Source organism: Plutella xylostella, chromosome 7 (genome assembly GCF_932276165.1).
Source record: "Plutella xylostella chromosome 7, ilPluXylo3.1, whole genome shotgun sequence".
Classification (NCBI taxonomy): Eukaryota; Metazoa; Arthropoda; class Insecta; order Lepidoptera; family Plutellidae; genus Plutella; species Plutella xylostella.
Genome location: NC_063987.1, coordinates 8,138,344 through 8,210,432, shown reverse-complemented (window position 1 = coordinate 8,210,432; position 72,089 = coordinate 8,138,344). Strand labels below are relative to the sequence as shown.

The 72,089-nt window shown below is 39.3% G+C and overlaps 3 protein-coding genes and 4 long non-coding RNA genes across 7 annotated transcripts; 2 read left to right on the top strand and 5 right to left on the bottom strand.

Annotated features, from left to right (window-relative positions):
• Positions 1-35,898: 35,898 nt before the first annotated feature.
• LOC125488751 lies at positions 35,899-36,760 on the bottom strand. The gene is made up of 3 exons (XR_007266467.1): positions 36,647-36,760; positions 36,411-36,510; positions 35,899-36,213 (listed from the first exon to the last, which is right to left on the bottom strand). It is a non-coding gene; the product is annotated as an uncharacterized LOC125488751 (long non-coding RNA).
• Positions 36,761-36,827: 67 nt separating this feature from the next.
• LOC125488750 lies at positions 36,828-38,469 on the bottom strand. Its single transcript, XR_007266466.1, has 2 exons — positions 37,621-38,469; positions 36,828-37,063 (listed from the first exon to the last, which is right to left on the bottom strand). It is a non-coding gene; the product is annotated as an uncharacterized LOC125488750 (long non-coding RNA).
• A 4,720-nt stretch (positions 38,470-43,189) lies between these two features.
• LOC125488759 lies at positions 43,190-44,333 on the bottom strand. Its single transcript, XR_007266475.1, has 2 exons — positions 43,983-44,333; positions 43,190-43,425 (listed from the first exon to the last, which is right to left on the bottom strand). It is a non-coding gene; the product is annotated as an uncharacterized LOC125488759 (long non-coding RNA).
• Positions 44,334-45,595, bottom strand: LOC125488811 (vegetative cell wall protein gp1-like). Its single transcript, XM_048622297.1, has 6 exons — positions 45,585-45,595; positions 45,464-45,508; positions 45,198-45,347; positions 44,902-45,027; positions 44,609-44,788; positions 44,334-44,352 (listed from the first exon to the last, which is right to left on the bottom strand). Exons 1-6 carry the CDS (start codon positions 45,593-45,595, stop codon positions 44,334-44,336), a joined length of 531 nt encoding a protein of 176 aa, XP_048478254.1.
• An 11,511-nt stretch (positions 45,596-57,106) lies between these two features.
• On the top strand, positions 57,107-59,486 carry LOC105387393 (protein ALP1-like). Its single transcript, XM_048622177.1, has 2 exons — positions 57,107-57,606; positions 58,566-59,486. The coding sequence occupies exons 1-2, from the start codon at positions 57,290-57,292 to the stop codon at positions 59,440-59,442; spliced, it is 1,194 nt and encodes a 397-aa protein (XP_048478134.1). The 5' UTR covers positions 57,107-57,289; the 3' UTR covers positions 59,443-59,486.
• On the bottom strand, positions 57,698-59,988 carry LOC125488761. The gene is made up of 2 exons (XR_007266477.1): positions 59,488-59,988; positions 57,698-58,510 (listed from the first exon to the last, which is right to left on the bottom strand). It is a non-coding gene; the product is annotated as an uncharacterized LOC125488761 (long non-coding RNA).
• A 6,913-nt stretch (positions 59,989-66,901) lies between these two features.
• On the top strand, positions 66,902-67,768 carry LOC119690796 (putative nuclease HARBI1). The gene is made up of 2 exons (XM_038106573.2): positions 66,902-67,067; positions 67,148-67,768. The coding sequence occupies exons 1-2, from the start codon at positions 66,902-66,904 to the stop codon at positions 67,546-67,548; spliced, it is 567 nt and encodes a 188-aa protein (XP_037962501.2). The 3' UTR covers positions 67,549-67,768.
• The last annotated feature ends 4,321 nt before the right edge of the window (positions 67,769-72,089 follow it).

Here is a 72,089-nt window from a genome sequence, read left to right as displayed (position 1 = left end):
CAAATTCAAAAATTGTAGAATTACAACAATGAGAACCAACATGTTACTAAATTTCACAATTTACATCTCTTGTTTTCTACAATTAAATTATAAATAAGCATAAGAATATTTCAACGACCATTAGATGTTAACGTAAATTTAGCAATAAAAATTATCAAAGCGTGCTGTTTGCTTCACAATTTCGTAAGAGAAAGGCATGGTGTTAATTTCAACGAAATAGTATTCAATGGTGATACAGAGGGTATGTGCGAAATTCCGAGGGCTAGAGTTCTATCAGGTACACGCGGAAGTGACGCAAGGAATAATTTAGCTGATGTTTTTGTTAATATTGACCCTTTGCCGTGGCAAAACAAATATGCTTAAACTAGCTGCAGCGTTCATAATTGTAATTTACCTATCATTAACTTGTAGTAAATAAAAAAATTAAAACAACTTACCGTTCTTTTTTTTTTCTTCAACCGATGCATTATTATCAGTAAACATATTTATTACTTCCTCCCATTGTTTCACCTTCTGCGCTCTGTCACTGTATTCATCACATTTCATATTCCAGATAGCTGGGTGGTTTTCGATTTCGAATATAAATCGATCGATATCGAGATCCATTTTCAAACACACACGTCACGCCCATTCAAAATCACGCGCGGCACTGCGGGATTCGGTGTGCCATACCTTGCGTCTCGCCCCGCACCTACGCGCGGGGGTGCATGTTTCTCCGCGTGTATGCGCGTGATCCGCATGAACGCGCGTGGATGCATTTTCTGTGTGTTAGACTGTGCGTGTTTTCCATACAAACGGAGATACTTACAAGCAACGGTAGAACACGCATCCACGCGCTACGCTGCATCATGCGGGGCAGTGTGAGAATCGCCTTAGCTATTTTATAACAGTTCTTCAGGGCCCATTATAGGACATCCATCTTCGGTAACCTTTAAAAACAATAATTTGATCATGCCTTAATGAATATAATAATTGTGACATTATTACTATAGCGTAAAAAGTATATTATGATAATCTATAAGTAAAATAAATGAAAACCAATAATATATAAAGTAACCAATAAAATTATAAAGAGAAAATACGAACCCAATGTTGTCCTGGCACTTAACTCAATTAACAATGACCTTGTTAATAAATTCGTCTGTCATCGTTACAAATTAATAATGTTGATTATATTATAGGTAAATATAAATCAGATGGAATTAACATAACCCATCTCAATGCAACAAAACATTCTCTTCAAGTCTACAATTTCAAATGAGAAATAAATTCAAAATACCATCTGCGCTTATAATATTTCATATTGTAAACAATTATCACTACATAGACATACTTTTGCTAATGAACCGCAACATATTCACTATTTTGCAAACAAGTTTAACGTGGCGTAGCGGGCAAATGGTTGGTTTGCGAATAATTTCGGCGCGGGTTCGAGCCCAGATGAAAAGCAAAAAGAATTTAAATTTTGTATTTCATAATATTATTGTTCTGTGAATTCGTTAGTTTGTGTAAATGATGGATATTATCTAAATGATGGATATAAATAGGAGAATAGTAAAATAGTTCTATGTCTGTCTATAGACACGAGCACTACCGCAACATACGTCACACCGACAAATTGGCTTAGCGTAGTTTGAATTTCTATTTGAAATACAGGGGGTCAGGTTCCTCTGCACCTGACTGTACATTATTGTGATTGTATATTCTGCAAATGTCTTCACTGAAGGTCACTTTGTTTCCATTTCTGATCAACTCACTAACTGATAGGAGATTAGTTGTGAGGTTTTTTTTATATTAAATGATTGTCACTCCACAGACTTTATATCCGTGCCTTTTGAATAGTGGTTATTTATTTGATGCTAATATGAAGAATAAATTTTGGGCTGAAGATTAAACACGGAAGTATATTGCGCAACAGAACTTTGGCTTCAGGCTTTCAGAAAACTCCGTATGAACTCTGGTCGGGGAGGAAGCCGGATCTTAGCCACTTACGTGTGTTCGGGAGCACGGCAATGGCTCATGTTCCAAAGGAAAAAAGACTCAAATGAAGATATGCAGAGAACACAAAGGGTTATAGGTATAGGCAGGCTGTCGTGAGGGAGAAGGAGCCAGATGTATCGGAGGAGGAAGAACGAGAGCAATCACCAAGAGATCCGAATTACATTACTTATGTACACACGGCAACGTCAAATGGTTGGCAGGGCACACTAACGTAGTGTATGTGTGCACACTAACGTTGTCTATGTGTGCATAAACGCAGAAATCGGTTTACACACCAGTAACAAACCACACACACACACACACACACAACAGCACAAACGAGTTTGCGCGTAGGCAAACGCCCGTATACCAGCTGTGACTAAAAATATCAACCGGTAGTGTTAGTGAAATAGTTATAAAATTGATGTGAAGCAAAATTTCACTGCCTGTGTCTATACACTTCGTAGCTCATTGGTAGAATGTTAGACTAATGAAACATAGGTCGTGAGTTCGAGTCCACGGATGGTTATTTTTATTTAAGTTAATTCAAATTTTGCGTTAATTTAAACGCTGTTGAGTATAAAATTAATATATTTGAAACTGACAAATGACTACAAGCTGCATAGCTGTCGACTATTTCTCTTCGCCAAAAATATATGATTCGTTCTTCATTTGAGAATTAAAACCATTCTACCCTCATACAATATGAATAAACGAAATTTGTTTTTAGTTTTAGTGACAATTCACCTCTGCGTCTGCAAAGTGATTCACTTTGTGATTTGTCAATTTAATTAATTACTCTTCGTAGTCACTATGGAAAATCACTTAACCATGTTCAAAAAGGCGGAGATAATCGTATTTATATGAACAAAACATTACAATTAGTGAAATCGCAAGACGTTTAACGGTAAGTAACATAGAATTGCAAATATTTTATTTGACTGTTAGAATATTTGTATTTGTATAAGCTAAGTATTTGTTTTTTTTTTGTTTGCAGAGGAGAACTGTTCAATTATGGGTTCACCGATACGCAGATTCGCGACATGTAGACAGTAGTCGTCTATACGGATGCATCACCACGCCATCGAGAAATCGTAGCTGCACATAGCGCTGATCCGTTCTGCAGCACCCGTTCTACGGCCACAACACATAATTTATCCCTACAAACCATACGGGTTCACTTGTGTGCTGCTGGGTTGCGGTGTCGGAGGCCGACGAAGAAAATTGCTCTAAACGATCAGCATCGTCGAAACAGAGTGCGTTTTGCGACTGACTATTTTAAACTTTGATTGGTGCAACAATGTGGTGATATTTAGTGATGAAAATTCCTCTAAGTCAGACAAGGATGGACGTAAGATATTATGGCGAAAAAGTGGTGAAAATTATAGTTATTGGGGTTAGCTCAGTAATTTGTATTTTTCCATTTGTATAAGATTTTAGTTATTTTGTTAAATACTTATTATCATTTACAATTATGGGTAAGCCAATGTGTTAATGATGTTATTGTTACTGAGGTTGGAATAAGTTATCTTATTTCTAGCTAATTAACATGTTGATTCATATAACTAATGACTTGCCTATTTACTTTAGTAAAACAGCCAGTCCATCCTTTTCTGATGTTTATTATGATTTAAAACTGCTAATTGAAAATTTTCCTTATTAATATAAACTACAACTATGTTTTAAAACGAAAAACCAACAAAAACGTAACATCCTTAATGTTTATGTTACGGCAAGAATAAATTTGGTAATTTTAACACTTAATAACTTGTTTCATTTGCTTTCTGTGTTGCTTTTATTCGTATATACTACAATACTATTATTAACCATCTTAAAAAATAAATTAAATCTATAAAAAAAAACAAAAAAGGAATATTGTAAGTTGAGTGGGATTTGAACTACCATACCGATTATTGTAAGTCTTGTATCATACCAACTGAGCCATTCAATCTATTGCAATGCCTTGCAAAATTTTGCTTCATATCATAAAAACAATGAATCATTGTCACTGGCACAACTACATGCTTACAATATCCGTGTGTGGGTTGCCCAGAACTAAATAATTACGTCGACGTCGTCGACACACACATACACTACCTACGTTAGTGTGCCCTGCCAACCATTTAACGTTGCCGTGTGTACCTGATGGTAAGTTAAGTGCACAGGAAGTTCATCCAGTGCTGATGAATTTTATGAACTTGAGAATGAGGCTGTAACAACTTGGGCCACTTGAGCAACCCAGCTTGGGAAAGCGTGAGAGAAATAAGCCAGCAAAATATGGTTTCAGTAATGTGTGCGTGACTAATGAAGACATACTTGAAGAAAGTTTAACATATGAAGATGTCATGAACTGCTCAGAACGGGAACATTACAATGGTGTCAAGCAATAGAGGAGGAGCTGCAGTCATTCCATGATAATGAGGCATGGGAACTACAGTGTAAGTGGGTGTACAAAAAGAAGTTAAATAGTGATGATACAGTGAGATATAGAGCCAAATTGGTGGCCAAAGGTTTTACCCAAGACCCAACATTTTTAGCCCTATAGTTTGTGTTTGACATTTTTCCAAACCGTTTTATAATTTGCTGGAGGGCTTTGTCACCTTTTCTAATACTTTTTTTAAAACCTCATCATTCAAAAGTCAATGTTCAAATCCGTCTCAGTAATCTAACGAGCCATGTGATTCGAGCAGTTAAAATAATATTTAGGATTTCAGATGTAATGTTCACATGAGCCATGTGACCACGAGCAAGTAACGCTTTAGCCGGTATGCAAATCTGATCAGGTATGTCACATGTGATTTTTATTTCTCCTTATCCCCTTTGAATAGAATATAGTCCGGGCAACACTGACCATCGTGTATATAATGGTTATTATACCTAACACTTCGACGAACAATTTCCCTTCAAAGCTTGGGTTTTCGGTATAATCGGGAACAATGACTGAGGTAGTGGTCGTCATTGCCACTTTGTTTATAATAAACAATTTAACTGTTTTGTCTGTCTTCTCTAAACGTTCTACACTAGATAATAATATGTTTGAGGAGCCGCTCGTCACGCAATCTGCTGCGGGAAGAGCGCTCATCACGCGCGGGGCTGCGTGTGGCTCGCTTGTCACGCACTCTGGTGCGGGAGGTCTGGTCCACATGAAGACCCACGCCGATGTCGCGCTGAACGTGACGGTGTCAATAAAAAACGTCATTCCTTGTCTCTGCAAAAGAAAGAAAGAAAAAGAAAATTTCCGGTTTATCCCTCTTTTGATATGTTAGGATAGCATGATTTGAATTGATTTTCGTACTTGTTGAATTAAGGTCTGAATTTCTGAGTTTAATTGTTTTGTTTGAAACTTCTGGAGTATTGAAGGGTGAAATGGTATGGTTTCACGAAGGGAATGGAATACCCTTTTATTATTTGTAGGATGCTTAATATTAATGGCGCCCCCTCCCTTTTCCAATCCTCTACTTCTTTGGAAATTCTTTGCCTCTTGAAAGTTGGGCCTTAGAGGGCTTGTCTAGGGATGAAGATTGGCCTTGATCGCGAGGTTTGTTATAGAACATCCGTTTGAAAGTTTCGCCTGTTTTATTGGGCATGTTGCAATTATGAAATGTATTGTATTTCTTATCTAAGGTAGGTGATTTTGGTCTTAATTACAGGTTTGATCTCTTACTGTCATTTTTTTTTTTTTTTTTTAAAGATTTTATTATCACTCCACAGACTTTATGTCCGTGCCTTTTTGAGAGATCAATATATTGTGAGAGTTTGGTTGTTTTTTGTCTTCATCTTTTAACTACTCACTACTCAATGTGGAAGCTTATAATATATATATTTTATCTTTTATATATATATATACCTATATATTATTAATATTTTTTTATTTTTTTGCACTCCTGGAGGAAAATCTACACAGACACCTGGGAAGGGGACCCAGGTAGTGTCGGCCTTTAACCGACTAAAAACCCCCAGTTGTGCATTTCTTGTTTTTTTTTTTTATTTTTTTTTTTATTTTTTTTTTCTTTGTTTCACACAGTCACACTTACAATTATAATGGCAACAAACATTTGAAGGGTAGGGCCAGTGTCAGCTGTCTTCAGAGAACTTAACAGACGCCTGTCAGTGGCCACACACTCCTTTTGTCATCGCTGTTGTTTTGCCTGGTGTTAATGTGTGACAGTGTTCTTAAAACTATCTTAATTTTATTGGTTAGTTCTTATACAGATAATATTAATTCATGATATACTATACAATACCTACATATCAAAACTATACAATACATGCTATATACTATACATAACAAAACTATAAAATACATGCAGTACGGTTTGGCCGTCAATATAAAATTAAAATCAAAATTCTCCTATTCCGCTCCATTTTGCGTTGCCAAAAGCCTTGATTGCTGGGCAACGACCTCTTTGTCCCGATTTTTTATTGCCATCTTTAGGTTGTACTCGAGGATCCGTTTCTTCGGTGCTGTTATTGCCGTTTTAGCGAGGTTGCCGATAGCGTCCTCGGTGTCATCCGCATAGTAGGTGCAGGCGGAGGTGTGCCTCGACAGCGCCACTACTGCGTGAGGTATGCTATCGTGCAACTTTATTTTATCTTTTGTTTTTATGATAATGACGGATTCGTACGTCAATCCCTGTGCTTCGTGTATGGTTAAGACGCGTGATCCCGTTCCTTCTCCAAACCCTTGGCTGGTCAGGGTCTCTTTTTCTTCCTGTGTATGCGTCAGGAATAGAGTGTTGGTTTGGGATTTTGGAATTGCTGCGTCTGTAAACCTTTTCAGCTGCAGGGATTGGATACGCGTTGTGGCTGCGTATATGCCTGAGTATACTTCTCTTAGGGCGTATGCAACATCCATGGGGTTTCTGTATGAGCACAACAGCTCCTGGGTGATGTTTGCTACCAGTGTTGGGCGACTGTACCTTAGTTCGAATAGGTTCTCTCTGTCTATGTACGGTAGCTGGTTGATGTCTCCGATTAGAGCAATATCACTGGCACGGGACAGGCGGGCGGCAATTACGATTGCCCCGAAATGGTTCATCAGGGCCTCGTCAATTATCAGGCGTTGGCATCCGACATGTTCTCTAAAGCCGTTTACTAGGACTGATGCCATCGTACGTACCCTAGTTCTAACCATGTCCCCGATCCTATGCGCTAGCTTGTTTCGTATATCGACGGCCGCCTCAGTTGTCGTGGTGATAATGGTGCCTTTGCTCACATCGAAGTTATTTACCACCCAGGTTGTCTTCCCACATCCAGGTACCCCGTTCACCCAAGCGATGGTGGGCATCGTCCAGCTATTCCAGGTAGCGTTAATGGTTTCCGCTTTTGCTAGGATTTTGTCCTCTAGCATAGTCCTGGTACACTGAGCTACGACCACCATTTGGTTGTTGTGTGGGAGAGTGAGTTTCGGGATGTTGCGTTCCCAGGGCACGAATCCGCATTCCTCGCTATAAGCCGCCATATACGCTCCAGTCATTTTGCCTCTGAGGACTTGGCAACTACTGTTATCGTATATGCAGGCTTCGGCCTCCTCGAGTAAAACTTTTAGCCGGCTTTCGTTCTCTTGCCTGTAGGTCTGCATGATCGTTTTGCAGGACAAGAGATTTACCTGCTTTGTGGCGGTTGCAATTGCCATAAATTCGATGGCGGCATTCTCTAGATGGTCGTTTGAGGTGGTAGCTGTTTTCAGCTTCGGTGGGACCACCTGGCCCATATCCGCTCGAGTAATTTTCCTCTGGGCAAGCCTTTTTCCAGTTTTAGGTTCTCTGGAGATTTGGCGCCTCTCGGGTGTCCTCTGTGGTTTTCCTATAAGGCTTGAGGCCCTTGGACACGCCCTTGCGATGTTAAATTGTGCATCCTCCTTTCCATGTTCCGTTGTTCTGAAGCGGCGACAGCCCCAGCGGTCATCCTCTCCTGTAGGCGTTCAGATCCGGTGACCAAGTATTCGGCTTGTTGGTGGCAGTTGTCAATGCCCCTCGCAAGTATATGACCTTTGAGAAAGCTTAGATCTTCGCCTCTGTCCTCGTACACCACTATTTCATGATGTTTTGAGGCTTTTAGGCAACCCAGCTGGTCAACAATTTCGCCTTTCCTATACTCGATCACCATTGCGTCTACGCTTATTATCCTGGGGACGTTACTGTCTAGCGCTATCTCTCCAAGCTTACTGAGTCATGAGCATGCCTGAACGAACGGGGTGTCGTCGGCCCACTCGAATAGTGCGATGGTCTTGTTACGCCATCGCACTAGTCTGCAGGGCTGATTTCCCACTAGGGTTACTGGCAATGCGTCGTAGGCTTTACGCTTCATGGTAGCCTTCGATGTGCTCCCATTTAGGAGAGAGGCTAGGCCGGGTGATATGGCCACGCTCTTTCGCGCCCCTGAGATACAGAAGCTGATGCCGAGTCTTTCACTGCTTCCGTCCATGAACAGAGCCACGCTTCGGAGTCTTAGTCTAGCTTCTCCTTTTTCTCCACAATCCAACAGCTGATGTGTTGCTGTTTCTTTAGGAGTTGCTTGTGGTGGTGCTGTGATGGTTGTGACTGAGGCTTGATATACTGGTATTGATTGCGGGTCGGGGCGGGGTATGGTGCTGTTTCTCCTGGCTGCTACTCTGAAGACACGATCTGAATAAGATAGAAAATGAGGTCTATGCTTGGTGTCTGCCAGAATATCTTTTAATTCTGACTCCACCAAATTCCTGTCTATCAATGTCTCCAGATCTTGTCTTGCAGCAAGGAAACGGGGGCAGTCGAGAATTATATGCCAGACCGATTCAATGATGTTGGGGTCGCATTCACATTCTGGGCTTTCTTTGAGTTTAAATCTGTACAAATACTCTCCTATCCCCCCATGTCCAGTCAGCATTTGTACGTGAGCAGGGGTCAGTTTGGCACTTCGCGTAATCCGGTAAGCTTGGTTGACATCCGGTAAGAATTTACGCGTGACTGCTCCTGTACTGGATGTCGCATATCGGTCTTGCCATTTCCGGACCGATTCCTCTCTGATCTTTTTCCTGACATAGGACAGGGGGACTTTGTCATAGTCGTGGGAGGTGCTTTGTAGAGCTGCCGTTTTGGCGAGCTCATCGGCTCTTTCGTTCCCGGCAGTTCCAATGTGTGCCCTCAGCCAGAACATTTTTATCTCCCTGCCCTCGCACACGACCCTCGCAATGTTTTCCTTTATGCTTCTTGCCAGGGGGTGGCTCAGTTTCGGATTTCGGAGCAGATCGAGTGATGATCTCGAGTCGCTCAAGATGTTCACTTTGTTATCCGTACTAGAGCTCACCAGTCTTGTTGCCCTGTGAAGGGCATAAAGTTCCGATTGGAAGACCGTGCACGACGGGTGGAGACCAAAAGTCTCGGACAGTTTTTCTTTTCCATCCTCCCACCAACTTAGGGCGGCGCCGACTTTTCCCTCTATCTTGCTTCCATCCGTGAAGATTTGGGAACCGGTATGCAACGGGTTGGTGTTTTCAAAGAACTCGTAGTTGGTAGAGGTAAGTGTGGACGGATGTGGTAAGTCCAGGTACCCTACTTTCCGTTCGAGCTCTTTGCCTGGCGGGAGGTAGTCGGTTGACAAAAGTTTTTTGGATTTGTACAGATTTGCTGCCTCCTGTATTCTGAGATCGAGAGGCAGCAATCCCGATAGTGCCAGTGCAGATGTGAGCGACACTGTTCGGTAGGCTTTGCATATTTTCTGCGCGAAACCTCTTTGCAGCGAGAACAGTTGTTTTTTGTTCATTTCCAGTTCAACGGCTTCCGACCAGACGCTTGCGGCGTATGTCATGATGGGCTCCACTACTGCGATGTATATTGTCCTCACAATTTCACCGTTAAGTCTAATCTTACTGTCATTCGTACCGAAGGTTCTACAATTTTGTTGAATTAAATTGGTTATAAATCTGGATACAACATCCGCTATTTGGATCGTTTCCGTTATTATAGCATGATAACATCCTGTACAAACGTGAAATTTTACAAAATTTAATTATAAAGTATGCTAACACTGTGATACATAAAGCGTATACTATCCATGAAACATGGTCTCTTGGAAGAAATGAATTTGAGTTTTGAAGGTTATTATCTATCTGCTTCTCTAAACCTTTCAACTTAATAGAGGCTATTTTCAAGTAATCTAATTGTATGTTGTTTAATTGTAATGGGATTAAATTTTGTTTAGTTACGTTTATCGTTTGTTTATCACAAAAAATGTCTTCGGTTAGGTCAAAGGTGATAGCGGGTGCTGACCGATTTGTCGCTAAGTTATCAGTAGCTGATAATTGAATTAAATTGGCGTTTGCTTCACATCCTCTTAGATTGACTATGCCAGTGTTTACTAACTAACTCGCATTCTTATATTTCTTTTTGGTTAGAACAATCTAATAGCCATTTGTTATTTAATAGTTTTTGCCATATCTCGAAATTGCCATAGATTTAGTATGACAATCTGAAGGTAGTGTTCTGATAACTTAAGTTAATATTTGAGTTTCATAGGAGGGGTTAGAAATAGTGGAGTATTCGTGCAAGTCGCTACAAATAAAATATTCAGGTGATAGGTTTTTACATTGACTTAAATCTTCAAATTGGACATATGATTGTTTATTTGTAGTCAACCCTAAGTATCGTTTGGTTCGACTAATGCAAATATTTCGTTATCATGCACATGAGGTGTCGGTAAGGGTGAAATACATGAAAAAGTTCAAATTTGTTGAAACTAACTAAAGGAATATTCAAAATAAATATAAGTCAAAAGTTTATATAGAAAACGTTTAGAGTTTAAATATCAATTAATAAGTGAATGTTCTCTAGAGTTAGCTGCAGTGGAAGTTCTTCATTTTTCATGGATCCCATAGTTACCCACTGTAGTGTAGGTAAACGGACCTCATATTATAATACACGCTGCTCAAAACTTCGGATCCGTAGATAATGAGGGGAATGATTGGGCTTAAGACAGACGAACAAGCCGCAATACAATTGGCAGACAGGGAGGATAAAGATGACTCGATCGTTGGATACTTGTCATTAGAAAGATGGAATAACCGGGCTATCTTCTTCATACTCATGCTAAGAGGAACTCCTAGGTGTATAATTAGTTTCCCGTAAACATATGTGTCTGAGGAGGTCCATGTCTCCTCCAATTTCAGTGGAGGGCCTATTCTTTTCAGTACCCGATATAACTTCAATAAAAATTTCTGATGTCTATCATTAATCTCATCGGGAAGGTGTTTTTTATTACTTGGTTATCTCCCTGACCCATAATTTCTAATCTTCCTGTTATCTTATCGACAATTAGTAACAAGAGACAGATGGTCCAGACTGTCCATCCCTTCTGCCGTAGACCTTCTGTTCCTCCTAGGTGCCGAGTCCATATCTCTCTTTAAATTGGGTTGCCGAGACATCAGGCAGGAAGAAGCTATCGGCGAGATATATAAAAGATTTTTCTAACATTTCCTATGTTCGTGAGATACAGTTCTTGAACCCGAATAGATTATTCACTATTTGGAAGATACCTTTCGTGTCCTCTTCTCGCATGTTTGAGTTCCATTTCTGGAAGTCCAGACTGGAATAGCGGATATTGCCGAAACTTTTCGCGCCTTCTTTTTTCAGTCTCTAGTAAATTTAATCTGCTTTTTGGTAAGTGTGATAGCTTCGTCCGTTATGGTTACTTCGTGAAAGTAAGGGATGATATGTTCTGATATTAATGCCTCTGTCAACACCAAATACATCCTCTTATGAATAGTTAGAAGCCCGAACATTCCCTATTTTGTGGGAAGCTAATGTACTTCCTCAAAATTTCAGCTCTATTCAAGGCATCCGTGACCTCATGGATGCACCTAGACACAGGTTGCTGTGCCATGGGTACATCGCTGTTAAGGCCTACAGCACCTTAATAACTGCCTCTAGCATATAAGTTTAATACTACCAAAATCTGAAATAAATCCGGAAATTATGTTAGTCAGTTATGTTTTATCATTGTCTGATATTTACGTTATTTATCGTCTCACATTTATGGTTAAAGGTTGAAAAGTTTTACCTTCATTATGGGATCAATACCCCGGTGTCGTATTCTTGGAGGAAGAAATGGGACAATCTCTTCGCACAGCGTTTGGAATAATTCCCGTCTCAGACGGTAGTTATTTACGAATTCGAAGTCGGGAATTGTGTGCAAGCGGAAGTTTCTTCGTAGGTCCTCTCGCCTTTTCTTTCTCTCGTCTCGAAGAATTTCTTGCATCAGCAAATACCATGCCATTTTTAATGTTATTTTCAGCGAAACAAATATCTCAACGTTACCTCATGTGTAGACGTGAATTTTGAAGTAAAACTGACAGTAAATGAGCTATCAAACTCAATATTACGTCTTTGACATTGCAGTTCAGAGTACGATTTTGTATAGAAAATCGAAACTTCGTTGTTTCGTTCGTTCGTCGTGAATGCATTGAATGTATGCCTGGAGAATATGAAATTTGTATAGATAATACTGTACGGCCAGTAGTACATGCCCCTCGAAAGTTACCGTTAGCAATAAAAGAAAACCTAAGAAATAAATTGAATGAAATGGAACAACGACAGATTATAGCCAAAGTAGATGGCCCAACAGATTAAGTAAACAGTATGACAGTAAGCTCTTTTTTCAGGTACCTCAACAGGAGGAATGATGCCTTCGGGCCAATTTGAATCATGTTCGGATAAGAATTGTGGACCTTCCCACCAAACTGTGGCTTTTTGTATTTGCTTTGGATCTATATCTCGCGATGCTAAATCGATTATGTATAAACGGAACATGCCTCCATGATCCAGATGCTGTGAGCTGCTGAATATCTGCAACTCGATTGGAGACGAATGATTTTAAATCACCTACTTGCGAACTTATCCAGCTAGGGTAGCTTCAATCTTATTTTTGGCGGACCTCATTATTTCGAACGCCTCTTCCAATTTATCCTCTTGTGTTAACCTTCTCTTTTTCGACGAGGTAAGGCGCGGTGATGCTTCCATGGTAGGAGCCTGAGGTTTCGACTGGATAGAATTTTGATTTTCTTGAGTATTTTCCGAGGAAAGCTCGGAGTATTTATTTATTTATTTATTTAATATATGTAGGAATGGTACATTATCATTTATTATTATTTGGATGAACAGAGTATGTGAGAAAGCATCGATTGTCTATGAAAGGAAGTTTTGACTAGATGAATGGAGGATAAGGAAAAATGTAGTTGTGCTTAAATATAAATTTTATTCAAAGATGTTTTAACCGAAATAAACGTGATTTAGTGATTAAATCAGCTTGGTTCTCATTTCCACCACCTGGTCCCACAATTTTGAGGGCTCGTCCGGGATCGAGCGTGGAAATGTGAAAAAACTAGAGTTGGAAATAACTGCTGGTTTTTGACAACATGTTGTATCGTTGTGTTAAAATAAATTAACGGTTGTAAGGGGTTCGGGTAGAAATGAAAATCAAGATCTACTAAAACAAAGATATGTATATTATCGTTCACCAATTAAACATATAACATACAGCTGTCAACAAGGAAAACTATAGACTAACACCAGTAATACTAACTCTAAATAGCTTGATTCTAGGCAAATTTATTATAATACCTAATCCCTAAACTATAACTCAAATAGTAAGCCTTGCAAAATTATTAAGCCATTGAAATTAGCGAGATAACAAGAAATATAGCACGTTGACAAAATATAGCAGTTTAACAAAATATAGCAACTTAGCAAAAAATAGCAACTTAGCAGTAAGCTATGAAAATTAAATTAAATGCAAGCTTGTGAAGCAATGAATATGATTTGACAGAACAATAAAATGAAATCAAATGGTTACTTGTTTATACACAATAAAAGTTATTACTGTAACGCGAATATTAGATGTAAATAATCTCAGAGAAATAACTAGGTATGATTTCTTTCAGTTAACTTCAAATGCAATAAGTACCTAACTGAATATAATAATTTGAAAACCAACTTGCAACATTATGTATGTACTGAATATAAAACAAAATATTGTTTACTAGGTGTGGGTCGTTACGTGGTTTTCACAAAACGTAACGTAGCTGGTGACGTCTAAGCCGTCACGTAGTTTTGTAACTAGCTATTTTTGTAACTAGCTATTTCTTTAACCGGCGGTGATGTTAGATAGGTACAAGTTATTTTACCGAAGTGACAGTGGCTACATTACTTATTCTTTAACTAACTGTAACTAACTTTAAATTTTTATCTTAAGTAGGTACTTTAATTCGATATTAACTCAAATTAGTTTTTGTAATTATACATTGCACAAGGAAAATATAGATATAAGAAATGCCGGGTGACCAAACTAGGTAAACCTAGTACAGAACTACAGACTATGGTTCTCGGCGCCTCACTTCAGCTAACACTAACAAGAGTTTGTTGGGTTTTAATGTAAATAATAAGAGTATTTAGATGAAAATAAAAATATAATTAAGTACAGAATTTCACTTTAGTTATTACACCATTTAGTTTTTTGTCATTTAACACTTTCAAAATATCTTTTTCACTCTTTCTCACTCACTTTTTATTTGTAGTTTAAATCTTTTCGGATCAAGATTGACGTTCAAGTACGTTAGTTGGGCAACTTTCTTTGTTTTAAGTTGTGTGCGGCGGTTATTGATAGTAAGACCTGTCTTACTAAATATCCGCTCACATGGGACAGATGTTGCCATTATATTACCATATCTACGTAGAAGTATGGCAATGTTAGGGTAAAGGTGGCGATTTTGTCGCCACCATTGTAGAGGGCAGTTGAATTTGCCGTTTTCATTGAACATCGGCAATATGTCATCTTTGACGTAGGAATCTATTTCCTTGATCGCACTCGACAAAGGAGTGCCTACTTCTTGATGCGTACCTACAATAGTACCCAAAATAGACCAGGGTGAAAATTTGTCCCGTACTAACTGCTGATTTATCGAAGGTAAAGTGGATTGCTGCGTTTCATTTTCGGCACGTCGGCGTCTAATAATAGCCGCCACCAACTCCTCCATAGCTTTTTTTGCCTTTGCAGCCTCACTTGTATCCGAGAATACGTTCATTTTATATCTTGGGTCTAAAATTGTACATATTGAAAATGTACCGCTTCTCTCAATACCTTCTAGTCGTTTGTCTAAACCTGCTCGAAGTTCTTTGATAACATTATTTGTTATATCAGCAAATCCTTCGAGGAGCAGTTGGTCGCAAGATTCTTTCAGACAGCGTGTCATGACTATGATGGTACTTGCAGTCATATAATCTTCACCACTCATGGCTTTTGTGGCTTCGTCGAAAGGCTTTAAAACCTTGCACAGTTCGCTAAACATCGTCCACTCCTCTCCTGACAAGATTGGCAAATCTTTCCTAAGCACTGCAATCGTAGCACATATATACACTCGCGAGCAACCAAATCGACTCAAGCCTTGACGGCGCAAACATACATTAATACAAGTAAAATTATGAATAGAAATAATAAAAATGATATGTCATTTAAAAGCTTAAGATGTCAGCTTTAATTTGATATCATTATTATTGAAATCCATTCATCATTTTTGAAATAAATGATGTCTGAACGCAATTGTAGGAAAAACGGGAATTTAGGAAAAAAGGGTATGGGTATCGTATTATACAAATTAAACAAAAAATGTTAAGATAAAAATTTATTTATTTAAATCAATACTTTGTATTGCCCCCTCTTGCCCTAATTACAGCCTGCAGCCTGTTTCTCATAGACCTTATCAACTTTTTGACAGTTTCCTGAGGAATGCCGTCCCACTCCTCTAATAAAGCTGTCTTCAGCTCGTCCACGCTTGCAGGGACTGGATTCCTGGCCCGAACTCTTCTTTTGAGCTCGTCCCATAAGTGTTCGATGGGATTCAGGTCAGGACTGAGCGCAGGCCAGTCCATCGTGCGCAATTCCTTCTCTCTCAGAAACTGCCGACTGACTCGTGCCGTGTGGCAGCGGGCATTGTCGTGCATTAGCACGAAGTCTTCACCGACAAATTCTGCATAGGGCACAACATGACCGAGTAGAATGTCGGTGATGTACCGATCAGCTGTTAACCCGCCTCCTCGGCCGCCTCCAGGCACGAAAACAAGTGCGGTTTTTCCCTCTAGAGAAATACCAGCCCACATCATGCAGGAACCGCCGCCATATGCTACTGTTTCAGCGAAACAACATTGGGCAAATCGTTCCCCCGGACGCCGGTAGACCCGGCCTCTCCTGTCACTGCCATGCAGACACACTCTGCACTCATCAGTAAACAGGACCGACCGCCATTGCGCAATGCTCCAATCGAGATGCTCTCGAGCAAACTGAAGACGCGCTTGTCGGTGGCCTGCAGTCAATTTGGGGCCTGATGCAGGTCTTTTTGGTGTCAAGTTGGCTTCCTTCAAGCGTCTTCTCACTGTCCACTCGCTGACAGCCACTTGTCGTACACGTCTCAGTTCTTGCTGCACATCAACGCCCGTAAGGTGTCGATTGCGCAGCGAGGTTGAGACAATGAAGCGGTCGTCTCTCTCTGAAGTGCAGCGGTGGCGGCCCGTTCTTGGTCTTCGATTGAAGGCACCAGTCTCTTGGAACCGTCTGTATACTCGGGATACAGCAGACTGGCTCAAGTGGAGCTGGGCAGCGACTGCTCGCTGACTTAACCCTTGTTGCAGCAAGGCAACAACTTGAGCAGCTTCTTCTGGTGTGGTATCCATGGGTTTGCGAAAACAAGGAATACAATGCAACGAGATGTGTACCGGTCAACTTGCAACAAGCGACTGATAAGGTACACCGGATGTGGAAAGGTTTTATAGCGGGATCAGGTAGCGCAAGGCGTGGATTCCTAATGAGGTAATTAACACTGACGGGCAATTAAAATGCGTCATTAAATCTGCGCTTAGTTTTTTTTTATGGTATTGATCTTAATTGAAAGCCTAATTCTTCAGCTTTCGAATGACATATCACTTTTATATTTACCATTTATCGTTTTAGGAAAATCAATGTATATGTGCGCCGTGAAGGCTTGAGTCGATTTGGTTGCTCGCGAGTGTAGTTTTCCAATTCCACAAATCGATTGACCATATAAAACGTGGAGTTCCACCTTGTTGGCACTTCCTGGATCAGCCGTTTTGGTATATCCTCCGGCTTTTCATTTGTTTGCGCTTTCAATAATTTTTCTAATGCTAACGTGCTTGTTTTAAAGTGGCGGACGATAGTTTTCACCTTATCTAAAGAATCTTTCACTATACGAAGTGCATCCTGAACGATTAGGTTAAGTGTGTGACCAAAGCATCCATAATGCTTCCATCCTATGTCGGCTATGGCTTTCTTAACGTTGGCTGCATTATCACTAACAATAAAATTTATTTTATTTGTAACATTCCACTCATTTGTCGTTTCGAGCAATGCAGCTTGTATATTAGCGCTGCTGTGTGTGTCTTGAAATTCTGCACATTTAAGTAGAAAGGTTTTCAATTCCAGATCTTCCGTTATATAGTGACCTGTTATGGCGATATAGGCATCGTTGACCCTAGACGTCCATAAGTCTGTAGTAAGTGAAATAAATTCAATATTATTTATTTCTTCCCTTTTTTGCTGGACTGTTTTGTCGTATAATGAAGGGATTAAGATGTTAGAGACAGTTTTTCGGGATGGTAACTCGTATCCAGGTATGTGTCGGGCAAATTTTTTGAAAGAGCGTTCCTCTACTAAAGAGAACGGGTGATAGCTGTCTATAAATAAATCAGCAAGATCATTATCAATTTGCTTTTTCTTAGATTGTGAAACTTTTTTCCCGATTCCGTATCTATCGATGCATTGTTGCGTGGGACGATATATGGGTACGGTACCTATGTTTCCAGAACTCGATGTTTGATGTGTAGTGGACGTGGTGGTTGACACAAAATTTGAACTGGAAGACGAGGGTTCTGGGACATCGCTTAGGGTTTCCTGTCCACGACTTAGTTCTTGAACTCCTTGAGTCCTTGTACCTGTTTGCGCTGAAGAAACTCTTTCATATGCGTCAATATGTTTCCTCTTCAAATGCGTTTTTAAATTCGCGGTCGAAGTTTTGAAACTATAAACTTCACCACACTTGTAACACTTAGCTTTTTTTTCACCGTCCAGTTTTTGGAAGAACTCCCACAAAACACTCGAATGGTGTCGGATACGAGACATGGCATAAAAAGTATGTATTTTCACTATATTTACTCACTAAAACAAAATTCACGAACTTAACTTTAGCGATGAACTTTCATTGACCGCCCGTATTTAACTTGCAACGCCCTCTATGATTTCCGATGAGAACAATTGGTCGCCAAGACGCGAGGCGGCGCCTCGACTTGTATTTGTTTAGGTTAATGAGTATAGATGCCGTTGAGAGCACAAACTCGAGATTGCGTGCTAGCGATATAAGTCAGTATGTGCTGGGAATAAAATTCATTTTGGATTGGCGGTAATGGCTTTTCCCAAGAGCAACTTGTCGAAAAGAAATTGGAGGTTACGGTCACTCGGGTCATTCCATTCATTATCGTTTAAGCGATGTAATGCACAGGGTTATGGTATTTATTTGTATAGTAATAAATGCGAATTATCATTGAATACTGGATTACTGTCAACGATACGATAAACCATAACTTTATTTTCACTCATTCACTGAATAATAATTTAAAATGAATTTAAACACGGAAGTCGGAAGTAAAAGAATTTTCACGTAGGTATTAAGACTATTAAGTATAATTATTATTGTTGTTGACAATGTTGACGTCATGACGTCGAGTAAAGTAGGTAGATTGCAATAAGTAATAAATATTTCTTAAGTTCGCTTTCGGAAGTTCTATTGTAGGTATAAAGTAGGGTTAGTGTAATGATTAAGTTAAGTAGTTAAATTACTTAGTGGAATAAACTGTAAGTATAAATAAACTAAGATTAGTGATACTTACTTAAGTGATTGCATTAAACTGTAAATAATTATGACCAGAAGGATTATGCTGCAATTTGGAACTATTTCGAGGAAAGTGCCAGTGGTGTTAAAACTTGCTACCTACGTGTAATTTCTGTAAAAAGACTTTTTCTTATAAAGGAACCACTACAAACTTGAAAACGCATTTAAAATTAATGCACATTAAAACCCAATATAACATCATTCATAACCTCTGAGTTTAATTATTTGAAGTCATTTAAAATAACAAGCAACCAATCAGCGTTTTTGTCTGCTAAACAATTATTAACTCTTAATATATTATAATATTTCATATTATTCTTTATCAATTAACCATTATTCAGTTTAAACTCTTTATTCTCATCTCTAGTCATAATCAGTCACATTCGCAAAATAACCATTGACAATGACATATATAAATCATTGAAAATAACGCTTTCATTTCCTGTCACTCTTTTATTCTGTCTACAAATGTTTTGTCATGTTTACAGTAATCACTAGATTACAAAAGTCACTAGTAGTTTGTCGAATAACGATATTGTTAATAGTGACAGTGAAATAACGCCCATGTCCAGTTTACAAAAATCACTTGGTCACAAAAATCACTAGGTTACAAAAATCACTAGCTTGTCGTGTATCTAGAAACTGGTTATTCGGTTACATGTCCCGTAGCCAGTTATTGTAAATAGTGACGTGAAATAACGCTCATACCTATTGTTTACGGAAAGCGTAAATTACATAAGTACCTACTGTTAAGAGAGGAGATAAAGAAATACCTACAATGCGCGTAATAATCTAATAATCTGTATATGAGCCAAAGCGGAATGTAAACAAGTTAACTAAACGAAAGCGAAGCTTGTAATTATATAAAGCAATGTACTGCTATTGCTAAAATAAACTATCATACAGCGATAAGCGCTAATTAAAAGAAATAAGCCTAACTAGGAGTATAGTTTCAATACGGTAAGATCCGCTGCAGATGCAAACTGACTGTCACAATACCCGTGAACCGTGTTAGCACGAGAAGTTGTACCGAAGTGTGCTCGGTAGCGACCGCTCATGTAAGACGACTGGCCGCTGGAGCCCGCCGCGGCCCTTATATACCGGAGCGACGAGCGTGGGGCGAGGCGCGTAGGTACGGTGGATGCGTAGCGGTGACTCATGATGCGACTCGATGGTGGCGCGCGCGGACGGTATGAATTAGGTGTGTTACACGGTTAATTTAATAGTTAAGTTAATTTTTCCGTTTCGTTGTTTTTTGCAGCTGTGAATGGGATTCGTTATTTCAAATCAAGTCATTCGTTATTTGCAGCTCGATTGTTGCGTTTTTTATTGGTGATTGGTCTGTCGTATAATTTTTATACTTTTATTGATTCTTGTTATGCACATTAACACATACGCTTAGTCTTTATCTTAAAAATTGTAAAATGTTTATTTAATTACATTTTCTACCTTTGAAAGCCTAAATCTGTTTAAGTGTTTCTCACCTGTATGGCTATGGACTTAGTTAAATATATATATAAGAATAATCATAGATCACAGATGTATTGATTGCATTTTCATTCACTGTTACTTTAATCATACGAAAAAGATGTAAATTATCTAATTATTACACTCATTCAAATTTGAAAGCAAACTCACAGCAAACTTTTCAAAATGTAAACATGTCAAAATTTGCCACAGATACACAATTTCACCTTTTTTCTCACCGATAGTGCCACAGAACAGAAAAGGAAATGTAATGACAGACATTTACAATGTTACCACATCCAAAAATAATTTTTACAATGTTACCACATCCAAAAACAATGTGCCACAGAGTAAGTGAAGTGAAATTTTATACTGGAAAACACAAATATTACCAGAAGCAAAAATATTTTTTCTTTATCACCCTCAGAATATTAATGCCCAATAATTTGTTTCAGTGACAATTTTTAAAAAGAAAATATAATAGTATAAACATTTTAAGGTTTAAATAAAAAAAGAGGTCTGGTGGTCTGGTTTTATACTTTGTAATAAAATATTCAATTATTCAAAAACATAATTTTTGTTACTTTCGAAGAAGTCAGTCGTGTACGTCTGTCCGATATTATGTAACCGGCTCTAGAAAAAGCCCGCTCACACGGCACAGACGTAACAACAATATTACAACTCCGTATAAAGAGCGAGTACAGCGCCGGATAAATAAATTTATGATCCCGCCACCACTGCATGGGACACGCTGTTCGTGGCACTATTTTCTCCTTCAAATACATTTCAACTTCTTCTATAGCCTTTGCATTAGCCGACTTGGGTGTCTGTACATAATTGACCTTCCTGTCAAACTCCAGCCAAATTGACATGGAGTCATTTACCCCTACGCTTTCGGCTTCTTGAATGTCATCGTCCAAATTTTCAGCTACCTTTTCTATAACCAGGCATTTCACCAATGCAAGTGCATCGCGATCTTTAAACGCATGCTCTTTAAATCTTGGATCTAACAACGTGCACAGACCAATTACGCTATTAGTTTCAATATCATAAAACCGCGTAACAATACCTGACCTTAGCCTTGTGACGAGATCCTTCACCACTTCATAAAAATCTTTTTTCAAATAGTTGTCGTAGATTGCCAGCAGTCCTTGGGTCATCACCATCGCTTTGCTAACCGTTAAGTATTTTTCGGCACTCATGATTGTGGTTACTTCGTAAAATGGCTTTAAAACCTCACATATTTGTTCCAAACACTTCCATTCTTCCAAGGGCAAAATAGGCAACTCCACATTGAGGTTTGGTACGGTGGCTCTAATGGCCTCTTGCAGGGAAATGAACCGCTCTAACATTAGATATGTGGAGTTCCACCGCGTAGGGACTGCCGCCAAAAGTGATTTCGCGGACCCATGTGGAATACCTTGGGCATTCAGTTGGTATTTTAGTAATTTTTCCTTCGAGAGTGCGTTCCTCTAGAAATGAGCCACTGTCTTTTGGACCTTATCAATGGTGCACTCAATTGGTCGCATTTTTAGGCCCTCTTGAACTATAAGGTTCAATTTATGAACATAGCACCCAAAATGTTCCCATCCCAAGATGTTGGCGGCACTTAACATGTTGGATGCGTTGTCCGTCACTATGAAATTGACCTTATTGGTGAGGGACCATTCGTCGGCTATGCGCTTAAGCTCCTGCGCTATATTGAGCCCTGTGTGCGACCCTTCGAGTGCACTGCATTGCAGTAAGAAGCTGTTAAACTCCAAGTTTTCTCGATGGATGAAGTGTCCTGTGATGGCTATGTACGCCGTCATTGTCCTTGAAGTCCAGCAATCGACGGTCAGGCAAATTGTGTCACAATTGTTCATTACCACTTCTTTGGTAGACGCTAATTTTACATCGTACTCAGATTGCAAAAGCCGATCAGAAAGGGTCTTCCTACTTGGAAGATCGTATGAAGGATTAAGGGCTCGAGTGAACTCCTTAAATCCTTCATCTTCCACAATGCTGAACGGCTGCAGGTCTTTAGTGATCATATTAAGAAGGCATTTGTCTATTTTGTTGCGTTCGTTTGACTTTAGCGGCTTCTTCAAATACGAACTAACCATTCTCTGGACCTTGTTTGGCGGTGGATGCAATGATGTAGAAGATGTAGATGCAACCGCGGTGGGAATGGGAATATTTGATGTAGAAGGAGCAGGAAGCGCAACACCACTACCAGAAGGAGCTTGATCTATGTTGTTATTGGCAGCATTAGTATGAGTTACTGTTATGGTGTTAGTATTGTTAGTATCGATATTATTCAATGATACACCACCAGCCTGCCCAATACCTGTAAATGAAGCATGAAAGCGAAAATTACTCAAGCAACCCATTTAAAAACAGAACACCGTTTTCCTACAAAATGTAATGTAGTTTTCTAGTAATTCCTTGATTTTACTATAGTCCGAAGATTTTACTACAGGCTGTTTGTTTAGTATTGAAATCATTTGAAATAGAATGAAACAATGATTAACTGATGAATATTTATTGTTCACGTGGCTGTTGTAGTTTTTTTGTTCTATGGAATAAACATTATTTTTGATTTATCTGTGAGTTTTCATTCTGAGATTCTGAAGACAAGTAATACTATTTTTGAACGCAGCTAAACTAAATTTCATTCAAATATTCTGAACGCAGCCGCAGCTCAGCTGCGTTCAAAAATATTATAATTTGTCTTTAGAATCTCAGAATGAAAACTCACGGATAAATCAAAAATGATATTTATCCCATAGAACAAATTATATTTATGCCACGTTTCCAATAAATATTCATCAGTTAATCATTGTTTCATTCTATTTCAAATGATTTCAAAGCAAGAAGAAATACATTAAGATTTTATATGTGAAATGATGAAATCTCAGAATAATAATAAATGTTATTAACTTAAATTGTATTAATGTTTAGCTAATAAGAATAAGTAGACTAATGAGTTTATTAAATTAAAAATAAACTTAGTACATAATTATAAAATATCGTATTTATTATAATAAATTATTTCGTTTTCAAAGTCATAGATTTCATACAAATCACAGAGATTTGTTCGTGATGAATCTTTATACGTATACTTATAATATACCTACGTATTTCAATTTAATACACAACATTATTCAATATAACAGTTCATAAAGTTTATTCATAAATAAAGTGCTTAAATAGAATATTTACCGTTTCTTGTTGACTTCGCGGCATTTAAAGACTCCGTATTCCTCAATTCTTCATAAACACCTACATGTTTATGCCTTAAGGGCCTGCACAGGGTGACGTGCCGCGCCAATTTTGGGTTTTCAATGCTCTTCACACAGCACACGCAGTGACACGCACACATGTAAGTTTGCACAGTGGGTCGATAAACTTTTACTCGCCAACTTTATTGTCAATTATGTTCAAGTACATTTTGGGTGATTTTAGGGTAAGTATAATTCTTACTTACACTGGTAGGCACCAGGAAAGAGTAGAAATTAATAGGGGTGCCACTTTACTCTATACTCGGAACCCGATTAGCTTTCTCAAACAAATGTGGTATTTACTTGTAGAAAGGTAACTACAAGTATTAAAGTGTAGATAATAAGTTTCGGGCATCCTACAGCCAACTGAACCCCGACGACAAAGCAAAGTAAATACATAGTGTCGCAAAAGGGCTACACTAAGCCAAAAGGGGTGACTCAAGGGGTCATTCTGAACAACTTTTGTTCTATGAGATATGCAAATTCGCGAAAAAAAATATTCGTTTTCCATGGTAAAAAGTCACATGTCCAACAAAGTTTCTATGAAAAAGGTTTTTTTTGTTAATTTCCAAAACTCGTAGAGCAAAAGTTCAGAATGACCCCCTGTCTTACTCCTTTTTGCCCGACTGCCGAAGGAGGAGGGTAATGTTTTTTGATTGTATGTATGTATGTTTGTCTGTTTCTTTGTTCCCTCCTGTAGCCTAAACGGCTTGATAGATTTTGATGTATGAGGTATTGTTAGAAGCGTATTGATGGCGCGATGGTTATAGGCTATGTGACGTTCCATTAAAATGTACATAGCGCCCTCTAGAGGACATAACGTGATGATCGAAAAAATAATAATTCAACTTTGCCGTGTAAGTATCAAATGAAAGGGCTTGATTTTCACATTACAAAAATATGCAAATTCAAGGTATTTAAATAACAACACCAAAATTATTGAAATAAAAAATGATCATGAACTACTGACGTAAAATTTCATAAAATAAAAACTACTAAAAGTCACAAATAAAAAAATACAATTATAAACAAACGAAAAACCCGACTGTACGCTAAAAACATGAAAACAAGTCCCAATGTTAATGGAAAGTATCGCAGGCGGGGACCAACTTGACCGCCACTCAAGGCCGTTTTCTAAGTAACATTCAGCTAAATGGTGAACCCTCTGCTGGTCCCCGCCTACGATACTTTCCATTAACATTGGATATAAGGCAAACTAAGTCTATAGATCTTTTTAAATCTAAAGTTCGTCTCCACTACCTCCAAGAGCAGAACATTCAGCTTAACTGATCCCTATCTATGTGATGATGATGATGATAGTAATTTTAAGTTTATGTATGTATATGTGTATGTATGTAATATATGTATGTATGTATCATGTATATAATTATTTACTTATATTGTATTGGTATAGTTATATTAATATTTTGGTTAGGTATTCAATTTAGACCATCTTCTATCGTAAGCACTACCAATCACTTTTTCAACATCACCAAAGGTTAACTCGTAGAAAATGCTGCTAGCATTAAGTTCGCCTTTGTAACAATTTATTTTGTTCAATAAAGAGTTTAATAATAATAACATTGGGACTTGTTTTCATCTTTTTAGCGTGCAGTCGGGTTTTTTGTTTGTTTATAATTTGTTTAGTACTATATACCGCTTTTTCAATACCTGTAAGTACATTTTTTGGTAGCAGCATAATATTTTTACTTAATTTTAGGGTTTCGAAAGAAAAAAAGCAACCGTTATAGGATCTCTTTGTTGTCCGTCTGTCTGACTGACTGTCTGTCACCGCCCTTTTTCTCAGAAACGGGTAAAGATATCAAGCTGATATTTCGCATAGATGGGGAGTACCCCAAAAAAAATATTATGGTACTCCCTGTCCCACACAAGTAAATTGGGGCTTATATTTTTTCCAGTTATTTTGATGTGTATCCTTTTTATTCTTTGTTGTTTTGTATAAGTATGTGTTTCTTTTCTTTAAATCTGTATTTTTTTTGTTGTTGCTGTCTATGTGTCGAATAAATGTATCTTTATCTTCAAATCACGCCATCTTTCGTTTGTTTTTTTTGTGGCTACTGTCTATAGAAGAAATTCCGTCATTGTCAATTTTACGTTACGAATTTATTTTTATTTATTTTATTTTTATTTTTACATTTTCGTGGAGAACCAACAGCATTAAGTTAATAAATAATTATTATTTATGAACACATAACAACTTGATGCCATTAACAGGATGAACTACCAGTGTGAAGTTGGCAGCCTAAAGTTAGCAGCCTAAGTGTAGACGACCAAATTAAGTAGGTTACGATTTGTACCACACACATTATTCAAAATTAAGGCTAATTTCATATTACTAATAAATACAAATGTATAAAATAATGAAAATTTAAAACATCGAATGACAAAACCGCAAAATAAAAAGCACAATAAATTTTAAAAAATCTATTCTCCAAGAGTGGATGACGTTTCAACCACGAAGGAGTCGGAAAGCCACGACCAGACCTAGTCTAAATCGAAGGTTGGTTAAGTACCAACAGCTGAAAGAAGTTTCATCAACATTGAAAGAGGATTACAGGTGTCAGTAAGAAGAAGAATGCTGAAATCTGGGGAAAAAATACATATTTCACAAAGTGTTTTAATATTTTCAGCTGAAAATGCTGATAAGACCAATACGTTTGCTGGTTTATATGATCGGCACTAATGATTACTGAAAACCATTTTCAGGATTTTCAGCTCACATGAGTACCTCTTCAGTTATAGGTAAATAGGTATTTAGCGGCCTAAGTCGAAATATTACACTCAAACCCTCAGATACCCAAGAAGCACGTGGAAAGCCACGACCAGACCTAGTTTAAATCGAAGGTTGGTTAAGTACCAATAGCTAAAAGAAGTTTCATCAACATTGAAAGAGGATTACAGGTGCCTGTAAGAAGGAGAATGCTAAATTCTGGGGAAAAAAATACATTTCCCAAAGTTTATTGAGATTTTAGGTGGAAATCCTCATGAATCCCCTAGAAGCAGTTGGAAAGCCACGACAAAACCTAGTTTAAATCAAAGGCTGGTTAAGTACTAACAACTGAAAGAAGTTTCATGAACATTGAAAGAGGAATACAGGGGTCAGTAAGAAGAAGAATGCTGAAATCTGGGGAAAAATACATATTTTTGTGAAAAATACACTTTGGGAAATGTCTATTTTTTCCCTAGAATTCAGCATTCTTCTTCTTACAGGCACCTGTAATCCTCTTTCAATAATGATGAAACTTTTTTCAGCTGTTGATACTTAACCAACCTTCGATTTAAACTTGGTCTGGTCGTGGCTTTCCACCTGCTTCTAGGGTATCTGAGGGTATAAAAATGATATTTCGACTTAGGCCGCTAAATACCTATTTACCTATAACTGGAGAGGTACTCATGTGAGCTGAAAATCCTGAAAACGGTTTTCAGCAATCATCAGTGCCGATCATAAAAACCAGCAGACGTTGTGGTCTTATCAGCATTTTCTTCTTCTTCTTCTTCTTCCTTGCCTTATCCTTATTTAGGGTCGGCTTTGTTGGTCATGTCACGCCATTTTACCCTATCCTCTGTCATATCCTCATTCACTCCACACTCTCTCATATTTTCTTTCACGCAATCAAGCCACGTCTTTCTTGGTCTTCCTCTCTTGCGCCTTCCTTCGGGTCTCATTTCCAACACTTTCTTTGTCACATAATCATCTTCTCTTCTCATAACATGCCCAAACCAAGAAAGACGATGGCTTTTCATCTTCTCCACTATAGGAGCCACTTTCATACTTCCCCTTATATACTCATTTCGTATTCTATCTTTTCTTGTAACACCACACATCCATCTCAACATTCGCATCTCTGTCACATGCATCCTTTTCTCATCGCATACTTTGGTTGCCCAGCACTCAGCCCCATACAACATCACCGGCCTTATGACGCTTTTATATATTTTGCCTTTGATCTTAATTGGCATCTTGCGATCACACGTCGTGCCGGTGAGTTGTTTCCATTTCATCCATCCTGCATTCATTCGTCTCGTCACATCCCTGTCAATACTTCCATCACTCTGTAGAAGGGAGCCGAGGTATCGGAAATCCTCACCTACTGCTAGTGGCGAGGTACCCAGAGATATCGACGCAGCTGAAGTAGGCCCTCCGAATTGACAGAACATATATTCTGTTTTGGTCCTACTCAGTCTCAATCCCACACTCTCTAGGGTATCTCGCCACTGGTTCAGTTGCACCTGTAATTCATCCCCACTCTCATCGACAAGCACGATGTCGTCTGCAAAGAGCATGCACCAGGGCGCCTCCTTCTGAATTGCAGATGTTAATGCATCCATTACCAATAAAAATAGGTATGGACTCAGGGATGAACCCTGGTGCACGCCTACTCTGACCTCGAACCTGTCGGTAACCCCGACTGCGGTGCGGACCTGTGTGTTGGCACCTGCGTACATGTCCTGAACAATACTTATGTACTTTACGGGTACACCCTTGTTCTGCAAGCACCGCCACAACAGGTCTCTCGGGACTCGATCGTAAGCCTTCTCAAGGTCAATGAACACCATATGCAGGTTTCTTTGTACAGCTCGAAACTTTTCCATCAATTGTCTCACTGCGAATATGGCGTCCGTTGTACTCCTTCCAGGCATGAATCCAAACTGGTTTGCCGATACTGTCGACTCCCTCCTAATCCTACTTTCGATAACCTTCTCATACAATTTCATCGTGTGTGCCATCAACTTAATTCCCCTGTAATTTCCGCAATCTTGAATATCTCCTTTCTCCTTTATAATTTTCAGCTGAAAATTTTAAAACACTTTGTGAAATATGTATTTTTTCCCCAGATTTCAGCATTCTTCTTCTTACTGACACCTGTAATCCTCTTTCAATGTTCATGAAACTTCTTTCACGTGTTGGTACTTAACCAGCCTTTGATTTAAACTAGGTCTGGTCGTGGCTTTCCAACTACTTCTAGGGGATCCATGAGGCTTTCCATCTAAATTCTCAATAAACTTTAGGAAATGTGTATTTTTTTCCCGGAATTCAGCATTCATCTTCTTACAGGAACCTGTAATCCTCTTTCAATGTTGATGAAACTTTTTTCAGATGTTGGTTATTAACCAACCTTTGATTTACATTTGGTCTGGTCGTGGCTTTCCAACTGCTTCTAGGGGATTCATGAGGATTTCCACCTAAAATCTCAATAAACTTTGGGAAATGTCTGTTTTTTCCCCAGAATTCAGCATTCTTCTTCTTACAGGCACCTGTAATCCTCTTTCAATGTTGATGAAACTTCTTTCAGCTGTTGGTACTTAACCAACCTTCGATTTAGACTAGGTCTGGTCGTGGCTTTCCGACTCCTTCGTGGTTGAAACGTCATCCACTCTTGGAGAATAGATTTTTTAAAATTTATTGTGCTTTTTATTTTGCGGTTTTGTCATTCGATGTTTTAAATTTTCATTATTTTATACATTTGTATTTATTAGTAATATGAAATTAGCCTTAATTTTGAATAATGTGTGTGGTACAAATCGTAACCTACTTAATTTGGTCGTCTACACTTAGGCTGCTAACTTTAGGCTGCCAACTTCACACTGGTGGATGAACTTAGTAAACCCAGTAAACCTAACACATCCAGAGGAAAAATAAAATCTCTTTCTCTCTCTCTGAAAAACATACTTAATAGCCCAAACTCGATGCTTTTAGCTATTAACATCTTTGAAATAAAATTGAGCCACCACCGTGTTACTGCCCTCATCAGATCCTCACGAGACCATACCTCAACCAGCACCAAGAGACTGTATTTTTGATCCCTAACCTAATGTTCGTGCGTATTGTCATCACTTAGATCCATTGGCTATATTCCTGCTCCTCATCAGACCTTTACGAGACTGTAATGTCACGAGAATATTGCACACTATCTAATTTAATTTAATGTATTGAATATACTTGAATAATTATGCTTCCTCAATTTCAAATCAAATTATGTTGGTGTCATAAAAGTTGAAAAAGTGCAATGACAACCAATGTGCAGTGATTTTGTATCTGTACACGATAAGATCGCGAGCTGTCAGTGCTGCCTAAACCGACGTGACCCTTCTTTGGAGGCCAGCGGCCAACTAAGTCAAACGTCACTTGTGTTTATGATTTTATAACACAGAAAGCCGCCATAGATATTTGTATGAAGATTTGAGGGAAAAAAATTACTCAAGTTTGGGATTAATTTACACAAAATAAGTGTGTGTTTATTAAAAAACAAGGTATTTAGCGCCTAGTCCAAGCCTTTAACTTTATAATATGATAAAAATCATATGAAAATTCTCGATAATTACGACACAGTTGTTACAATACGGGAGTGTGATTTTCTGGTCTTTCGTGATATTCTGAATTTTATTTACAGTTATCTATAAGCTTTTACTTGAATTCGAATCATTCAGCACCTAACTAGACTCTTCGGCTACCTGTGTGATTTTTTTCAAGGTTGTAGAGCATCGTTTACTACATAATTCTATGACAATGCCAACCCTCGATTACCCCTTGCTGACCCTTAAATGCAGCTTTAAATTTGCTGTCGTACTTTTGTAAGACAGACTTCTTTGGCAAAAATTACAAGTTGCTTGTTTTAAGTCTTTATTGGTCACTTGAAAATAGTCCCAAACAATAGCAGCTTGACGCGGCATTTCAAAATATTATATTTACACTTTCTTAATAACTAACTATATTTACACTTATAAGTCTGATTGAAAAGTTTATATAGGTACTAAACTAAACTAAACTAAAAACCTCTTATTTTACAAATCACAAAGCGTAATAAAGATATTTTATCTAAGACAAATGCAAAACCTAATATTTTGTCACTGACAACAACAATGATGGCAATGTTCATGTAGCTCTTAAAAAACTTCGTTGATCGAATTTGAATGATTATTTTATTTATCGATACGTTCATTCATGTCAAAACAACAGTTCAAAAAAAAACAAAAACAGGTGTCGTTTTTTATCACAGCCGATTATGATTCTTCTGCAAGACAAAATAGAGCTCATATTTGTTGATATAGGTGTTTCATATTATGTTCCGTTGTTTACGACTTCGTTAATTGTAGGGTTACGCACAAAAACGAGTCTTCACAAATGACAATACAGTTCATTTTCAAAAACAATTTTGAAATCATTTCGTTGTTTTTTGTGCCATAGACAAAAATGTATCTTAATAGCTGGTAAATAGAGTAGTTTCAAACATTTTCAAAATTAATTTGTAAATCGTGGTGTTGTTTTTTGTGTCATAGACTAAAATGAATCTTCAGAAGTGATAATAAAGATCAGTTTCAAATATTTTAAAAATTAACTTTGAAGTCGTTTAGTTAATTGTAATAAACACAACTTTTGTTAATTCCTAACAACCTGTCGTTTTTACAGTTGTAGTTTTTAACGACCATCTCTAGAAAAAACGACGCGTGATGAGCACACAGGACGACGGCCATTAAAGACGGAAAACAAAATACCTACCATCGTGTGTGATACTTTAACTGGTGTGGACGTGTGTCAATATTTCTCCTAAATATTTGTTTTAATATTTAAATACTTGTTGCTTGTTAATTATTTGAGATAGACTATACATATTTCCCGCTCTAAACCACGTGATTCCCACGTGATACCCAAGTGTTGCTGTCTCGCTCGCACACCTCCCACCCGTGTTTCCCTCCACCTGGCAGGAGCGCGGAGCGCCGTCCGCCATTGGCATCGTATTTCCCGCAAGCATGCCAGTCCGAAATTAGGTCAGTGACGCCAGTAGTAGCAAAAGTGACGTCAACAATTGTTTGGTAACGCGATGAGACGAACGTCGGTTCAGAGCCTATATTAAGAATGTTAAGGTTTGTTGAAAATAAGTAAGTTACCAGGTTTTCACCCCTTCTGTTGGGAGTTTCACTGCCCCAGAGCGGATGGTGCGCGTTGGTATCCGCAGCGATGATCAGCTCTAGGGAGTTGGACTCGCAGTGATGCACCAGGTCCGCCAACTCACCGGGTGGAGGATCTCCATCGCCAGGCATGTAGGCGGACGCTAGTACAATTGAACTACAGTTACCCACCAAGTTCTGAACTAATACAGCTGTTAAATCTTTCGTGCAGAACTGGGTGAGTTGTACCGCGTCCACAGAACGGGGCATGTAAATGCACGTGCGTGGGTTAAGAATAGAGGTGTTTAAAAACAACTTACCCCCAATGTTGCTGAGACCGCAGATACGGCTTCCCCTGATCCACGGCTCCTGGATCAGGGCGATGGTCCCGGTGTTGACCTCCAGCTGCCTGCGTAGGGTAGCCGCCGCAATCTGCTTGTGCTGGAGGTTGGTTTGAATGACGGAGAGGTTACTGAGGCGAGCGGAGAACATCACTGTCCACCGACTCCGCATCAGCATCCGACTCTTCGTCATGACCGCCACCGTCGATCCAGGACGATAGAGCCGCGGGGGTCGCAGCAGGCATCGTCTCGGTGGAGGTGCTCGGCAGGGTCGTTGGTGCCTCGACTGGTGCAGCACTCACAGACGTGGGGCTGGAGGTGCACAGCGGTGCTGTTGGTAGCGGGTCCTCACTTTCTTCGGGAGGCTGGCTGCCCAGAACGCCGTTGTTGAAGAACCGGATGTAGATGTTGCCCACTGCAAACGTCATCTGCCGTCCGAGCTCCATGATTCTTGGCACCTCCGATCTGGGGATGCCGAGGTTGAGGAAGGAGTCCTTGCCATTGTGGATCTGGCGGTCGTACAGGGTCCAGTCCCCCACGTTGTACATCCTGTTTTGCCTGATCAGGGTTCTTTGGATGCTCAGCGGCTCGACAGTGCAGGTGTCAGGAACCAGCAGTCCAGCTCTCACCTTGGGCACTAGCTCCGACTGCCCGATGACTGCGAGCTTGGTGTTAGGCACAGGCGATGGCATCACCTCGACCGTTTTCTTCAGCCACGCGAGGGTCTCGTCGTCTTCACACCACATCTTCAAGGCCCCGTGGCTGAGGTCTTCCCTTGAAGAGAGGGCAGAAGGGTGTTTCAGTCAGCGGGACGTCCAGCTGCTGAATTATCACCTTCTGCACGGCCACCTTCAGGTCGTTGGCCTGGTCCTCGGTGAGGCTGCGCGCCGGCACGGTGACGAGGGCGACATGCAGGTGTGTCCGCGCGACATTGGCGTAGGTTGGGGCCTGACCTGCTGCAGGAGCAACTTTTGCGCGCTTGGCGCCACCCTTCGGAGAGATTGTCTCGTCAGGGCGGACCCGCTTAGCCGAGGTTAGTTCGGCATCAGCAGGCCTGCGCTCACCAGTGGACTGAAGCCCACCGGCCGGCGCCGCGACGGTGGCAGCATAGCTGCTCCTTTTACCCCTGCTACCCCTGGGAGTGGGGCGTCGAGGTCCAGCGGTGTTGGTGGTGGTCGCCGGGACGGTGGTGGTCGCCGGGACAGTGGGTGCCGCGCGCGTAATCGCAGCGCTACTCCCCTTGTCCTTGGGGGCCTCGACTGTGGAGGCGGCCGGCACTGAGGCGGCACTGGGTAACGCGTGCGCTGAGGCTACACTGACACCCGAACCGGCCACTGCACCAGCCGTCCCCACAGTCGATTCCCTCTTGCGACGGTTTCTGTTAGCGCGCTTATTGGCGCGATGTTTTTTGTTGCCGACTTTCCTAGGCGCAACGGTCTGCCATGTCCCCTCGAACTGAAGCTGCTGCTGCTGGGACATGGCTTCGGCGAGCTCCGACAAGTCTATGGTAGGCGCATCCTTGGCGCCTGGTTTTACGTCCTCCATCCACGCAAACGCACAAGCACACAAATGAACACAGCTCGCAATGTTATTCGCAATTGCACGTCGCGGAGAGTTAGGTGATCTGCCGTTACATCATTGAAGTTGTTATTATTTGTTTACAAAACAAAACTCTGCGTTCCAAAATCAACTAACGTACTAAGTATGCGTTATTACTCTGAAGTCGTGACAAGCACACAGAATACACTTTCAACGCAACTCGGGTCCTGACCACCCCAATAGTTAAAATTGGAACGCAGCGTCAATATTGTAATTATTGCGGGTATGTCTAAAACTTTCGGCGAGTTGCTCGAAAATTTTCGACGATGTTTTATGAGAAATCCGTGGTTATGCACTGAAATAACAATTGCACTATGCACTTGTATTGTATGGTCACAAACACAATGCACTATCACTCAGCACGTTTATGCTATTTTTGGTGTAAAAACTGAATATTGTTCCGGAGCGTAACGGCGCACCGATGACGGTTTTTTTACTCTTTAATACATATTATGTGTAAAATGACGCAGACGCAATGATAATTAGCATTAGGCCTAACCTACGTATTTGATTATGAATTGATGACGCATCATGATGCTATGAACTACTAAGTGTATCAATAAACATCATAAATCAACTATACCGAATGACAACTTACTTTGAAATAATAATTACATTTAAGTATTATATATTGATCCAGTAGCTAGTTAAAATAATTTTATTTATCAGTGTATGTAAATAAAAGTTACCAAGACAAAATGTATTTATATTGTTCAAATCCACATTAGAAACTACATCAGCATATTAAATTATTTTTATTTTATTGCGATGAGTGTTGTTGCACGCTAGTGACCAACAGATGGCGTTACTGGTATCTTAATAATAAAAAATAATAATACCACCCACCCGATGCCGGGGAGAACCCCTGTTCCTCATCTCTGTCTTGCCTTTATTGGTTGTCCAGAGAGAAAACTGACGAGGAACAGGATTTCCCACCTCTTGCTTGCCTTCATTGGCTGGCTTGAGTGGTGTACCGCTAGAGCAGAAATGCTCGAGGTAGGATGTATTACCCAGTAAGGTGCTTGTAGGGGTCTTGACCGATAACGCGATTGCTCTGAGAGCCGTGGAATACCTCTCCTTCCTTACCACCTCATGCCATGTTGCCCCCTTGTTGCTACGCCACTGTAATGTACTAGCGACTGTTTTGGGGGGCCCATTTAATGTGCGTGCGAGTCACCCCCTGCCTTTTTATCCGTGTGTGAAACATATAGGTCTGGCAGGGGTCATAGTCCTTCCATAGTCCCAGTTACCCAGTACATTTAGCTCCCCCTTCCATAACCCTGTATTAGTTTTCTCCATATCCTACAATAGTCCTGCACTAACCGGGGGTTTTCCTTGGGTTTACTTCTATAGTCGGTTAGTGTCACATTTTATATAGATTAATGTTGTCAAAAGGGCCTCTACATGTTGGCTTCGGCCCCATGTACGCCTTCCAAATGCCCGGGACCCCATGGTCCCGAGATGGTAACGACACAACATAAAAATAAACTTTATTGCACAAAAAACAGTTTAGGTAGATAGTTACATTTTCCCGTGGGTACACTAATATTACACTATAATTTGCACATGTCATATTTAAGGTACTTATTTTAATTAATAAAGTGGTCCCCAAACTAGGCTTCGCCCGTATCTTGGGGTACCATAATTTATGTATTTAAAAATAGTTTAAAATAATAAATTTCAAATAGAAATGAATCTTAAATGGTGTTTTGCATGAAGAAGAATATTTTAATCGAAAGCACACACATTCCCTCTACGTGCAAATTGTAAGTTGTTAAATTAAACACATTTTATACCTACACATTCACGTCGTTCTGGGACCGAGTCCGGAGCTCCAGCAATGAGCTGATAGCAGCTGTCAGAGACGATATTTACGGAAATGGCTTCATTAAGCACTGGCTTCTCATGCACCAGTCGGGGAATAAGAAGTAGGCGAATGCATTTAAAGTTTGTGTAATTTTTAATTGTAATTTGTCCATTGTTTTACTGCCCCTATACAGCACTTTATTATATTTTTATGTTTATTTTCAGAATTTAGTATTGTACTTTTATTTTACTTCATTGTATTTACATATGGGTTTATTTTGTGATTTTAATGTAACAAATGATGACCTGAAATAAATATTATTATTATTATGTTTTCTAAAGGCAGATATCCAATGCTGACTAAATCATCTTATTACATAATTATAGGTTACTAGCTGTTCCCGCGAGCTTCGCTTCGCCTTAAAAAGTTTTCCCGTGGGAATTGCGGGATAAAAAGTAGCCTATGTTCTTTCCCAGGGTCTATACCATATGTATACCAAATTTCATTCAAATCCGTTCAGTAGTTTTGGCGTGAAAGAGTAACAGACAGACAGACAGACACAGTTACTTTCGCATTTATAATATTAGTTAGGATTAAGTAAAAAAAAAAAAAATCAAATATTTATTAAAAATAGAGTTTTCAAAACTTAACAAATTAAGATTTAAGGGCTGATTTTTCAATGGTCAGATAAACGTTGTTTCTGCCCATTGAAAAATCAGCCCTTAAGGGCTCCTTGGTCGGTGGGTTTACTTAATTTATTAAGTATACCCACCGACCAAAGGTGTCACGACCGCGACCGCGCCCACGACCACGACCGCGACCGCGCCCGCCGCGCCCACCCCCGCCGCTCCCGCGGCCAAGGCGCCCGCCACGCCCCCGACCACGCGCCGAGGGCCCTTGCCACCATTGCGGGCTCTGCACAAACTGAAAATAAGAAAATTCCGTTTTAAATCACATCCAAGGAGTTTGTAGAGGTAAAATGATTAAAAAGGGCAAATTATAATTAGGTACTTTTATACTGTAGAAAAATAACAAATTTGTAATCGTACGCGTGCCATAGTAAAGTGGGAACTTGTAAAATTGAGCATTACTTCATTGTTTTAACGTATTTTCAAACTTACGCAAATAAACGGCTGCGGCGGCGGCTGCGGCGCAGGCGGTGGCGGCTGCGGCGCTGGCGTAGGCGGCTGCGGCGACGACGCAGCATCCATGTAGCTGAAACTTCGTTGAAAAAAAATACCAAGGTTATGACCAATTCTCCGTAATAAATATAAATAATACTAGTGCGTGCCTCCGCTCTCTAAAGACACCGAGATCTCGAAAGCAGTGAGTTGGTTGAAGTTAGTACAGTACATACCAAGGCGCGGGCATGGCGAACGGCGGCGCCACCTACGTGGGCGGCCACGGCGCATACGGCGCCGGCAGCGGAACCGCACATGGAGGCAGCGGCCACGGGGGGTACGACGGAACCGGTATGTACCGTGTCACAGCTAGCTCTTAAATGGCGGTGGGTAAAAAATAAATAAAAGAAAATTAAGTTTAATTTAGCGTATAACTTTATTAAATTTCGTGGGTTGCCCTACACTCGGGTTCAATCTCTCCGTACGGCTATTACGGTCAGGTACTCCCCTTAGCCGCCCAGGAATAACGGGACGTCTTCTCGAGGCGGTAAATAAGCGTCGTGGGTAACGAACGGCTCCGTAGTTAATTCCCGGTGGTGGACAGGCGGATCTCAGTGCCGTCGTAAGTAGGTACTCAACCAGTACGTCGGACCCTGGAATAAACCCCTTGCATTATTACCAGCCTTCGGCATAGGACGGTTCACCGACACTGGTTAGGCAAAAGAAGAAGAAACCCAACAAGCTTGAAAGTGGCGGTGAAAGTTATCAGTAGCGGAGTTATGCAAAAATAAATTAATAATACAAGTTAATAACTATACCTACTATCTGGGAGTTCTGCACAATTACTATATTTCTAAACTAACTACAACATGATCATTATGTACTAGGATTGCTTAACTAACTAACTATACTAAGGGTCATAACCATTAACCAGAACCTTTAGTGCTTAAAAATAATGCGACAAAGTATTATGGTATGATGAGGATGATGCAATCGTGAGTGACTAGCAATATTTGGCACTCGCCATCTTAATCTTCTTCAAGCGGCAAGCGATAGAAATTAGTTAAAAACTTATCACTATTAAAGCTAGTTACTCGTTTGCTCACTTATTAAATATGATAAGGCGAAATATGTACAAGCACTATTTAGAACTACAATAGCACAATAATAACTAACTCTAAAAATAAGTAGGTATCTGTTCGCAACTTACCCAAGAAGTGTGGGGAACTGCATGTACAACACTTAGTTTATTTAATTACACAAGTACGTAATTGCCTTTAATTAATTATGTAATTGTAATGTTTACGACTCGGCCGTTAGTGACGGTGAGCTGGCGAACGAGATAGAAGCGCGCACGCACAAACTCAGCGAGGGTCTCGAGACGTTTAACAATCGCAGCGGCGAATAGCAGTGGCCAAGCCTCGCTGCGAGTCGAACCGGTCGCTGGACAAGTTTTTTAGGGATCCGCGAAGCAAAGCGCAAACGAACCATTTTCGCTCGCGGATGGATTTAGGTAATTAAGTTTAATAATGAAGTAGGTAACGTTGTAAAATAAATAACGTTACATTACCCCGCTCGCTGCACAAGGATTTTTTTTCTCAAAAAAAAATCCGCACTAAATCTACTTTTAATAAAACCTAATAAAATCAACTAACCAATTTAAGATCTTTGATGTGCCATTTGCCAAGATCTTTACCGTTCATGTCTTCTAATTGGTAAACTAAAGGAGATAACTTGCTTGTAACGCGACATTTTGTAAATTTTGGAGCCAACTTTTTACTGAAGTAGCTGTCTTTGTCACTTTGAAAATAAGTGCGTTTCCAAACAATATCATTTACGTCAAATTCAGCTGGCTTACGTCTCAAGTTATAACGAGAAGTGTTCTTCTGGTGCGCTCGCCAAATGTTAGCCTGTACATTATTAAATATTCCTGACAAGTGACCTACGTTTTCGCTATAGATGTCCCGAGGTAGAAATATAATCTCATTGCCTAAGTCTGCGTCTACATAGTGAGAACCACAAGTGACAAGTTCTCGACCATGGACCAAGAAAGAAGAGGTGTAACCTGTAACCTCACTAACAGAATTATTTAGGGCAAACTGGATCTTGGGCAAATTCACATCCCAGGATCTATGATCGTTCTCGATAAAAACGGAGATGCATGTAACGATCGTCTTATTATAGCGTTCCACAGTGTTGACTTGTGGAGTGTACTTGGGCGTGAAGAAGACGTTAGGTATCTTATATTTCTTGAAAAAAACTTCAAGCTCCTTACTAATAAACTGCGAGCCATTATCCAAAAAAATTGTTTGGGGAACACCGTGTACCAAGAAAACACTGTCCTCTAAATTTTTTATGACACCAACAGCTGTCGCTCTTCTCATGGGGAACATCATGCAATATTTTGAAAAACAACATACCACTACCAGTAAATACGCGTTCTGCTTCCTACTAGAAGGTAACGGGCCTACAAAATCGATCGAAATCATTTGAAAAGGACGCGAGCACTGCTTGGGCCGTCCCATCTCGCCTAGAGTGGTGTGGTTGGGTAGTTTATGAGAAAGGCACACGGAACAAGATGAAACAAACTTAACCACGTCAGCATGCATACCTGGCCAATAATAGCGTAAGCTTAGGCGGTGGTAGGTCTTAAATATGCCCAGATGACCAGCTGTCGGCTCTGTGTGATTCTCGGAGACAACTTGCTCGCGTAATTCACTGGGAACAACCTCCTTCCAAGCAAACTCTGACATAAGGGGGCTTTTGTTGATGTTTTTTGTCAACCGATAGAGACAATGGTTCTGAATTTGAAAATTTTGTAGCGAAGAAGGCGTATTTAAACAAGAGCTATACATCTTCTTGTACCAAGAATCGCTAGTATTGCTGAAAGAATCCGCTGTAGAGATGGCGGATACAGGGATGGCTCGTGAGAGTGCATCTGGAATAACGTTATCAACCCCTTTACGATGCTTGATAACGAAATTGAAAGAAGAGAGACGTACACACCATCTAGCGAGCCTACCTGTGGGATTATTTAACGAGAGAAACCACTTTAACGAAGAATGGTCCGTGTAAACGGTAAAAGTTTGCCCATTTTCTAAGTAGCAACGCCAGTGTTCGAGTGCGGTGAGAACAGCAAGCGTCTCCCTCTCGGTAATGCTGTAGTTTTTCTCCGCACCTGTCAGTGACTTGCTCATATAAGCTACAGGACGTTCCGCACCATCAATGGTTTGCGTTAGCATGCCACCAACACCGTAATTACTTGCGTCGGTGTGGACCTCGAATGGAAGGCTGTAATCAGGACAGACAAGAACAGGCGCTGAAACAAGACACTCCTTGAGTTTTCTAAAAGCCACATCTGCTTCGTCAGTCCAAACAAACGGTGGAGCCTTTTTATTGCTCGAAGTTAGTTTATTTAATGGGCCAGCGATGGTACTGAAGTTTGGAACGAATCGGCGGTACCATGTAGCGGTCCCAAGAAATCGTTTTAAGTCCTTCCTACAGGTGGGAGTCGGGTAGTTAAGGATGGCCTCGACTTTCTCTGGGTCTGTACGTAGTCCATTCATGTCCACTACATAACCCAAATACTTAAGCTGACTACGGAAAAATTGACATTTGTCGATGTTAATAGTCAGATTTGCCTGTTTTAGTTTCTCCAGGATACTGTTAAGTAGAGAGACGTGATCCTCAAATGTACTACTTACTGTCACTATATCGTCAAGATACGCAAATACCTTCAAATCGAACTCCGGACCAAACATCATATCTACCAACCTTTGCTGAGTCGCGGGCGCGTTCGTGAGACCAATAGCTGTGGTCTTAAAACGCAAAGTGCCACGACCAGGAACGTAAAAGGCGGTCTTATTGCGGTCCTGCTCTTCTAACGGAATTTGCCAGAAAGCTTTCGAGAGATCTATACTTGACAAGAATTTAGCATCTCTGAGATTATCCAAGATCTCAGATATGTATGGAAGGCTGTAAGCGTCTTTTTTAGTGACCGAATTTAGTTTCCGACTATCCAGACAAAATCTGGGCTGTCCATTGCTCTTGTAAACTATGAGGACTGGAGAAGACCATTCACTCTCGCATGGTTCCACAACGTCAAGACTCAGCATCTCATCTACTTCCTGAGTCACGATGCGTTGCTTTTCAGGAGACATGCGATAGTATCGCTGACGAATAGGAGGAGAATCTCCAGTATCGATACGATGAGTGATTAGAGAGGTTCTTCCCAGACCCTTTCTTTCCATAGAGATGTCACGAAACTGTTCAACCAGACTGTCGACAATAACACGTTGACCCTCTTCTAAATTGTCGTAAGATGTGATGTGTTTTTCGGGAATGGATGGTGAGATTGATCCTAGGGAATCAGCAGATTGAGTTATGTCAATAGAGCCAAGATACTTGGGACATAACTCAAACTTCCGCCAGAAATCAACACCTAAAATTAATGAAGTATCAATGCCTGGAATCACATAGGCTTTGATTATGTGGAAATTTTCCTCAAATCTGATTGGCAGTTCTATGTAACCGACACTTTTCATTGTTTGACCACCAGCAGCAACGACACTAATGGATTCATCGGTAATAACGCTCGATTCCAACTTTAATTCTTTGTGAGAATTATTTCCTAATATTGTTACTGCTGCGCCCGAATCTAACAAGCCACAGACCTCCATGTCATTAATTTTAATCCTTACGTATGGTCTACCATCACCGTGTGGTTTGTGTCTCAGAATTGTAGAAACGGTATAAAAGGAAAAGAAATTTTTGACAAAAGTTAGCCATTTTGACCAGTCTTCCTTATTGAAATGGTCAATTTTTCCACAATTCTGAGGTACTAGTTTTTTGACTGATGACTAGGTGCTGAACCTTGGCAATCAGGGCAATCATAATGGCGGAAATCGGGACGGCCACAACGGAAACATACTATTTTCCGCTCAGCCTTACACTGCCGTAAGCTATGCGTGTCTTCACGACACCGAGGGCAAAATTTCTGCTTTTCGATTGCGTGCACTGGTTTTGAAGTAACAGGTGCAGGTCTGTTTTGGTTGAACGACCTATAATTTGGTTGGAACTGCTGGTATTGCCTACTGCCAGGATAAACCTGCCTACTATCTGAAGAGTGTGCATAGGCAAAACTCGGTGCTAAGGTAGAAGGACCTATTTTTGGTGGTTCACTGAAACGTGACATTCTAGCTTGCACATCCTCATAATTTTTGGCCAAAATACGCAGTTCTTCAATATTTTCGATTTTGGAAACAGAAGTAAGCACACTAGCATAGGTTGGACGAATATTATGCAGAATGATCTCTAATTTGTCTGCATCAGACAGCGGCTTATTCAGTTGCGAAAACATACCCGACATTATAGCAAGGTAAATGGTAATATTCTCCCGTTCACCCTGTGTTCGCGCTCTAATTTCCTCCAGGAAACGGTAGTCGTAATCCGACTGACTAAAGTCTTCCTTTAGACGATCGCACACTTCATCCCACGTAGAGACGGAATCTTGTAGGCTACGGAACCAATGTAAAGCATCACCGGTGAAAATTTCCGTAGCAAACCTTAACATTTTGTCGGAACTGATATTTCGAGCGGTTATAAATTCTTTAACTCTTTGAATAAAGGCACGGGCACAAGTTTTCCCGTCATACTTTAGTGAAGTTAAGTCACCTGACAGATTTTTATCACAAGAAACTATGACCTGTGGAACAGTGACGTCGTTATTTGTTGAAACTAGCTCGATATTACCAGTTGCCGTTACAGGAGTTTCCGATGTAATCTCTCCTAAACTTGGTACAGCGAGCGAAGCCTGTAATGTTTTTAATTTAATAGTAGCCTGACTGAGCCTAACTGAGTCCTCACGACTAGAAGAAGCGTCAATCCTTGTAATTCTGAAATAAATTTGCAATGCCAGGTTCCTTGACCTCTCCAGCTTGTTTTTTTCATAGTTAGCTGACAGTTGATTAACGCTTTCTTCTAGCCTTGCGAGGGATGCCTCCAAACCATCTAAATCATCGCCAGTTTCTAAATGCGAAAGTAAAATATCACAAGAAGGAAACTTAGGTCCGAGTTTGGATATTTGCTTGCGTAGAAGAGCTACCGTTAGCCCAGGCGTTTCACCGCGAACTTCTACCTCATATTCCAGCTCTGGTTTAAGCAAGGAAAGAAATTTAATTTCCGACATTGTATTTTTTTTATATACCTAGTCTTTTTTTTTTTTTTTTTTTTTAATATTTATTACTAAGTTTTAAAAACATTTCTAAAATAATAATTGCGAACAGATACCAGACAAAATTGACATTGTACCAGAACCAGTACAAAAAAATCTACCTCTAATAAAAATCAACAAAGTACTCCGCCCTGTTACAAGAAAAAGAAAAGCCTACGCAGATATGTTTTTTTTTTTAAGCTTCTAGAAGAAAAAGGATAGAAAAGAAGAAAAACAAAAGAAAAAAAAAATGCAAAGAAAATATCAACTGGTGTGGATTGCAAAAAAATACTACGGAACCCAAGTTACAAAATAAAATTTTAACATAAATTATTACAAGATCAAGATTTACTTATTTTTTTTTTTGCAATACACACATTTACAATACAATTATTAAGCACACAAAAAAAATAAAAAAAAAACAATTATTTACAAGGCACACGCACACCATGCAAACTACGTAATAAACCTATAAAGAGAGACCGAACCCTTAGAACACGTTATGGCGCCAATGTCACAGCTAGCTCTTAAATGGCGGTGGGTAAAAAATAAATAAAAGAAAATTAAGTTTAATTTAGCGTATAACTTTATTAAATTTCGTGGGTTGCCCTACACTCGGGTTCAATCTCTCCGTACGGCTATTACGGTCAGGTACTCCCCTTAGCCGCCCAGGAATAACGGGACGTCTTCTCGAGGCGGTAAATAAGCGTCGTGGGTAACGAACGGCTCCGTAGTTAATTCCCGGTGGTGGACAGGCGGATCTCAGTGCCGTCGTAAGTAGGTACTCAACCAGTACGTCGGACCCTGGAATAAACCCCTTGCATTATTACCAGCCTTCGGCATAGGACGGTTCACCGACACTGGTTAGGCAAAAGAAGAAGAAACCCAACAAGCTTGAAAGTGGCGGTGAAAGTTATCAGTAGCGGAGTTATGCAAAAATAAATTAATAATACAAGTTAATAACTATACCTACTATCTGGGAGTTCTGCACAATTACTATATTTCTAAACTAACTACAACATGATCATTATGTACTAGGATTGCTTAACTAACTAACTATACTAAGGGTCATAACCATTAACCAGAACCTTTAGTGCTTAAAAATAATGCGACAAAGTATTATGGTATGATGAGGATGATGCAATCGTGAGTGACTAGCAATATTTGGCACTCGCCATCTTAATCTTCTTCAAGCGGCAAGCGATAGAAATTAGTTAAAAACTTATCACTATTAAAGCTAGTTACTCGTTTGCTCACTTATTAAATATGATAAGGCGAAATATGTACAAGCACTATTTAGAACTACAATAGCACAATAATAACTAACTCTAAAAATAAGTAGGTATCTGTTCGCAACTTACCCAAGAAGTGTGGGGAACTGCATGTACAACACTTAGTTTATTTAATTACACAAGTACGTAATTGCCTTTAATTAATTATGTAATTGTAATGTTTACGACTCGGCCGTTAGTGACGGTGAGCTGGCGAACGAGATAGAAGCGCGCACGCACAAACTCAGCGAGGGTCTCGAGACGTTTAACAATCGCAGCGGCGAATAGCAGTGGCCAAGCCTCGCTGCGAGTCGAACCGGTCGCTGGACAAGTTTTTTAGGGATCCGCGAAGCAAAGCGCAAACGAACCATTTTCGCTCGCGGATGGATTTAGGTAATTAAGTTTAATAATGAAGTAGGTAACGTTGTAAAATAAATAACGTTACAACCGGTACTGATATCTGAAATTTAATAAAAAAATATTATTATAATTAATTAGGATACGGATTAATTTGACATAATATATTCACTATACTAGTCTTACTGCCAGTATAAAACTTTACTATCTATCGATGACTGGTAGTCACATTTAGGCCCTGTTTCACAATGTCTAGTTAGTGACTACCTGTGAGATAAAATACATGCTGGCACTGTCAAAAAAATTCTACTATCAGTCATACTATCAGTCATACTACCAGTCAAGAAATTTATACACACCTCGGTAGGCGAGCGGGCGCGAGGCGGGGTGGCGGCAGTCCCGGCGGCGACGGTGGCTGGGCAGCCGGCGGCGACGGTGGCTGGGCAGCCGGCGGCGACGGCGCCAGTGGCGGCTGGGCAGCCGGCCGCGGAGGCACCACCGGCGGTGTCGTCGATGGCTGGTCAGCCGCTGGCGAGGCCCTGTAAACCCATATATCGCAAGTGGTTAGCCGGCGATTTGCTGCGTGATTGTGAAATTGTTTGTTTTAAAGAGCGTGCCTCCGCTCCGCGGTTAAAGTTAGTACAGTACATACCTAGCCGCGAACGGCGGCGCCACCTCCGTCGGCCACGGCGCATACGGCGCCGGCAGCGGCACCGCAAATGGTGGCAAAGGCCAGGCCGGGTACGGCGCCGGTGCGGGCACCGAAACATACCGGTATCTGAAATTTAATAAAAAAAATATGATTATAATTAATTATGATACGGATTCATTTGACATAATTATATACACTATACTTGTCTTGCCACTGCCAGTATAAAACTTTATTATCTACCGATGACTGGTAGTCACATTTAGGCCCTGTTTCACAATGTCTAGTTAGTTAGCTACCTGTGCGGTTGGGGCGGGGGCGGCGGCGGCACCACCGGCGGCGCCGTTGCTCTCTCCCTACCCGGCGGCGGTGGCACCACCGGCGGCGGCATCACCGGTGGCGGCATCACCGGCGGCGGCACCACCGGCGGCGTCGTCGGTGGCATGGCCCTGTAAAACCATATATCGCAAGTGGTTAGCCAGCAATTTGCTGCGTGATTGTGAAATTGTTTGTCGTCCAAACATGTGGATGTGAGAAATGAAGTGTTAAGGTACTTTGTACTCACCCGGGCAGCTGCGGCGGCGGCGGCGGCGACTGCACAGGTGATTTACTGTAAAAAAATATATAACTTGTTATATGAATGAAAGAAAGAAAGAAAGAGGAAGGGTTAGCCAGGTAGCAATGACCCAATAGCCATTGTGATCATAATCTTACAGTGGTAAGTACGGTCAGGTGCAGAAAAACCTGACCCCCCTCTCATAGTAGCAATGTTTCTGAGGGGGGTCAGGTTTTTCTGCACCTTACTGTACATTGCCAAGAATGGCATATCACCGCCACCGGCCACTGTGTGTACTGGAGCCTTCACATAGACTACTCTTTCTATTGTCAGTGTCAACTGGCACTGTCAAAGTAAGTACCATTATTTTATTTTGTTATTAACCTCAATATTGTCCTTTTAGGTAGGTAGGTAACTTTGATTTTGCAGATGGTAAATGTATGTTAAATCTACATTAGTTTGTTGAGACAAATAAAGATTAGTACAGTGCATAGTAACTAAAAAAATTAAGGTTTCTTTGAAACTCTAATCTAGTGGAATATGCAATAACAAAAATAAATTTTAAAGTACAAATTATACAATTATAAACACAATTATACTACAAAATCATCAAATACACCAATCATTTGACTATAATATATATATAAAACACCTCACCTCCTTAAACTTTAAAGCACTGAAATCACAATTTTATTGCATGTGACAAGTGGCTTTTCAGTATATATGTATATTATACTCTATGCAAGTGGCTATCAGTCAATATACTCAAGTAGAATCAAGTACAGTCAGCTGCATAAGTAGCTGTACCCTTTTGTACCTTGTTAAACTCACTAACTGCCTATTCAAACATTGACGGTTTCTATTCTATTCTGATAGGGGGTAAAGTTCCTGTACGTGGCTCTCTCGAGTGGAACCTTTGTACATATCCCCTTGATTTCAGCTCAGCCAGCCTGGCTCCCGAGTAAACTGGAGTAGCAAGCCTGGGTGTTGCAATAGTGAGGAAGGCGCTCTGTTTGTCCAAGAATAGATAATCTTGTTGACGGTTATTGTTATGTAGTCAATTTGACAAGGTACAAAAGTGTATAGCTAAGTACTTATGCAGCTGACCGTACCTATCCAAAAATTTACTCTATCTCTGTTACTATTTACCTTGCTATTAGTTGCTATTTAATTTTAATGAAACCTTAATAGCATGCAAAATTAATTAATAATAAATAAGAAATAATTGATCTTTAAAACATTGGTACCCATCAAAATAAACGGCTTCTCAAGCCGATGATGAATGAATGCTTTACAATTTGAATTTGTACAATTTTATACCAACACTCTTACAGTGAATGAAGATTTTGTGAGGAAATCTGCACATCATCACAAACAGAAGACATCATCAGAATGATACAAAAAAACTTTGGAATTTTATTCGTGAAGTTTATGACTTCTCAAAAAGCCAAAGCCACCTCTTCAACCGAACTACCTACTTAACTTAAAGAGTCGGCCCATAAATGTAGTGAGTCACTACATTTATTAGCCGACAGGGGCTAAGTTAGCAAACAATATCGTAGAAAAACAAATGAACAGAAATTAACCTTGCTATTTATCCAAATCACACATTACACCATCATATTCTTTCTTCATGCTCCCTACTGATAAAAGTACTGCGGACAGTGCACTGATCTTGACAACTTGATACCCTTTGAACACATCTGTAATCTCAGATTTTCATCTGGAATATTTCCAAAGATCTGGAAAATTGCAGCTGTTACACCAATACATAAAGCCAGTGATAAAGAGAACCCTTCTAACTATAGGCCTAAGTCTTCGCCCACTTTCCTATCAAAACTACTCGGCAAAAACTTACTTGTAAAACCAACGCGGACGTGGGAAAATGGCGTACCAGCCCGCATGCTTGATGAAATCTGCACCATATTTAAAAAAACACCCTCAGTGCTAGTCACTTATCGACGTATCATTTTAATTATGGGCATTACACGTAATTTTCCATAATGGCCAGGCCATTTTGAAATTCAACTATTACGAATACGTACGAATAAACTGTGATCCTGGCCGACAAGAACCAGATCCTACCGGCTACTACTACTCAAATTAACTAAGTACAATAATAAAAGAATGAAAGAAACTTACTCATCCAAGTCATTAACAATAAATTAAATTTAAAGAGAGAAATAAACTTTTCAACTTACTTTTCCATAGTAGTAGTAGTCACTTATGGCTTCACAGCATAGACTAAATAGAGATACTATTTCGTTTTTGGTAGGTACTATTTCCAATTCCATGCTTCCCGTTTATAATATTCTCTATGATTTTCACCGCGAAGTACTTTTAGTTTAGGCCGTCTCCGCACCTCGAATATTTTTATTCATGTTTAAAATAATTATTTAACTATGTCATTATTATTCATAAATTATTAGAAAAAAATACAATATTATAGTTACAACAACCAAGCAAACAATAAAATATTGAAGACATAATATATTGAAAAGAAATATTCCAAAAGTTCTACCAATGCATGCAATGCCATTTTTGACTTGGAAATATTTATATCCCATATTTGCCACAATAGTAACTGCATGCTATCCCGTATTTGGCCACTACATTCGACAGCTAAAATATTTGAAATCTTTCATTCGAACTTGATACAATGATTTGCCGCGTAAAATGGCTGCATTTTTTTCATATTTTTTTACATACGAGCATAGAGAAAATTATTAACTTTGTACGAGTAAAGTCAAGGGCGTACCCAGGATTTCAGCTAGGGGGGGGCAGCTCTTGAGATGATGGTCGGTCGGGTATATTGAAACAAAAATCATGAAAATTGTCTTTTATTAAGGTCAACTAGGCCAATTGAGTCTACGGGCCAAATTAATCTTTTCGATCCTATTTGAAAACGGCTTTATCAATATTGAAAAATGCCATCTACTTACGGTGGCTTAAACTAAATACTTTACATGAACTGCAGACAGATGGTGTTGTAGTCAACATAATATTATCCAGGTATTCAGTCATTTTGTGATTTGCACATTTTTTGAATGTTTGGTACTGTGACAGGTGATTGAAAATGTGAATCTAAAGTTTTCTTTATCACTTGATTTTATTCAGTAGGTATTCTAAACAATAGTCATTACTTATATAGACACAAATTTTCAATGAAATAGCTTTATTTCATGAATTAATGATGTTAATTTTTTATGTTTGATAAAAGTCTTGGGGTAAATGCGTTAGGCGTAATGAGGCTATTGCGATTGTTGCAACGCATTGCCTCAAAACAGAAATCGTCAACCTTTTAATACATACATAATTATGCTCACCCGCTTTTCGCTGTAAATTTGTATCGCCGTTTTTTATTGAGTACAATGCACTAAAGTTGTCGGGTAAGTGTAAGTGTACAACCCGACTGTCAGTTTTTTTAAAGCTGCCCGAAGGCCTTTGACTAGGCTTAACAACTGCTGCCGAAGCAGCAACCGGGACCCACGGCTTAACGTGCCATCCAAAGCAATGAAGCGTCCAGAAAAGAACCATTTGAAATTTGTCATCCATCCAAGGCTGACCGTGCCATATGTTAACCACACTGATCAGTTACGATCACTGAAACCAGCTCGATAAGGATTTTTACTATTTAAGAACACTAAACTTATTGAAGAGTATGGGTTTTGCCATGCACGTATTTTAATTGATATCTAAGTTTAATACCAGTATTTGATCCAATCTTACTATTTTTCTAAAGAATATAAATGAGAGGATGTATGGATGTTACTTTATTTTATTCACAACTGTCACTCACCACTATTAAATCTACATTCTTACTCACTTTACAGGAGTACTTAGGTACTTACTTTTTTCATAAAAATGTTATTTGGATTTATCATGGAGTAAATGCGTCCATGAAAATTAGACGCATTTTCCTGATTTCTACTAAATCATCTGTGAATTCGTCAATAGTTTCTTTTGGCTAAATTAACTGCCATACTATTGCACAAAAAAATTAACTGGATAAAACTCTCTTTTTTTTTTTTCACGGAAAGCTTACCTATTGAATAGTTACATACTAAAAACACATTTGCCTCAAACCTGGAAAATGCGTTCAAAATCACGATTTTTTAAGACACTAAATAAGAAACTTTTATAGGATTCCAGCAAAGAAATCAATGCTTTAAATTTGTTAAGAAATAGTTGTTCAATAGTCGTTAGTTTCTTAAAGTAAATATCTCACTTTTACATTAAATTTTTCATACCTTTGCCTATTATTCCGAAAACTTTTAGTGATCTAAAAATACAATGTAACCCCAGTTGACCTTAATTAGTTTGATTAAGATACAAAACAAAATAGGTAGGTAGGTAGGTAAGAGTAGATAACACGTTTTTAATTCCGACTTGGCAGGAAAATTTACGTTTATTTTATCTTCTAGGGGGGGGCAGCTGCCCCCCCCTGCCCCTACCTGGGTACGCCCTTGAGTAAAGTGCAAATTGTTGCCAGATATTAAAATGTTAACACTCCGGTACACGCATTCGATTTTTTTCATGAAAGTGCTTTGTACCAAAAGAGTAGATATTAATGTTTTTGGAACTAAACAGATTTTGTAAATGGGAGTTTCTTTTGACGTTTAAAAGTTCCAAAATCGACCAATAGATGGCATCCGGCCTGTCGTTTTTTGTGAGCTGCATTCTTCTGAAGGGACGGAAGATGTCATAAATGGTACGAAGCTGACTTAAACTAGTTAACACTTAATATTATGCATAATATAACAGCTAGTTATCGCATATGGTTGAATTGGGTTTTTGCTAGAAAAAAATATGCAGTGCTGTTGAGTATGAAATTTTACTAGCGCCATCTATAATCGGTTTTTGTGTATGGTTGTTGTCTATGGTTGAAAATCTCCCACCACATAGAGTATTATGTTCCTTGCACTACATGTTTACGGTAGACGGTAGATTGAACCGGATTACGATGTATCTGCTATATGGAGATGGAGACACTGGCTGGACCTATATTTTTTTTAATAAACGTCAAACCACGTTAATCTGAGATTTATTTTAGTCACGCCACAGATTAAAATCCTAACTATCCCTTGATCTTTAATTCGAAAGTACACTTGTCCAAAATTAATAATGCACATGCAGATCTTCACACCCGAATCATTAAATCGTAAGTGCCTTGAAAAAACACTTGCACTTTGCACCTTGTTCGAAAGAAATAGGAGTCAATACCATGTGTCACATAATCGAAAACAACCGATCTGTCAAAGATTTCTATGCGCATTATCAATTTTGGAGCACTGTATTCTGACATTTCATAAGAGATACTACTAAAAAAGCTCTTTACCGAAATAAGGTAAAATTTGGATGTATTTTAGGACAATAAAAAATAAAATGACAGATAATGTACCGAATTAATTTTTATTACTTTATTTGATTCTTTAGCTGGCATCACTTCCTGCTAAATTCAGGGATAATAAACCTTTTTAATCGATTTCAAAAAAAGATTTTCGATTTGGTACATATGTATGTAAGATTATTGATCAAAACATGTTTGTATGTATGTTTATAAGTTTGTTGGTATGTATGTTTGTCCACGCATATCTCCGAAACGATTGCCACTATTATTATTTTTATTGCCTTACATTGAGCAGTGTGAGTTTCATCAAAATCGCTTAGTATTAATAATGATCATCAGCCTTCGATCGCCCACTGTTGGGTATATAGGCCTCCTTATTTGTACGCCAATTATAATTATTAAAGGAAATTGTTGACTTTCGGGTAATGCATTATGGGGTTCAATCCACTGGAAATGCCTTCGTCTATAACCTATTTGAGGAATACATCTACTTAGCAATCACCCTGTAGGTATATGCAGAGATAACCACGACTCTATCTCGTTGTATTAGGCTTACCGATTGCATGACAGCTCTTGTTCGTTCGGTTTTGGTAGTGGCCCTCCAGACTCGTATTGAAAAACGTGCCCAGCCAAAAAATGTTTGTGATCTCTGACATGTCAAAAATTGATAACTGTCAGAATTCTACAGAATTAAAGATCAAGGTTAAGTATATATATAATATTATAAATGCGAAAGTAACTGCGTCTGTCTGTCTGTTACTCTTTCACGCCAAAACGACTGAATGGATTTGAATGAAATTTGGTATACATATGGTCTAGACCCTGATAAAGAACATAGGCTACTTTTTATCCCGGAATTCCCTAAGTCGAATATTTTTTTTTAAACTTTGTTATTAAACTTTGGTATTTCTTCATTCAACCGAAGGTTACTTATAGACCGTGGTTTTTTAAATTTAAAAATATTCCTAAAGTAATAAAGCAACGGGATTCGCCCATGAGTGAGTGTGGACAGGACAAGGGGACTCTAGATCACGTTTTCCTGAATTGCCCCATTTTTGGTTTAGTCTCAATATCCATAACTACCTATGTAAAATCAATAAGCTTTCATCAGTTATTATTAAATTTTCATGACTAGGAATAACCCTCCGTATCATCCTAAAAAAATCTCAGATTTTTCCTATGCGTCAGTAATTTTATAAAAATAAAAACATTTCAAGTTTCACAAAACGGGGATATGATGGCACTTCAGGACTTTTTCCATCGTCTCTACAGGGTTATTGGTAAGTAGAGGCATTTCCAGTCGATTGAACCCTATAATGCATTATCCGAAACTTAACCATATCGAAGATATTTAATATTTAGGATTTTTTTGAATTTTTGCCAAAATTTTATGTTTAAAACCAAAAATTAAAAAAACTAGCCATATTTTAATATATTTTTTGGTTGTTTTGCATTAGTAACATCTTAATAAACTAATTAAAATAATCAAATGTTCATTATTCGACTTAAATTAGACACAATTCTTCAAAATAGATAAACCTTTAAAAAAAATAATCAAAACGTAAAAACAAATAACTTAAATTAAAAAAGAATTTCATATGACAATTTTTTGTGCACTTCAGCATAAAAACATTGTCAACTAATAAGCTTTCAAATAAGATATTTCAATATCAAATCGATTTAAGTACTCGTATCACCAAGATATGGCCAAAACAACCAGGGAAAGCAGAGAAAACTCAACAGGGGTTTCCATACTAAAGTCAAGAAGACTGAAAACAATCACACTCCTTACCTTTAAATTGGGCTGATTTTGTTGGTTTTTCTGTTGAATTTTGTCCGCCTTCTCTGGTTGTTTTGGCCATATCTTGGTGATACTTAAATATATTAAAATATGGCTAGTTTTTTTAATTTTTGGTTTTAAACATTAAGTTTTGGCAAAAATTCAAAAAAATCCTAAATATTAAATATCTTCGAAATGGTTAAGTTTCGGATAATGCATTATAGGGTTCAATCGACTGGAAATGCCTTCCTCTATCACCTCCTGAAAGGATCCGACCTACTTACCAATAACCCTGTATAGGCATTAAAAAAAATATGACAGGTTTTGATGTGACGTAGTAGGTCTATGGATAGACGTGTGACCAAAGAGTATGTAAAAGCTAACGCTAGTGTGACGCCTGTCATTTTTTACTTTTTTATTGCCCATATATTTTTATTGAGACGATGGAAACAGTCCTTAAGTGCCATCATATCCCCGTTTTGTGAAACTTGAAATGTTTTTATTTTTATAAAATTACTGACGCATAGGAAAAATCTGAGTTTTTTTAGGATGATACGGAGGGTTATTCCTATCATTAGAAAAATTATGAGCGTTGTTCAATTTTTTCAGACATACCCTATTCATTGTCTATATATAGTATGTATATATAGGTATATTATGTTTATTTATATAACATTTCGTAAAGTTTTCAAGAACTACCTTCAATATTTACAATATAAATAAATACACATGCAATGTCATTACATGATACTGGCAGAAATTGTTGCCACACCCGGCAGATTGCCATAAATAAAATTTCAAAGAAGAACACATTGATAATATTAGGTATGATAGGCCTAGGCACCTAGTTTTTTAGGATTGCTGAATTAGTAAAATGAATAAGTGAATAATCTATACTCGTCGAAATATAATAGGCCCGTTTGGACAGCTACAAAATGTATGGTTGCTGGTGTCAAATCTAAATCATAAAAAATCTCAATAATAAGTAACTTAACGTGCTCCACTACACCACGATAAATTTACGGCTTCTTTGCGCAATTTGCTGTACAATGTATTCAGGCGCTTTCTCTTTGATTGCAAAGATGACATATATAGATTTATAATGTATTTACCATCGTCTATCCGTTATTTACACACTCATGTGGGTAGATTTAGTTGTAATTTTTTTTTTAATGAGTGACATTAACTTGTAATGTAATTAATCTGCCGGAGCACTCTGAATGGTGTAATAGTAGTTAGTAAGTTAATTGCAGCATCCCCTAGCATGTAGTGATAACAGAATTTTGCTACAATGGCTTATTTCTTCATAATCATGAATAATGTTTGGCCGTATTGAGTGTCCTTATAATTAATAATTTTGACTAATTTCGAGCACACTGTTAAATGTGTAATATGTATATAGGTTCATTGCAGCATCCCCTAGCATGTAGTGATAACAGAATTTTGCTACAATGGCTTATTTCTTCATGATCATGAAAACCAATTCACTCATACAAAAAATTTGCTTCTGCTGCTATCTTCACCGTGGTGATAGCTTTCAAAGCCAGCCCCACCACCACTCCGCTGCTACGACCGACTACTTGCTACGCGCTGACGTCACTGCGAGTGCAGGTCTGTGAACTTGGCAGCAAAAAGTTCAGCAGCAATTTTTAGTACCGCCGAATATGTTTTTCCAAATAAGCCAATTCAGCGGTATACTGTTATCACTACATCCTAGAGAATACTTTAATGAACTTTAAGACATATAAAACATTTAACAGAGTGCTCCGAGAGATTTAATAAAGTCACAATTACTAAACGGCGTAGCGTGCGCCTTATAGCGCCTTATAGAGTGCAGCTAGCAGCAGTTACCACTCTTGGTACTTTGCTTAACTGCTGCTGAGGGGTGAGTGCACATGACGTCACTCATAGTTGCTGCTATGTCGCCGTAAAGTAATTGTAATGTAATTAATCTCTCTGAGCACGCTGTTAAATGTGTTACATGTCTATAAGTTCATTGAAGTATTCTCTATCATGCAGTGCTAACAGAATTGGGGTGGATTGGCTTATTCTTCATAATTATGAAACAATAGTCGCCCATATAGGAATTTCCATTATTATGTTATGTTAATCAAGTTGAAACTTGATAAGAACTAAATCTACCACTCATCGAGTGTATGTAATAGATAGACGATGGTATATAGATCGTAGCAATAACTACTTTATGTACGTATGTGGTCAAGGGACTTCAAAATAATGAATTAAGTGTAAGCAGCTAAAAAAGCTGTTCACCTGTGCACTGGAAGATGTTTTTAAGCTTGTAGAGTGGAAAAGACTGGGCATTAACGTCAATGGCGAATATATCTCTCATCTACGATTTGCTGATGACATAGTTATTATGGCGGAAACGCTGGAGGAGTTGGGCGAAATGCTCACAGACCTCAATGATGCCTCTAAACAAGTTGGGCTGAAAATGAACATGGACAAGACAAAGGTCATGTCGAACGAACATGTTTCATCATCGCCCGTAACTGTAGGAGGTGTCACCATCGAAGTTGTTGATCAGTATCCCTACCTAGGACAAGTGATCCGATTAGGTAAATCCAACTTCGATAAAGAGGTAGCTCGTAGAATCCAACTCGGATGGGCAGCGTTCGGGAAATTACGACACATCTTCACTGAAAACATACCTCAGTGTCTGAAAACAAAAGTTTTCAATCAGTGCGTGTTGCCAGTGATGACTTACGGAGCCGAGACGTGGTGCTTCACCAAAGGGCTTATCCACAAGCTCAGAGTTGCTCAGCGTGCTATGGAAAGGGCTATGTTAAGCGTGTCCCTGCGAGATAGGATTCGTAATGAAGAAATCCGCAGGAGAACTAAAGTTACCGACATAGCCAAAAGGATTAGCACGCTGAAATGGCAATGGGCTGGCCACGTAGCCCGCAGAGCCGACGACCGCTGGAGTAGAAAGGTTCTGGAGTGGAGACCCCGTGTCGGCAAACGGCGTGTCGGTCGCCCCCCAACCCGTTGGTCTGATGATCTGCGGAAGGTAGCGGGAAGCCGCTGGATGCAGATGGCGGGTGACCGTTTGGGGTGGCGATCGTTAGGAGAGGCCTATGTCCAACAGTGGACTACGGAAGGCTGAGAGAGAGAGAGCTAAAAAAAGCTTTTGGCTCGGGAAGAAAGTGAAGGAATTATTCACCAAAACAATTATCAGAACCGTAGCCTAGTTGAATGTAGCTCCATTTCAACCTAGAGGTTATATTTTATTTTCTTTATATTTTCTTAATTGGAGAACAAACAGAAGCAAACACATAGTAAGATTTCTATAAATTAAATAAAATTATCTAGGTGAATTTACCTCCTGGGACATTCTCACTAAGAAATCTATTACAAACATGAACTCTATAACATTTTAAAAATAATACAAAAACTTTTTAAATAAAGAAAAACGATTTTAAACTAACATGCATAAAATATCCCTAGTTATTTACAAGGACTTAGGCTATGATACATAACAAAATTATAAGCCTCGCAAACACTGTATACAAAAACAAAAATAAATGTATATAATACAAATTTAATATACTATTCATAATAATATATAGACAACAATCTTATTATACCACCACGGCAATATTAATACTTATAGGTTTTTAAAAAAAATAATAATAATAAAAAAATAAAAATGTGTACAATTCATAAAAATTTTACAATCAATAAAAAATTACTCAGATGACGACAGAACATTAAGGACATTTGTTTTGAACTGGTTGCGCGAATTACAGAATAAATCAACCGAGAGCAGGCGTTTGTTATAAGTGTCACAGATGCGTCGCAGAGGCGCGCGAATACCGGCGTTAGATGCGCAAGAAGGGACTGAGAACAACGACTGAGAACGAGTTCGGATAGAGGGGACCCTGAATTTAATCGAGCTCAGTAGATCAGGACAGTTGTATTCTCCCCTGCAAATACAGTACAAAGAAATAGCGTCAGAGAGAATACGACGGTTCTCTAATGTGGGCATATTGTAGAGTTCTAGTAAATTCACATAGGACATCCTGCAGCCTGCCATTCTGTAGTGTAGAGCGCGGAGAAATTTCTTTTGAATCATTTCGATTTGTTTAATATAAACCGCGTATAGAGGATTCCATATAACAGAGGCGTATTCCAAACACGGCCGCACCAATGTTTTATATAAAAGTAAATATGTTGAAGCATTTTTGAAAGGCTTTGCAGAACGAAGAACAAATCCCATCATTTTATATGCTCTACAGGTAATGTTTTCCACATGTTGATCCAGAATTAATTTGTCGTCCAGTAATATTCCGAGATCCCTAATAGAAGTTACTCTGTTGATCAGTTTGCCACCTATATTGTATTGAAAAATAATTTTATTTTTGTTTCTCGTGAAAGAAATTTGCATACATTTTTCATGTGCAAGATGGAGCTTATTATTGAGACAGTATGCATAAAAGCTGTCTAGATCTTGTTGGATGAGTTCACAGTCATCTTGGCACGTCACGGTTCTGAAGATCTTAGAGCCCTCGCACATTACGGCCACCAGTCGCCGCCACTAAACGCGACCACCAGTAGTTCGGCTAGACCACTACACGCCGCCACCAGTGGCAGCCACTAGTGGCCGCATCAAGCCACCAGTGGCTGCCACTTGCGTCAGACACTAGCTGCAAGTATCTCGACAGAGGTAGACGTGTGTTGCCCAAGAATGGACGCACTCTTGATTTCGCTATTGTTGCTTATTATTCTAAAACGTAGAAAACGGCGCCGAATTCAGAACCATCGACGACCAATTCATCGGCGTCACTGGGTACATCCAATTCTGACATCACGCAATAAAAATGGACAGCACAAATTGCTGTTCGAAGAGTTAAAATGTTATCCAGATAAGTTCTTCAAGTATTTTAGAATGAGCGTGAACTCATTCAATGAATTACTTAGCGTTTTGCACGATGACCTCAAACATCAAGATACACGCATGAGAAAAAGCATCTCTCCAACAGAAAGGCTGGCTATAACTTTAAGGTAAGTATCATTCATTCGTATCATTTTGCTTCTATTAGTTTGCGACTCACGTGGATTCTAGAACGTAAAACAAACAATTAAAAAAGCCAAATTGAAATAGAAATTATTTATTAATGAGAATTGAAAAATCGCAAACTAAATCAAGTTACATATCGCAGATATACAGTTTTTATAACAAATACACATTTACTTTTACATAGTCAGTTGTCAAAAAGATGTTCATTTATATCATCTGACAAAACAGAATTCATAGTATTATCAGATGCAGATGGCGAGGTAACGGAAAAGTCATGCTCAAAATTTGATTGATATCCCATAGAAGGTGGACGCGAAGCCGATTGATATCCCAAAGCAGATGGACGCGGAGTCGGTTGATAACCCGAAGTAGATGGTTGCATAGTATGGTATGAGCGTGGTTCCTGAAATGATGATGTGAAATATCCATGTTGTTGATTCTGTGATGTTCGCATATACTGTTTATATTTTTTTAGTACCATCAATACATCGGTTTGAGCATCCAATTTAAATTCATTGGGTATTTGTTTAAAGTGCGGGACCAAGGACAAAGCAAAGTTATGGTCAGCGTCTTCTTCATGCTTGTTAGAATGACGAGATTGTAATTGTTCTGAAATACTAACAAGTATATCAGTTTCTGCTTGAATGTCTTCATTATTTGTCTTGTTCTTTTTTGGCCTTTTTCTCTCAGTCGCATCGTGTACCTCGTTCGGTAATGGGCTGGGATCACGTCGTGTGTCAGCCAAGTTTTTTAAAAAAGATAGTTGTTGATAATATATATACGGCTTGCGACTCGATGATGCAGATCCACTTTTAACGCTCATTTGTTTAGAGTGTTCTCTTTTGAAGCAGTCACGAAGGCTTTTCCATTTTCGCTGCAACTGGGATGCTGAAACATAAAAATAACATAATCAAAGGTTTCTAATCTGTTCTTTTTGTTGCAGGTACCTTGCTACTGGTTGTTCATTTGGTGATTTTGAATTAGTATATCGATGTGGTGCGTCAACTGCGAGATTGATTGTAAAAGAAACATGTAAATTGATCTATGCATCACTTCAAGATATCTGCGTACCACAACCAACTGAAGAGATGTGGAGTAAAATAGCTAAGGGGTTTGAAGAATATGCTAACTTTCCAAATTGCTGTGGTGCAATTGATGGAAAACATATAAGGATTATTAAGCCTCAAGATAGCGGATCCTTATATTATAATTATAAACACTATTTTTCCATCGTACTTCTAGCTATCTGTGACGTGAATTATAAGTTCACATTTATTGATGTCGGCTCTTATGGGAAAGCTTCAGATTCGACTATCTACAAAGAATCGAAATTATTCAAAAAATTGGAAGACCAATCCCTGAATTTACCTGCACCAAAAGCAATTTCTAGTAGTTCTGGTCCTGTAAACTACTGTTTTGTTGGTGATGAAGCTTTTGGTCTTGCAGAACACATGTTGAGACCTTATTCAGGAAAACACTTGAATATTGAAAAAAGAATTTTCAACTATAGGCTTTCTCGAGCCAGGCGTCATATCGAGTGTGCCTTTGGGATATTAGTGAATAAGTGGAGAATACTACATCGACCATTGAATGTGTCAATAGATTTCGCCGAAGACATCGTGAAGGCCTGTTGTATACTACACAACTTTGTTCGTCAGAGAGATGGATTTAATTTCCATCATACATTGACTGTACCAGGACTTCACGATATCGATAACGCCCACGTGCAATCTCGTCGTTCATTAAACACCAGAGATATATTGAAAGATTATTTTATTAGCAACGAGGGAGCTGTACCTTGGCAAAATAATAAAATATAATAAATATATAATAATAATGTAAAATAAAATTGTCCAAAAACTTACCTGCTTTGTTTTTTTCCGCTACATTTTTTTCACTAAAATTTGGAATAAATTTTAGGCACAATTCCTCCCAAGCTTCAGTTTTCTTACCCCTGTCGCTATACAAATCTGACTTTAAATCCCAAATAGCGGGTCGCTCTTCGACATCGGAAATAAAAGCGTCTACATCAAAATGAGGAATCGGATCCGTGGACATCATGCACGTGCATTCAGTACGCAGCTTACAACAAGACTAGACCCGGGAGACGGGATTGGGGAGCGGCGCGCAGGGGTGGGAAGAAGCCGGCAACTGTGGCCGTGTATGCACGAGTCGAACGACAAAACGCAGCCACAAGTAGCGAGCGCGCTCGACTCTCGCAGCTTGTGGCTCGGACGCGGCCACTCAAGCGCTCAGTGTGCGCCGATTCTATATAAAATGTATGAAGAAACGCGTCCGCAGGTTGTGGCGGCCACTAGTGGCTGAAGCGTGGCCGCCACTAAGTGGCCAGTGTGCGGGGGCTCTTAAGGTCATCAGCAAACATCAGAAAGCGGCAGTTATGAAAACATCTTCCCATATCATTAATAAATAAAATATACTGAAGGGGTCCAAGAATAGAGCCCTGAATTACACCGGAGGGTACCGCTGAAGTATCAGATTGATATCCGCTAACAGTAATTACTTGAGTTCTGTACTGTAAATAAGATGCGAACCATTTCAGAAGATTACCTCTTTCCGAACCGAAGGTTCGTGGATCGAATCCAGCTGAAGATCTTTTTTCTTTTTGTATTTTATTTTAATGGAGGTAACTTTCAACTTACAGTGAATGTGACCAGTTACAGTGACTGGTTTTGAATGACAGGGCATCACAATTCGGCACGCGGAAAAACAACCCCTTAGTATTTTGGATTTTTTGCAAAGTCAAATATAACAAGATGCTGATCAAAAAGTAACATTTTCACGAGAAAAGTAACATTACCTTTTTAAATGTGGAAACCGACATAATATTTTATAATGGCAGATCATTAGTCATTACACAAAAAGTAAAATATATTTTTTGCCCCATTTGTTAACTCGAAAAAACTTAATAATTCTTAATTGAATAATTGACGCGTGTCCAATGGGAGATTTTTTTTTGACGTTTAAAAGTTCCAAAATCGACCAATAGATGGCATTTGCCCTGTCGTTTTTTATGAGCTGCATTCTTCTGAGCCCTTAGCACGAACTTTCGTCGAGGACGTGAAGTAAATCTACAAAGATGAATTTTGTAGTGAAATATGAACAGCGCCCCTGGCGGGCAGTAGCAGAACTAAAATCGGCAGCAGGAACTTTTCGTCGTGTAGTAACGTGTATGGTAACGTGAAGTATTTTGCGGTTTGTATAGGAAATGGTAGCATGAATTTGATTTTGACATATCGTTTCGTGAGTTTACTCGAAGATTTTCTCACTGCAAATTATTCAGTAACAAGTGTCTAAAATTGTCGTTAGAGGATTTTTTGTTTTGGTGTTCTTATTTGTTTTAAATTACCAATATGCTGAGACCTCGAAGAAACCCTACTACATTGAACTATTATCTTGGTTGGCGTTTATTAAGGGCAGCAAGAGACGTAGACCGCCGGTAAGTAGCTAAACACTTTTATTACTTTGTCGAAAAATAATATAGGTACTTAACCTATATTATAATTAATTATGATCAATTATGCTTAGTAAATGACCTAACATATAAAAAAAATACTTATTAGATTATGAGACGTTTGGTGAAATTCCACCTTACCATTTGTACATTCAAGGAATGAAAATGCTTCCTGCAATAGAATCATCATCATCATCACGACCCATTGCGTCCCCACTGCTGGGGCACGGGTCTCCTTCCAATGAAGGAAGGGTTTAGGCCTAGTCCACCACGCTGGCCAAGTGCGGGTTGGTGGACCCCAACACAAGCAAGCTTGTGCTGAGAGAGTTGTCGGGTAAGTGGGCAACCCGACTGTTCAAGCGATTAATAATCCATAGGTTTTGTGCTGATATTACGTTTATTTACAAAGAAAACTGAATATAATACAATTTATACAGATGCGTATCGTGACGAGTTCAGATTGAGAAGTGAAAATTCTACAGGCCTCTTTCAGAGGATTCTTTCAGTTCTTTTGTTTTTAGTTTCCGCCGACCGCCACCAGGCGGCGCGGCGGTCGCGGCGCTGCAGTCGCGAACATACCGCCGGCCTTGGAAGAACCTACTTCCAACATCTAGGTCGTAATCGCAGGTGAAGCCGGTGATGATGATGAAGAGTGCTCTGGCTGAAGAGGCAGTGGGCAGATCTTCGAGAAGGCGCGGCGCACCACGCCCGTGGCGGTGCGTATGTCTGCCACCCGAGCTACTCCGTCCGTGCCCGGGAACAGCTGTACGATTCTTCCCAGTCGCCATCTCAGCGGTGGAAGGTTGTCCTCTTTTATCAGCACCAGACTGTTCATCGTGAGTGTGTCGTGGTTGATTTTCCACTTGGTTCGTGTTTGTAGTTCAGAGACGAATTCTTTTGACCATCGCCGCCAGAAGTGTTGGCGAAGCTGTTCGACTCTGTCGTATCTGTTGAGCCGGTTGGTCACGGCTGCTGTCAGGTCCTCGGCTGGTGGGGCGGTCAGGGGGCGTCCGATGAGGAAGTGTCCCGGCGTCAGCGGCGAGAGGTCGTTCGGGTCGGCGGAGAGCGGCGACAGGGGGCGGGAATTTAGGACGGCCTCGATCTGCGCTAACACAGTACTAAATTCCTCAAACGTTAATCGAGCATCACCAACTATTCGCCTCAGGTGACTCTTGCAGGACTTTACTCCCGCCTCCCACAAACCACCAAAATGAGCAGAGTAAGGAGGGATAAAATGAAATTGTATACCCTGATTAGCCGAGTGATCAATGACCTTTCGTTTATTTTTCTCACAGTGTAAGGGAAATTGCGTTTCTACGCCTACAAAGTTTCTTCCGTTATCTGAAGTAATCGAAATTGGTTTACCGCGTTTACTATAGAACCGAATGAGCGCTAGAACATAATCATTTGTCGATAAACCGCTTACTAGCTCCAAATGAATCGCTCGCGTCGAAAGGCACACAAACAAACATATGTAACCTTTGGTTAGTGTCGCTCCTCGACCTTTACGATTAAGTATGCTCACTGGCCCAGCGAAGTCTACTCCGGTATGTAAGAAGGGAAAACTGCCCTCCAAACGGTTAGCAGGTAGGTTGCCCATGATAGGACTTAGAACCTTTCCTTTCAATCGCGTACATATTACACACTGATGCACTACTTTTCGAACTAAGTTTCTAGCACCGATTGGCCACCAGCTATCGCGAATGTTTGCTAACATGAGCTGTGGACCAGCGTGTAATAATCGTTTATGTTCATAACGGCACATTATTAAAGTGAATTCATGTTTACTGCACAATAGAATAGGGTACTTTTTCCCGTATTCAAAACTAGAATTACCTAATCTACCGCCTACACGTATAACTTTGTCTTCGTCTTAAAATACGTTTAAGTTTATGTATTGTTTCATCTCTTTATCACGACTAAAGTCCTTTTTGTGAATTAAATTATCGTATAATTTCGGAAACGATTGTTTTTGTGACATTCTCGCGAGTAAAAGTCGTGATTCGTGTAATTCATCAGCTGATAATGAACCGCTTTTGCGAACCTTACTACTTCGGCAGTTGTTTACGAAACGTAGCAAGTAGGCAGCTATACGTTGTAACCGATTGAATTGAGAGTATTTAGTGAAGTCAAATAACTCATCATTAGGCTGCGTACTCACTAAGCTCGTCGTATTGTTTGTCGGTTTCATTTCAGGTAGTGACTCGAAAAGCACTTGATTCGTCTGACTAGCAGCTGGCTGGCAATCTCCGAGAGATTCAACTGGTTCGTTTAATGGCATTCGTACTGAAAACCTACCACTTGCTTTCCGTATTGTCGTACTAGTAAATAGATCCTCGCATTTTTGTTCTTCTAATGTAAAACTCGGTTTACTGTTAGGTACTTCCTCAAGTTCCCAGAACTGACGTATCTGTGAATCAATCGTTTGAGTGAAGTTGCACTGAACTTGATAATTCATGCGCAAGTCAGTGTTTGGAATCGGCCCTGAAACTAACCATCCTAACTTAGAATCGATTAAGTAGGTACCGCTCGATAATCGTATTTTTCCTGATTCTATCAAATCCCAGAATAAATCAGAACCTATCAGCAACTCGACTTCTGAAGGAACGTGAAAACTAGGATCCGCTAATCGTATATTTTCAGGGATTCGTATATTTTGCACATCTACCCGGGTAGATGGCAAGTGTGAGGTAATACTAGAAAGTACAATACATCTTAAAGGTGTACTATAATCCTGTACCTTTGATCGCATGGTTATATCGCATAAGTGATTCGTATTGGTGTGCTTGTTGCCTACACCTGTAACGTTTAGAGTGGACTGTATTAATTTCGTATTTAATCGTTTACTTAATTTCTCCGAAATGAAATTGTGTTCGCTGCCATTATCTAATAATGCACGGGCAGTGTGATACTTATTATTATCACCGGCGACTTCGACTAGCACGGTGGACAATAAAACCCGGTTTAACAGCTGATCGTTATACTCCGTATTTGTGTTGCTTGGTTGCGACCCTAGTGTGCTAGACAATGACACCGACTCTTGAACTTTGTCGGGTAACACGCGGGTACTGCTATCGTTTTGATTCGTATGAAGTAGACTGTTGTGTTTCTGTTGACACTGCCTGCATGACCCGAATAAACAGTCTGCTACAGAGTGACCTGCCCGTAAACAGTTCACACATAATCCGTTTTGTTGCACAATTTTAATTCTTTCACCTACTGCAATGTTAAGAAAGTACGAACACGTAAACAAAGGATGACTTTTGCTACACATTACGCAGCTCCGTGGTGATCGTTTATCCGTCGACTTATTTTTATTAGTGGAGACGTAACTGTGCACATAATTATTTTGTGTAGATCCTTTCTTTTCGTATGCTACTTTGGTTTCGGTTGTGACTTGTTTAACTGTGCTTTTTGAATTAGAATGTTTCGCATTAACCATTTCTAAGAAGTCAGCCCTATTGCGAAGAAACGTCATCAAATCGTCTAACTTTAGTTTATTTGACTCCGAATTAGAAAGTAAGGTACCCTTGTGCTGTTCCCACTCTCGCTCTGAGCTCTCATCGAGTTTAGTAACAATCAAATATATTAGCAACGTATCCCAATGGCTCGTGGGCTCATGCAAGGTTTGAAGTGCACGTAGGTTCCTTAACACCGTATCTATGAGCTTCCGTAACTGCCCAGGCGACTCCTTACTAACCGTGTGAATGTTAAAAAGTGATTTAACATGATTATGAACAAGTAGCCTATCGTTATGGTATCTCTTTTCGAGAAGCTCCCAAGCGTGCGTGTAATTATCCGCAGTAAACTCTAAAGCGCTAATAACTTGAGAAGCGCTACCAGTTAGTGACGATTTTAAGTAGTGAAACTTTTGAATGCAATCTAAATCAGTGCGTTCATGAATCATCGTTACATATGAGTTTCGAAACTCAAGCCAGCGATCATAGCTACCGTCAAAGGAAGGGAGTTTAATGTCAGGCAATTTTATATTAGTGAATGGAGCGCATTTGGCACTAGAACTAGGCGATTCATCGTCAAGCAAGCATTTAGCAACAGCTATGAGATTAAAATATTGTTCCTCGAATGACTCGCGGTAATCCAACTGCAACATAAGCTCATTCTCATCGACTAATCCTTCTATATCGCTCTGAATAGCATTAAAACATTTATATGCATCCTCCATCGACTGAATTCTAATGCTAACTTCGGTTTTTTGCAATTTATCTAACGTACTATCTTTAAATTTTGTAACGTACTTTTCGAATATTGTTAATCGGCATTTTAACGTACCTCTCTGTTTCTTAAGGTCGCTAATGCGTGGATTACAAGGTGACCTACTTCTACTAATATCCTCTTTACTCATTTTGGCAGTTTATAGAATGCAAGAGTACTCACAGTTATCCTGTGCTGCGCGCGCCAACCTGAGCCGAACAGCAGGGTCTCGTGTACTGAAAAGTGAGTGCACAAGCTATGTTAACACAGATCTCTGGCAAAGGGCAAAGGAATATGTAGTAGGAATGTCTTGACCGTGTTCTCGACGCCGCGCTGACTGCGTGGAGACCGCCTCGAAGTGGTGGGATTCTCGCTCGCCTCAGTGGGACATCTGCTTCTCTCGTATATTTCAGGATTCAGGATGCTCGTCCAGCGTATCTGGCGTCTGATCCAGTGGTTCTGACTCGTCGACTTCGTATTCGCCTCACGTACTACTGGATTCGTCGAAGTAGACGTGGCTCGATGACTCGTATATTGTATTTTCGAATTCTTCAATTTTCTTGTTTTATACGGCTCCGGAGGTCCAAATTTATGTTCAAGCGATTAATAATCCATAGGTTTTGTGCTGATATTACGTTTATTTACAAAGAAAACTGAATATAATACAATTTATACAGATGCGTATCGTGACGAGTTCAGATTGAGAAGTGAAAATTCTACAGGCCTCTTTCAGAGGATTCTTTCAGTTCTTTTGTTTTTAGTTTCCGCCGACCGCCACCAGGCGGCGCGGCGGTCGCGGCGCTGCAGTCGCGAACACCGACTGTCAGATGTTTTCAAGCCGCCCGAAGGCCTCTGACTAGGCTTAACGACTGCTGCCGAAGCAGCAACCGGGACCCACGGCTTAACGTGCCGTCCGAAGCACGGAAGCGTCCAGAAAAGCACCACTTGAAATTGGTCACCCATCCAATGGCTGACCGTGTCAGTTGTTGCTTAACCTCAGCGATCAGTTTCGATCACTGAGGCCCGCTCGACTACGGACGCTTCGTTCTTCAAGTGTTGTAGGAAACTTTATGTATGTATTGGGGATTTGTCTCTCATTTAGGGCACTTGTGACCTCCTCAATATACATACTCACTGTAGTTTGGCCCAAGTGCTTGCCCATTCCTACTATCCTTTGATATGACCCAGTTGCATAGAACAAAATGGCACATAAAACCTGCAAAATATGTTTTATTAAACACACATTAAGGAAGTAAAACATAATTTAGTACAAAGTATTGTACTTATTAAAAAGCAGATTTTATATAAGTATGTACTTATTAGTAAGAGGAAGCTAATAAACACCTGCACCTCACCTTCTGTTCTAAACTGACCCTTTTTGTCGATTTAAGGCTTGTTTTGGCTCGCAGCTCATTACACAGGAACTCGAAGGCCTCTTTTGTGAGTCGATATCTTATTATGAATTCCGCCTCATCAGTATATTCTAGTCTAGAGGATTCTCTCTCTCCCCTCGCCTTAGCTGCACATTTCGTGTAGTTTCTCTATAAAATTGAAGCACATACTTACTTAAATGAAGTGAAAGGGATTATTTATAAATGTTTAGGCCATATTATATCATATTTTGTGATAGTGATTGCCGGATTATTAATGTTAATCCCAAATATGGTGGAGCAACTCATGATGCTTTTATTTGGGAGAATAGCTGCATCAATGAATTCATGCAGGGGTTACACCGCAATCACGAACAAGTTTGGCTATTGGGTAAGTTTATAAAGTAATTATATTTTGTGTGTGTAAGTGGCTAGACCTGTGTCATTACATTAATATTGTGTTTGTTATAGGTGACTCAGGATATCCACAGTGGCCTTGGTTGATGACACCAATTCCAGACGCTGCCGCTGTTGAGGGAAGCCCAGAGGCTAAATATACTACAATCCATGGAAAATGTAGGGTTGTGATTGAGAACACCTTTGGAAGACTGAAAAATCGATGGCGCTGTCTGAGCAAAGACCGCACTCTACATTATGCACCTGTTAAGTGTGCAAAAATTATTACAGCGTGCAGTGTCTTGCATAATTTGGCCCTCGATTTTGGTGTGCCTGACCCTGACGACGAGGTGGCTGAATCTGGGGTTGAATACACGATGCTGGAAGTGCCGAGAGACCACGGGGCTAGAGATGATCTAATCCGAGGCAAAGCCATAAGAAGTCTGTTGGCAGACAGGATTAATAGACTCCATTAATGATGAATTATCACCATTCATGAAGTCTATTAACTGTGAATGTTTTCAACAACACTATTGTACATCTTCCTCATTCATTCCTCCACCCAAAGGTTGCCTGCAAGAGATCGTATTTAGCGATAAGGCCGCCTATTGCGTTAACGTTATATCCACTGTATAATTGTTAAATTTGTGTTCTGTTTAATATCTGATAAAGTAGTATTCTATTCTATTAATCCTGTCCATTTATTTATTTATTCTTCATTGCACAATATACAAAAGTAATTATGTACAATTCCATTCACTGCTGGTCGTATGAATATCTATAGTTTAGAATACCTAAAGATAAAGGATAAACTCTAAAATTACCAATAAAATAAATAAAATAGTAGGTAACATTTCGGACTTCCCTGTTATCATTTAAACTAATTAACTTATAAGTACCATTTCAGACTTATTGTTTTTTTTATATAACAACATTATATGATTAACATTTACACTTATTTACTTCTAAATAGTACCGAATAAATATGTAACATTTCAGATTTATCTGTTTGTATATACATAACTCTTTAGACTAGGATCATTTAAAAACATATATGATTATCATTTAAACTAATTTACTTCTAAATAGTAATAAATATGTAACATTTCAGCCTTATTTGTTTGTACTTATATAACTGTTTAGACAAGGATCATATAACTAGGTGTATCATTAACATATAAACTTATTTACTTTTAAATATGTAACATTTCAGACTTATTTGTTTGTATTTTAACACTTTAGACTAGGAGTATAATTAATATTTAAACTTAAATAACTTCTGAATACAAAGTCATAATAATATATGTCAGACGTTCCTACATCACCGACCCTGCCACCACCTCGAGTGAACCCCATTGGAAGTAACACTGATTAAACGCCTCTATATTCTATTCTATTCTATTCTCTGTGGGGGTGTAAGAAACTGCACCTGGCTCTCCCGAATGGTACCTTTGTGCATATCCCCAAGGTCTAAACTACCTTCCTAAGCTTGGACCATCTCCTACCATCAAAACATTTTAAATACTATTAGTTTAATAAAAGTTAAAGTAGGAGAGGATACAAAATTTATGAAGAGTTGATAAGGGTAAGAACAATGATTATAAAAGGGTATTATAAGCCGAAACGTATCTGGGCAGCAAATAAGAACCAGATTTCATTTTGAGCCAAGATATAACACGTAGGACACGTAGGTTTCGGCTTATTATACCCTTTTTACAACACCTGTATATATGTATAAACAAAGATAATATTTAGAGAAAAGGGATTTATTATAAAACATTATTCCCCTTTCTCTAAATATTGTTTTAAAATAGCCTGAATATGCTCCATTAGAGAGAGCAATCGAGCTTGCAGTTGAAGCTCGACGTCTCTCTGTCTTCTTCTCTCCCTTTCCCATTCCTCCATCAGAGAGAGCAATCGAGCTTGCAGTTGAAGCTCGACATCCCTCTGCCTTGTCCTCTCCTTTTCCTGCTCGACAAGCCACTGTTCCCTCTCCTTCTCAAGCTCTCTTGCCTTTTTATCGGCATTTAAAAAGGCTTTTGCTGCCTCATCTACCCTCGTTTTCTTTTTAGGTGGTTTCCACTGGAGTTCACATACAGACGGTGGCAGGGTGGATGATATTGGCGGTTCTTGAGTTGGAATCGGATATGATGGTGTGGGCTGGCTGCTTGTGCTTGGTATATTCCATGCTGATTCCATATCTGAAAAATATCCCAGGTTCAGCTGTTAGATTTTGAAATGTAAGTAAATCATATTACAGAAAACTATTTCAATTACCTAATAGTGTAACACTATTTAAGTAGGACATACATACCATTAAATGGAGACCGAATTGCCGATCCCTCCACTTCTATTACCACAATGTCAGCTTCTTGTTCCTAAAACAATATTGAGTGAGTATATCAATAAAGCATAAACAGAATAGAATAGAATATATCTTTATTGAACACCACAAATTAAAACATACAAAGCTACATAAATACTAACAAAAGTTACATATTCTTACTAATATACCTACATACTATTATTTACATACATACAAACATACATACATCCTATATATATATATACAATTTAGAGAGAGACACAGAAAATAGAAAGAAAAATTCAGATTAAAATAAGTATAAGAAGTCGTCTCTATACGACTTCTTATACTTAGAATTGTCTAGCACTGATTTAGTTAACTAGTTTTGGTCATAAAAGAGATCACAACAAAGACAGTGAATAGAATTAAATAACACAGATTTTAAAATTAACCCTTACTTTAAATAAAAAATAATGTCCTAACTCTGAGTTCAGTTTCTGGAAATAGTTTTTGCACAGTAAAGTCACTCACAGTAGCGCCACCGCGACGAATATTGAAGGCTGCATGTCCGCTTAGTTAGCGGTAAACAGGAACAGGAATAGCTAGGCACAGTCCTCTATGCCCGATCAGGAACGATAGCACTTGTAGATAATAAGTAAGTATGTATTAGACTTGCTAAAAATGCATCACTGAAAAGAAAAGAAAGATACATTTCTTTTCACACAAAGATTCACATCCCTCTTTGTTATCTTCTTATCTTTGTGCATCAATTCATAGTTCCCTTTCCTTATGATTGAAATGAAAGAAGAGTAGAAGAGTAATGTGAAAGAGATGTTTGAATGGTACATTTTTACACACATTCATCTAAATCTACATCTAGATAATGTTGTAAAGCTGATGTAAATAAGTATGCCGCTTTTTTGCTCGACTTGTATAGGGTACATAAACTACTTAAGTATTATAAAATGGTTTACACTATCGATCGTTTACGTAGTTAAGTACTTATATTTTTATAAGTACTATACTAGATACCTAGTTTCACGGGGAAAATCATCTGATACAAACAAAAACTACCCTTATTCGAGTGTAATAAGGGTTCTGTCAGATGTCTTTCCCCGTGAAACAAGGTATAATACATATAACTTAAAATAATTGTAATTTGTTAGCCAAATAAATAGTAATAAATAGGTATGTTTCTCATTAAGAATTTTTTGAAAATAAAATACAAAGTAGGTTTAGGTAAGTAAATAAATTTATTCGTGATTGCAGCTAACAAATAGCAGCTGTGACAATTTTTTTGATGTCAGCCGCGACCTTTTGTCCGTCAGCGTTATCCCGGCTTTTGAGAATATCCGTTCGCATGGAACGGACGTTGCTACAAGGTTTATCCTTTTCAGGCAGTACTGGTACAGCAGAGGGTATATGAGCCGCCTTTCATGCCACCAAGTAAACGGGTTCTTGGTGCGATGAAGAAGCGGCTCTTGCATGTACTTGTCTACTTCTACAATCCCTGCCGCTGTAGAATTTTCCGGAGTTTGGCTTGCTACCTCCTTATCGAAATCCTCCCACAAAGAGGAGGTCGAAGGCTGAACCGCTTGCTCTGGTTGGACATGGACTGGGATTGTCGCAGTCTGCTGGCGTAAAATACCTGCAATGAAAACGAAAACTTAATTTTTTATTCAGTACCTACCTATTTAAAAACATTGAGATACTATACAGTACTTCAGTACTACACAGGTTTAATTAAAAAAATATATGTTCTTACCACTCCTGCCAACCTTTAACTTCAGAGAAGCTAAAGCCTTAGCGCAGTTTCGTTCGTCACGGAAACCTTTTGTCTTGAATCGGGGATCCAAAATTGTGGCTTCCGCGTAGCACTCGCTAAGCTCTATTGTTGCGAACCTCCGTTCCAAGTCCCTCTCCAACTCTTTAATTAGGGACTGGACTTCTGGTAGATCAGACTGACGGCTCCGTAAGCTGCTCAACATGATTCTTACTAGTGGAATTACTTTCGACAGTGTGACATTCTTTTCTGCGCTTAGTTCGGTGGTCACGTCGTAAAACAGCTTTAAAATTGGAGGTCTGTGAATATAGCAGCAGAAACTAGCAGCAATTTTTGTATGGCCGAATATGTTTTAAAATAAGGCAATTGTAGCAAAATTCTGTTAGCACTACATGCTAGAGAATATATCAATGAACTTATAGACATATATCACATTTACCAACGTGCTCCGGGAGATGAATTACGTCACAATTACTTTACGGCGTGGCGTGCTCCTTATAAAGTGCAGCTAGCAGCAGTTACCAGTTTTGCTAAACTGCTAGCTGCGTGTCCTAAGGCGCGGGTGTGTGACGATGACGTCATGTCATCCAAAATCGCTGCTGGCTGGCAGCGATTTTAATAACGCCGAAGTAATTGTAATGTAATTAATCTCCGGGAGCACGCTGTTAAATGTTTTGTATGCCCATAAGTTCATTGCAGTGTCCTCTATCATGTAGTGCTAAGCGTATCGTGTAGAATTGGTATTTTTCTTAATAATTATGAAAAAATAGTCGCCCATATAGGAAAATTTTATGTTAATCAAGTTAAAACTTGATAAGAACTAAATCTACCACTCACCGAGTGTATGTAATGGATAGACGATGGTATATAGATCGTAGCAATAACTACTTTACATACGTACATGGTCAAGGGACTTCAAAATAATGAAT

Excerpts from the sequence above, each read along its gene's own strand:
- LOC125488811 (XM_048622297.1), bottom strand. Across the intron at positions 45,348-45,463 it reads CCGCCGCCGCAGCTGCCCGG|GGCCATGCCACCGACGACGC; the intron begins GTGAGTACAAAG and ends ATGGTTTTACAG. Across the intron at positions 45,028-45,197 it reads CCCCCGCCCCAACCGCACAG|ATACCGGTATGTTTCGGTGC; the intron begins GTAGCTAACTAA and ends ATTAAATTTCAG.
- LOC105387393 (XM_048622177.1), top strand. The coding sequence starts at position 57,290 with ATGGACGCACTCTTGATTTCGCTATTGTTGCTTATTATTCTAAAACGT. Across the intron at positions 57,607-58,565 it reads AGGCTGGCTATAACTTTAAG|GTACCTTGCTACTGGTTGTT; the intron begins GTAAGTATCATT and ends TTTTTGTTGCAG.
- LOC119690796 (XM_038106573.2), top strand. The coding sequence starts at position 66,902 with ATGTTTAGGCCATATTATATCATATTTTGTGATAGTGATTGCCGGATT. Across the intron at positions 67,068-67,147 it reads CGAACAAGTTTGGCTATTGG|GTGACTCAGGATATCCACAG; the intron begins GTAAGTTTATAA and ends TGTTTGTTATAG.